Source organism: Lactuca sativa, chromosome 9 (assembly GCF_002870075.4).
Source record: "Lactuca sativa cultivar Salinas chromosome 9, Lsat_Salinas_v11, whole genome shotgun sequence".
Lineage (NCBI taxonomy): Eukaryota > Viridiplantae > Streptophyta > Magnoliopsida > Asterales > Asteraceae > Lactuca > Lactuca sativa.
In genome coordinates this window covers 87,298,488-87,370,576 of record NC_056631.2, presented here as the reverse complement: position 1 = coordinate 87,370,576, position 72,089 = coordinate 87,298,488, and the positions used below count along the sequence as shown (strand labels likewise).

The following is a 72,089-nucleotide window of genomic DNA, read 5'->3' as shown; positions in this document are numbered from 1 at the left end:
AATAGTTTCGCAATTGACGCCACCTAGGACACCACAGTTGAATGGTGTAGCTGAGAGGCATAATCGAACCTTGTTAGACATGGTTCGTTCCATGATGAGTCGTGCTTCACTACCTATCTCATTTGGGGGTATGCCTTAGAGATTGTCGCCCATATCCTTAACTTAGTCCCTACGAAGAAGGTTGCCAAAACACCTCACAAGATGTGGACAGGGAAAGCTCCCTTGTTGGCACATATCAAGGTTTGGGGTTGCGAAGCTTTCGTAAGACGAGAGACTCATGATAAGCTAGAACCTCGTAGTAAGCGGTATATTTTCATCGGCTACCCGCAGAAATCCTTTGGATATCTCTTCTATAGACTGAGTGAAAATGTTGACTTTGTTACTAGGAGAGGGGTTTTCCGAGAGCGAGAACTCATAAGACAAGGAGATAGTGGGAGGCAACTCGATCTTGAAGAGATTCAAGAGCCGAACGATGAAGGAACCTCTAACGCTGGCGCTCAACCCGAGGAGGAAACTCCGGTTGAACCAATTGACGAGTCCTTACCTCTTAGACGTCCCGAAAGAGTTACGTTTCAACCCTAGTTTTATGGTTTTCATATTACTATGGAAGGGGATATGTTCATTAGCGATAGTAAACTAGTGATTTTGGACGAACCTAACAGCTATAAGGAAGACATGGCGGGCCCGGAGTCTGCAAAATGGAAAGAGGCAATGGACAACGAGATTCAGTCCATGTATGACAACCAAGTTTGGAATTTGGTTGACCATGTGCCCGGACGTAAGACGGTCGAGTCCAAGTGGATCTTCAAGAAGAAGACTGACGTGGATGGGAATGTGCACACATATAAGGCGCGATTGGTTGCAAAGGCTTTCACTCAAACTCCCGGAGTTGATTATGATGAAACTTTCTCACCGATTGCTAAGATACAGTCTATTAGGGTGATGCTGACCATTGCTGCATTTCATGATTATGAAATATGGCAAATGGATGTCAAAACCGCTTCCTAAATGGGAAGTTGGCAGAGGATGTTTACATGGCTCAACCATAGGGTTTTGTCAATGCGAAGCATCCCAATAGAGTGTGTAAGCTTGAGAAGTCCATTTATGGACTTAAGCAAGCGTCTCGCAGATGGAATCTTTGCTTTGATGAGAAAGTCAAAGAGTTTGGGTTTATACGAAGCGAGGATGAATCATGTGTGTATGTCAAAGCCAGTAAGAGTATAGTTAGCTTCCTCGTATTGTATGTCGATGACATACTACTCATAGGAAACGACATCCCGACATTGCAGTAAGTTAAGTCCTGGCTAGGGAAGTGCTTCGCTATGAAGGACCTCGGAGAGGCTTCCTATATTTTAGGAATAAAGATAGTGAGAGACCGAAGTAAGAGACTAATAGGACTTAGTCAGAATACTTACTTGGACAAAGTACTAAAACGTTTTAGTATGGAGAACTCAAAGAAGGGAGAGTTACCAATCCAAAGTAATGCCAAGTTGAGTAAGACTCAATGCCCGAGTACCGAAATCGAGATAGCAGAAATGAGCCGAGTACCATACACTTCTGCAGTTGGCTCGATTATGTATGTTATGACTTGTACTCGCCCTGATGTGGCCTTTGCTTTTAGCATGGTCAGTAGATATCAAGGGAACCCTGGCAGAGCGCATTGGACCGCAGTCAAGAACATTCTTAAGTACCTTCGGAGGAACAAGGAAAGGTTTCTAGTCCTCAGTGGGAGTGATGACTTAAAGGTGCGAAGGTATAGTGACGCCAGTTTTCAGGCCGACAGAGATAACTACCGTTTGCAGTCGGGTTGGGTCTTTACCCTCAATGGAAGAGCAGTGACTTGGAAAAGTTCCAAGCAGGAAAACGTAGCTGATTCAACGTGCGAATCAGAGTACATTGCAGCGAGCGAAGCATCAAAGGAGACGATATGGTTGAAGAACTTCATTGGATACCTTGGAGTTGTGCCTACCATAAAGGAGCCCATGGAAATTTTCTGTGATAATGAAGGAGCGGATGCCTTGACCAAGGAACCGATGGATCATGGTAGATCGACAAAAAATATCACTTTATTCGACATCGGGTAGAAGAAGGACTCCTCGTAGTGAAGAGGGTATCGTCAGAAGATAACCCAGCAGATCCGCTTACGAAGGGACTGAGTAGGGTTAAACACTTGCAGCACGCTAGGAGCATTAGGCTGAAGGACAATATTAGTTTAGATTAGATAGTTTAGAAACGTGTGATAGATAAATGTAATTAACATTTGATGATTAAATAAAGGAGTATTATTTATAAGTAAAGTTACTATCTTATGTTAATTGTTTAACTATTGTTTCATTTTGCATGTTTTGACTTCCTGAATAATTGAGTTATTTTAGAATAATCGAATTATTCGAACGATCCACAGTCAATCATATGTTGGAAGTAGATATGAATGAAGACTGTCATGAATAGGTGTGTAGATTGTCTAAAAGGTATTAGACATAGCAAAGGTTTGCTACAACGTTCATGAGTGCTTATGAACAAGTTTTGAGCATTGGAATAAACCCGTGCTTGCTGGAATCACTTCATGGAATTTATCACATGTGATCACAAGACGATAATATCATATGGTCTTAAAACCTAGATATATGGTTTATTGTTGGTTGATTGGTTGTGCATTGATAATGCGAAAACGCATCAGTAACTTGATATCATAAAACGCATTGTTGTGAATGATTTGATTAGTGAATAGTAAATCCATATAAGTCGAATTTTATATGTTCCTTTTATCCTAAGAGGGTAAAAGCGATATCAGGGCCTCTCGATGATTTGATTTGACTTATATGTTGAGCCCGGTCAGGACTAAATTGATGTGTTAAATTAAGTTCTATGTCAAATGAATCTGTGATCGAGAAACATACTGTTGGACAATAAGTATGACTATGTTCCATGTGATTGTCCGTGCGATATCTAGAACAGAGGACTATACGATCCCTTATCTAAAGGACAGGTTACTGATAAGATCAGAGTTCGACAGCATCTTTGAGAGCTACGATTGCTAATCAGAATATGCTTACATTATAGTTACTAGACTTATCCAAGTGGGAGACTGTTGGATTAGTGTCTAAGCCTGTAACTATATTTGGTAAGTACTTGACCCAGTTGTGCATGGTCCTTTTAGGTTGCCTTCACCATAGCAACTTGACAGGGTAATTTATGGAGAAAGAGAGAGAGAGAGAGAGAGAGAGAGAGAAGATATTATGATTTATTGATATATTATAAGAATAATATATTTTAAGAGAAATCATATTATTTGATTAATGTTAGTCATAAATTAATTAGGAATTAATTTGGTGACTAAAAGAGATTAATTAAATAAAGGAGCATAAACTGTCAAATGTGTGATAGTTGAGTTTTGGGCTGGGAAACCTAATGGACTAAGGGGGACCGAAATTATGATGAGGAATCATCATATTTTCGTCCAAGGCCCTATCCAGAAGGTTCCATGGGCTGCTTGGTGATTAAGCTGTCCATTAGGGTTTTGGTAGAAACCCAAGCAGCGTACAGTATAAATATGACCTTTGGGCTATGAAAATCAGCTACACTTGATCTCAAGAGAAACCCTAGGCCGATTTTAGCATTCCCTCCTCTCTCTCATAATTGCCTTCTTGCTAGTTGGTGTTTGTAAGTCATTAGAGGAGTTACACTTGTGACTCTAAGCTCCAATACAAGAAGAATCAAGAAGGAATCAAGCAATCAACAAAGGTAATCATCTAGATCTGATATGTTATGTTATATTTCGAATTCATGCTATTAGATCTAGGGTTTGCAAGTCTTGGATTCATTGCATGTACAATAGAGAAGCCTAGATCCAAGTATTAGGGTTTGCATGAGCATATAGGATGTTTATTTGTGTAAAACCCATCAAAAAGGACCTCACCTTGGTCCCGGTAAGGCAAGTCATTCCACTCCTCAATCTTTCATCCTTACTATAACCCTCAGCATACTAACTTGACCGTCGGAGCGTCTTTCCGGGACCCCCTCCCGGAAAACGGCTGACGAGTTTCTTTCTTGTGTGACCTCTCAGGCATAAAGAACGTCGAATCTCTCTCATAGCAAGTGGTTCAGAGCAAGGTCACATCACCTTGGAGTTTGGAAAACTCCAGGTTGGTGGGATGTTTTGGATGGTTTACAGGACTCAGAGTAGTGAAGAAAGTGCATGCATATGCTCTCTTTGAATCATGCAATAAAAACTTAGCCTTCTTGGCTTGTTTTGGATATAGGGTTATTGTTGGACTTGCCTAGGAGATGTAACGCGACCAACCCTTGGTCGTGGTTCAAAGCAAGGTCTGGTTTGTGACTATTTAGGATTATAGGTGGTCTATAGTATTTGTAAGTTGTTGTCTATAATTAGACTATAACATTTGTATGTTGATGAAATACTATAGTTAGACTATAACATTTGTATGTTGATGTAAGACTATAACATCCATATGTTAATGGAAGATTGTAGTTGGACTATAGCATTTGTATGTCGATGTAAGACTATAGTTAGACTATAACATTTGTAAGTGTATGCATTGTATGTGTGGTGGAATATGTGGTATACTGGGGTACTCACTAAGCTTTGTGCCTACTTGTTAAATTAAAATGTTTTTTCAGGTTTTCTGGTGAAAAAAGGAAGGATGGGTGTGATTGTACACACATCTATGTTTTTTTCAGGCTTCTTCTGAACTCTATGTTTAGTTTTAAGATTTTTGAATCCAATGGATATTTATGTTTCTTTTTATGAAAATGGTTTTTTGGTTGATTAATTAAACTTCAAAAAAATGATTGAAAATTTGGGACGTCACAAGTTGGTATCAGAGACTCGGTTTGAGGTATTTTGATGAATACAGGTGGGTATCCAAACTCTAACTAAGGTTTGAGCAAAAACTTTATAAAACCTTTTTAGAAAAGATTTTAAAAAAGATGGAAAGGTGTGATGCATACACTCAGCCGAAGCTTGGGAAGGAATGTGTTTTTCAGTATACCCATATTTGTTTTGTATGTTAATTATGTGGTTGATTGATAAGCATGTTAGAATATAGGCTAAGGATATGCTCAGGGTTTGCATGATACATTAGTTGCTTAGGAGAGATGCCTTGTTTCCTTTTGTGTTGATCATTATGTGTTATATAATTCTATGTTAATACTGATGAGTTATTAAGTGAATGATTTAGGATTGTAAGCAGTTAGAATCATATAATCTTAAAATTCTTGATTTGGACTTATTTTATGTTCCTTGTTTGGTTATTTCCTTAGGGTAGGGTCAATTATCCGAATGTCTATCTCGTTCTTAACTATGTACAACTTTGCATTCATAAGGCAATTTGTCGATATTAACAAAAATTTCATTTGGCATGGTAGGGTTGCAAAATCCTAGAGGGTCTAGGAAGATTATTAGTATATACATGTAGACATATATTTGTGTGATAGAACATTAGGTAGTGTATATAAGGGGAAACTTAGAAGCTTTGGGGCAATTCTTGGGACAATTGTGAAGAAGTGTGGAAGGTAGTATGGACTCGTACTACCAAGCATGGGATATGTACTTCGATCGGGAGGATCACAAGGGTTTTGAGGAGATGATATTTAGGGAAATAGTGTGGGGATAACACTATTTATATGTTATAAATTTTTCCAGTTTGTGTCTATAATACAATGACTACAAGAGGGGTAAGAGCGGCTCTAGATCACGTCTGAGTGATCCAGACTTGTGTGATATGATTGTTATTGAGGTCTCACAGACCATACTTGATGTGATACTGGATATATTTGTGAAGATCAATAAGGATTTGATACTTATGTTCAATGAGAGGTATGTAGTCGCTCAAACATTTAGAGAGGATTGACAGTAGAGGGCTAAGGGCGTCACCGTTCATGACTTTTTCACATGTCAGTATTCTTTGTTCAAAGGGAAGAAGGATTTAATTGTCATCATGTGATGGATATCACATGTGAATGTTGCCTTCTGCATAAGTTTTTTCCCCAAGGAGGCAAATGTTAGGTTTGTTGTAAACTTGTTACGCCATACGATGAAGGATTTGTGGGGCTGGTGACTCAAGAGTATTTGGCACTCGAGTATGGACTACGAGACCTTACTTGGGAGGAGTTTACAACTCGGTTTAGGGAGAGGTATGAGCACCCGGTGGAGATTGACCGAGAGACTCAAGACAATCTGGCACTCAAGCAGACTATTAAGTCAGTGATGGAGATCATCGACGAGTTCATGAAGAGGGGATTGTTTTTCCCTAAGTATGATATGGAGGAGAAAATGAAGATGTCTCATGACTCTGATATGTTGAAGATGAAGATCAGAGAGTTTGTGATTGCTTCCAAGTATTGGACACTTTGTGAGATTGACTGTGGCATGAGTTCCAGAATTGAAGTTAGAGACCCTGTAGAGGAAGAGGAAGCGGGTATAGGTCCAGACACCATTGACAGCATCTACGAAGTTCATAGTTACCGATGACCATTTCGAGGGACACAGGGCCATGGTCTTTGTGGAAAGTGGGAAAAAGCTCGAGGGTGCATGTACGTATCTATGTCTATGTGTTTCAAGTGTAGACGGGATGGTCACTACCGTTAAGACTATAAGAAGGATGTGAGGGTATACTTTCATTACAATTAGATGGGCCACATTTAGGCTGATTGTCCCAGTTTAGCAGGAAGGAAGGTGCAAGACCCCAACATCAATGACTTTGAGTTATACCGATGGACACCGGGGGAGGGCGGAGGCCCCTATGACCAAGGGCAGGGCTTATCAACTTATTGTCGAGGAGGTGAGAGCGAAACCCGATATGGTCATTGGTATCTATTCATTTTATGATTATGTAATTCTTTCGTTATGTTCTTATTGTTATTCATGTTGTTAGGTATGTTTTCGGCTAAGTATGTACCTATCATAGTTTTATCTTTTGTTCATGTAAATTACTTTTAGATAGGGTTTTGATGTTGCTCAGGGAGCATTGTATCACCCTATAGTCATTTTGGTAGCTGACGATAGGATGATTTCAGTATCGAGAGTCTATAGGGATTGTACATTGGAGATCTTTAGGGGAGTTTTCCAATATACCTAATCCTTATTTATATGGTTGATATCAGCATGGTGGTTGGTATATATTGGTTGATCCGGTTCAAGGATTTGATTGATTGTGGACGAAAGCAGATGATAGTTCGAACCCAGGTGTGGGAGAACTGACTATCCGGGGCGAGGGTACTAGGAACAGCTTGACTTTATAATTGGTTGTGAGGGCTAGGTCGTATTTACAGCACTGGTGTGCGGGATTTATGGCATATGTGGTTGATACGCGGGAGGTGAAGAAAAAGATTATAGTTGAGGTACATGTGGTTAAGGATTTTTCCTATGTGTACCCCAAGGATTTTTCGGGTATTCCTCTCGAGTGTTAGGTCGAGTTCAAGATAGACCTTGTTCTAAGTGCAACTCTGATAGCCAAGGCACTATATAGACTTGCACCCCCTGAGATGCAAGAGCTATCCATGCAACATCAGTAGTTGTTAGACAAGTGGTTTATGAAAGATCTATATGCTCAAGAATCATTATGAAATGATATTTTCTAATAACGTATGATCCTATAGGGTCACACCTTAAGCAAGTAGACACTTGTTAGTTATTTATTAGAATTTGATTACTAATAACTATTACCAACTCTTGTATTTAACAGGAATATTAATATCTCATGAAAATAATATTTTCTAATAGAGTAATCAATTAATGACTCATAAGGTATGATTTATATATTGTGTATATTTATTTTTGATCTATTGAAGTTTATATAAATATCACATGTACACGGAAGGAAATGAAGTAGAGTGAAAATCACTCTACCTCCCTTTTCTCCTCACTATCGGTCGAGAGCCCCCCCATGGGGTTGTGATGTTGATTGTTGTCCAACCTCTTCACTCCCATGCTTCCTAGTGTGCGATATTAACGCATTAAATGAAAATATGGCTCTTGGTACATGTGTGTAAGTATATAAAGAGAAGAAAGGACTTCAAGTGTAGATCTTTTTGTTATCTTTTCTCTCGAAGCCGAAACCTCTCTCTCTCTCTCTCTATCTCACTCTCTTCTTGCTTTCTTTTGAAAAACTAGTAAGGAAGTTAGTATCTCATAAGTACTTCTCCTTAAGACTAAGTTGATCTTAGTTCTTAAAGTCTTAAGAAACATAAATAAAAGAGAACACTATCATCATTGGTGACTATCACTTGCTAGGTGGATACATATAGAAGAGCTCTAGTTTAGGTCTCTTGCCATCTTCGACAACTTCCAAATCTCCCCTTGAGGACTCGACATCAACAAAGGTTGTTATATTTTTCATTTAATGGTTGTTATCTTTTTTTTTTGGTTTGCAAGATGATCATTTAGTATACATTGTTTATGTTGTTCAAACTTAAAATGTTTACGATGCTATTCTTGAGTTTTTGAAACTAATTTTTAAATAAAACCCAATAATTTGTATCAGAACCATCTTTGCAAGCTTGGTTAGATTTTTAGATTATTTGAAAATTCTGGTTTTTGGAAAATATGGATAACTTGTTTTTGTTAAAAATAAGTTCATACATATTTTACGTGATAATTTTATAATTGTTATATTTGTTAGTTTATGTGACCAAAAGTTTTCATATAATTTTGGTCATAAAAGTTGTCTTAGAAAAACAAATTTTGTTTCAATGTGTTAATGTATTTTAGAGTGCATAATAAGTCATGAACTATTTGTGATGTTGTTTGTGTTGATTTGTTAAATTAATTGTAATATTGTTAGCAAACATCCTTATTTACTATGGACCAGACCTAAAACCCTAATGGGTCTAGCTCATTAGTACATAAACCTATGAAATGTGTCAACCAATCATAATTTGTCATGCAGTTGCTTCTAGAACCTTCAACCATGAAAGACATTGCATTGACGCCATCCATGCAGATGATAGTGCATCATGTGTTACTATTGGCGCATCAAGTGTCATGATGACGTATTAAGTGTCATGATGTCGCATCAGGTGTCATTGAGTGTCACACCTTATCACCAGGTAGTAAATCCTGTGCATGACACTTCTTCCGATTCTTCTGTCAGATACTCCATTTCAAAGAGAGTCATCATATTTGAGGAGTGTCAGCATATCTAAGGGTGTATCATGTCCAAGAATATCATCATATCAAAAAGTGTCATCATTTTAAGTTGCTTCATTGAATTGTCAAATGCTCTAACTCTTATTTTAGGTTTTTAATTCTCCGGTCACATCTAACAATATGTTTTTTTTAATATGAAACATATAATATACATAATTATTTACTTTTTTTTTCATAGACTATGATATAACATAAATAAATTACATATTTCTTCAAAATCACATATAAAAATTTAGTTTAACATCAATTCTTAGAACGATGGTGGAGTAGTTACTTATTTATATTTATACAATTCATTTAAAATTTAAAAAAAAAAAATCTTTATATATATATATATATATATATATATATATATATATATATATATATATATATATATATATATATATATATATATATATATATATATATATATATATATATATATATATATATATATATATATATATATATATATATATATATAAGCAGACATCTTAATCGATATTTTATCCATATAGAAGTTAGAATAAATATTCTATCCATATAAGAGTTTGAAAGAAGGAAAAAAAATCTCTTATTATAATCGTTTAAAAGCTTGACAAAGATAAAACTCCATGGCAAAAATTTTTGAACTTTTTAGATTGTGAGATTCAATTTGAAAGGCTATGGACCATATACATGAATTCATTCCCAGCTCTTTGGATTTCTAGAGTCACTGATCCAATCAACTTTCTTTCCTTTTCGATTGCTTTTTATCTTTGGAATTCAAAGAAATTTTACTTTTTATTTTTGGAATTAAAATGTAATGAAACTTATCGCCTTCAAAGTTTATTCTGCTACTTTTTTAGATTATCATGAGGAATCATGATGCAAATTATTTATAACCAAATATTCTCTACATCGTTGGCTTTACCTCCATCTATCAAACCTTTAGGCCCCTTCCCTCCACCAAAACCTAACATAACTTTTGCATCTTCATTTTCCCGATGATGAGTCTTGTCGTTTGTCTTTTTTTCATTTGACTAACATTTTGGTTACAAAATAATAATTATATTTATTAATTCTTAAAATAACCAATTTATAATTGTTTGAACTTTTAAACAAGACTAATGGGTATGAACATTATCTTCTAACAAAAAAAAGGATAAAACTTTAAAAATGGTTTATGTGGTATTTTGAAAATTATTATTTTTTGTCCAAAAAAGTTTGGACTAAAAGAGATCCGAAGTTTTTTGTTTTTGTTGCAAGTTTTAATTAAGACTAATGGGTATTGATAATGATCTTATAACATAAAAATAAAAAAAATAAAAAAATAAAAAAAATAAAAAAAAATAGATAAAACTGTACAGATGGTCCTTATGGTATGTTGAAAATTATCATTTTAGTCCAAAAAGACAAAATTGCAAAAATGATCCAAGTGGTTGACAAATGTGCTTTTGGTCCAAAATGAAATGTTGCTGCACCACTGGTTCAAAATTGGATTTTTCTATTGGATTTGGTCCCTATCAACATAAAAAGACTATTATACTCTTATATTTGTTTTTTTATTTTGTTTTTATATTTAATCAAATGTTTTTCATTAATTAAAATTGAGAAAAGGTCTCTCTCTCTCTCTCTCTCTCTCTCTCTCTCTCTCTCTCTCTCTCTCTCTCTCTCTCTCTCTCTCTCTCTCTCTCTCTCCAGATAAATACCCATCAACTGGTTCCAAACTCTCTTTCACGATTCCTTTCCTTTGTTCCTCGCCAAAAACCCATCAACACTAGCACCATCATCACCTTTGACGTTCACCTTCATCGTCCCGTCACCATTAGAACCCAATTCCACGTTGCTCACCAAGAAAAACAAAACTTTTTTTTATGTAGAACAACATCAACATACGCTAAACCTCCGATTGTTGATATAAGATACAAACACTTAAAGAAACATAAAGGGCCAATTTTATATCAATGAACTCCTTCATCGTCTTCAGATCCCTTTCTTCTTCAATTTCATCATCATTAAATTCATTCCGCACGAACACCTCATCAGAAACCCTAATTTCATCGTCATTGTCATCATGTTCTTCTTCTCCGTCATCTTCTTCATCTTGCTTCGTATCCAACACCGGCTCTACAAAGCACGAGAACCCTAAATTCCTCGATTGGATCCTCGCAACACCACCTCGTCTTTTCTTCGTATCATTGACGTTGAACAGATCCAACAGAGTTGCTCCGTCGTAGCCCTAATTTAACCAGCAGCAACATACTTGCTCCGTCGCAGCCCCGGAGCAGTCATGGAAGAAGAAGCAACTGCCTGGCCTCTGGTATGGCGGCTACATATGGCTACCTTCTCAACTTCAGCTTTAGCAACAGAATAATCTAAACTGGCAAGATGGCCGAAAATTACAGCGGCGGAGAAGGAGTAAGGGAGGAGAGGGTGGTGTTGGGTAAGGGTTTGATGGGAGTGTAGATGACCGGAAACTGGGATGACGATCTTGGGTTGCCAAATCCAAGAACTGTTTCATATTGGGTTAATCCTAGAGAGAGAGGCAATGTTTATTAATAATAAAACATCAAACTAAATACAAAAAATATAAAAAAAAATGTATCATAAGGGCATATTCGTCATTTCAGGTTGGGTCTGGACTAAAAACACACAAAAATATTAACCATAGGGACCAAAACCACACAAGATATCTAAAATTGGACTAGTGGTGCACCAATGTTTCGTTTTGGACCAAAACTACAGAATTTTGCCAACCACAGGGACCATTTTTGCAATTTTGTCGTCCAAAAATTTTTGGACTAGCTATAGAGGTGCAAAGTTTTTATTTTCTTGTAAGTTTGGTCCAAAATATTTTGATTTTTTTTTAAAATACTAATTTTGCCCTTCAATTTTATTTTTTCAATTTTTTATTACAAAACTCCAAAAAAAACTCACCTACCCTCTCTCTCTCTCTCAAAAATTGAAAACACTATAAGAACAACACTTCCATTATCTATCACCACCACCACCACCTGTCGGCCACCAAACTTTGCATCCACCACCCGCCAAAATATCATAACGCAACCGGTACCGCCCTCTGTCACACCCCAAAACCGGAACGGCGGAAACGTTATGGGGTGGATGACGTCATGTCAAGTATCACAACATATGTAGTATAGTAATCAAAGTACAACAACCATTGCATTAATAGTAATAGTTTTACATGGTTTACATTTCATAGAGACATTAAAGTAATATAAGTAATAATCTAGGTGCAGCTTGGTACTAAACTGTCTTCACCAAAAGCTCCTGGGATGTACCTATCTATTGCTGACCTGAGAATACAAGTTATTTGAAAGCGAGTATCACCATTTTTATAAATGTTGGTGAGTTCATAAGTATTTAGTGTCATTTTATTCAAATAACTTTATAAAAAGTAGTAGTTTAGAATCAACGGTGTATTAGAGTCCTTTCCAAAAAATTCTATATTTTCTAATTAAAAGTAGTCTTCTACCAAGACCCGACAGTGTTATATTTTTAAAGAGTAATTTTCCCTGAAATACTATCATTACCAAAATACGGTATTTGATTTTTAAAAAAAGCAGGAGATTATCCCTGGTAAAATACAAGGGAAAATAACATATGCCTCAGCAGAATATATTGCTGACTAAGGCAAAGAAATCATAGACTCCAGGAGAGTATCGAATGAACGACACGCCTGGCTCAGTCTAACAAAAGGAGACACAGACCCCAGACAGTATCAAATGTACGATACGGCTAGCAAGGTCTAAAACAAAGAGACACAGACCCCAGACAATATCAAATGAAAGATACAGCTAGCAAGGTCTAAAACAGTGAATACAGACCCTAGACAATATCAAATGAAAGATACAGCTAGCAAGGTCTAAAACAGTGTAATTCCAAGAATGTGTTTCCAGCATACAGTGTTAAACATCGTTACCTTAAGGCCATGAATTATAAGGTAAACATGGAGATACTCGTAACCATACAAATCGACACTAGAGTACTTGACGCCCTGCAAGTGTCGGTGTAAGTATGACATTTGTCACCCCTTGGCTTGGTAGGCTGTGGACTGTAGCTAGCAGTCAGGGTGCGGGGGTGTCAATCCTGTATAGATCTATACACACAATGTCCGCTCTCCCTACAAGAGACTCTGGTTACCAACTCGACGACGGGGAGATCCGTGTCTTGAAGATGTATCTCGAACAGTGAATTCTGATGTAATTGTTGGACTAGCAGTAGAGAATCATAATTGAACCGATCTATGTAAACCTATATGTCTATACATATATACATAATATATAATTAATGATCAAACGACCTTCGGTCGGATGTCCGATCCCACCAGACCACATCCCAACGAGGAAAAGGAAATAGGGCGAACTAGCCTTCCTAAGTCCTTTAAACATTATTTATATAACTATACGAGTACAGGCATACATTTAACTAAGTAGAAACATTTAACGAACTTGAAGTGTTTAACGAAGTAGAAGTGTTTCACGAAGTAGAAGCGTATCGTGAAGTAGAAGCATTAACAAGTAGAAGCGTATCGTGAAGTAGAAGCGTATCACAAAGTAAAAGTGTATCACAAAGTAAAAGTGTATCACAAAGTAAAAGCGTATCACGAAGTAAAATTGTTAACAAGTAGTAGCGTATTGTGAAGTAGAAGTGTATCGTGAAGTAGAAGCGTTAACAAGTAGAAGCGTATCACAAAGTAAAAGCGTTAACAAGTAGTAGCATTTAACTAAGTGGGAGCATTAACTAAGTAGAAGTATAACGAAACAGTAATATCTAACAAAGTAGGAGTATAAAAACATGGAAGAAAACTTTGATGAAAACTTTGGAAAACCTTTATACTTAAGAAAATCACGACTTGGTAATCTTTTGTAAAATGAGTTTGAAAACCATTAGAAATCCTTTGAAAACCTTTCATAAACAAGTTTTAATGAAACTTTGATAAAACATTATAAGTAAAGAAATCCTTTGTTTAAAATACTTGTGTAGCTGAATCTGAAGTAAAACATACAGCGCGATAGACAATTTGAGAAAAGTATTGGACAAGTAAAGACGTTTTGGAAAACCATTTACAGTATCATACTCGGTAGAACAGTTGACAGTGTAATAAATCCTTGTGCATGCAGGTTATCAATCACATGTGATTGATATGATAACTGGCATGTTTAACTTGTATCCCCCCCCATAAAAGCATGTAAACACATTTAAAAGGTTAATTCAGGGGTATGAACTCACCTGTTGTGAGTGGATCGCACGAAGGTGCCGGTTGGGTGCTCGGTGTCAAGTAAAGACTTGAACAGGCTTAATGACCTATTAACATATGATGACATATGTTTACATACAATTAGTAAATATAATACTAATTAAACACGTATACGCATCCTAAAGTGCGGAAAACACTTTGATTAAGTGTTAGGGGTGTCCCGGGTAACATCTATGGGTATGTATGGCCTAGATAGGGAGTTTACTCTTCAAGAGTAAACTCTTTATAGAGTTCACGGCCCTAAGACCAACTCCCCATGAGTTTACGGCCGTAAACTCATGGTGGGGGTGTTCTAGGATGCTAAATGGTCTTATCTCACTCATAGAATTAGGCTATGTCCAAATATAAAGCATATGAATGGGTTTAAGGCTCTAAATGGACCATTTGAGGAGTTTACGGCCCTAAACAAGGATTTTACGGCCGTAATCTCCTATATGCACATTCCTTTGTGTCTTAAGGTTTTAAATGGTAGAGAATAAAGTTCTATGCATTTTTCCAAGTCAAATGAAGAAGTTATGGCATTATCTAGGCACTTTTTGGGAGTTTACGGCCCATGGACCAATTCTATGGGGGTTTACGGCCGTAAACTCCTATTTCCTTGGTTTAATTGATGTTTAATGCCTTTACTACAATGGGGTTGCTTCTAGACATTTTCCAAGGCCATAGGAGGTGTTTGAGGGCATTTCTAACACCTTAAAAGGTGTTCACGGCCCTTGAAGAGGGGTTTACGGTCCAAGAGTGTTCTTGGGCCGTAAACTCATGTTTACTCTCCAAAATGCAAGGTTTTAGTGTTCTAAGCTCGAAGGTGTAAGTCCACAAGTCATATCTAAGACCTAGGAGTAGTTTAGAGGGGTTTTGGGGCTTAAAAACCCCACTTAAGGGTGTTCACGGTCCAAGAATGTTCTTGGGCCGTAAACACATAGATTTGCCCCTTATTTGATGTCTTTAACACGAATTTGTATGATAACTAAGCTACACAACAAGTTAGGATAGATTACTTACTAATTTGGGGCTCGGAATGGGCGTTTTTGGCTCGAAAACAAGTTGTAGAGAGAGAGTGTAGAGAGAGAGTGGAAAGAGTGTGAATGGAGTCCACTCCCCCTTATATAGGGGTTGAGCTTGTGGCTCAGTGGAAATCTACCCGATACTGACGTTAAACGGGGCTTTTGGTCGCACCCGATTAAATGGTCGTAAATAAAAAATATAAACTTTTTCCAATAAAATGGAAAGATAATTTACGAGTTTATTTTTGCTTGACGAATATTATATAAAATATTCCAACGGGTTTAATTCCGGTCAAAAATATTTTTGGGATAAATTTGGCTAATTTTTGACGTAATTAAGTTCGACGTTAAAACTAACGGGAACTTTTGGGATGTCACATCATCCCCCCGTTAGAGGGAATTTCGTCCTGAAATTCAGGTTTAGGCAAGGAAGTAGCATAAACAATCAGGTAGAGGTATGTGGGCACTTTCTATTCGGTTGGTCCTCGCACTCCCAAGTGAACTCTGGCCTATGTTTGGCGTTCTAACAAACCTTCACTTACGGGGTGCGGATTCTGTCTTGTGCAGTTAGCGATTCCTACCGGATCGTCTACAAAGTTAGGGTTCCCAATGATTTCTATCAAGACGAGTGGGATACAAAGAGTGACGTCAGGCATACGCTTATGAAGTCTAAGAAGTGGATCGATTCGGGGTGAAACTTATGGAGTTTCCGAAAGTAGTAGTGGTCTGAAGAGGGTTGGACCAATCTTTGTAAAGAATCTCGGATGGTCCTAAGGTCTCGGGAGGGTAGAGCTTTTAAGTACTTAGAACATAATGTACTTCCATGGAGAGATCATCACTGGCGTGACCACCATTTCGAAGTTCCAAACGCTCTCTCTCATACTGATAGTGTAGTCCTTCAGGATGGTTCTTAGAAAGCTCGGGATGTCCTTGGATTCATGTTTCCTGTCAATTGGCTTTCATAGGTTTTCTAGATCATCGGATGGATTGCATGCCTACGGGCATCTGTTTGCTGTAGAGTGGCTATCTCAATCTTGTGCAAAATGAACCTGCACTAATGAATCTTGAGATATTTCTAACAGAAACCCTCAGGGTCGGGGAGATAGGGTTTCACCAGACGAGTGTTGGACTATCTCGGGAGGTGGTTCTACTATTTCTGTGCGAGATAGTATTCGTGGAACGCCTAGTAGTCCAATGAATCTCTAAGACATGTTCTAATCTCTAATGCGTTGGTTTATTTTAGTTGCGGAGAGCGTGTGCTCTTGTATTGCCCATCGACTAACACCTAGACTGGTGTCAAGTCTATAATCTCTTCGGGATCTGGGTTATAAGGCTTAACGCAACCTACTCTCGCACTTTATTCAAGTATTCTTGGCTGCGGAGGTTATCCTGTAGTTCTTGGTATTCTAGTGTTCATTTTGGAGAATGTAGTCTATCGTCTACAGGGCGATGGTGACTCCTTCCACGTAAGAGGGTGGAGTGTCCTAGGCACTTCTCGTCGGTAACGGAGTGGACGAAAATGCCTGAGTAGTGCGAGCATCTTCTGCAACTACTCTTCCGATGGTACTGAGTTTTCTCGATCTAGGTCAAATCTAGTGAGTATAGGGTTCCATCACTCGGAACTTTAATCTCCTCATCCACTCTTCTCAGAGTTTAACTTATCGTAGCTTCTAGGGTTCCGGGATATTCGTTGAGATGCTCAATTCGATGAATTAAGCGTGAATGGATGTCGTAGTCAATGTCCTTGACTCTTACGACTCAGATTTATTTACCAACCGAGGGTGTTAGCTACTATGTTGGCTTAACCGGGATGACAACAAATTTCGGAATTGTGGTCGTTATAGTAGTTCAACCCGCAGTGGTTCTCTTGACTCTAGCTCCCATTCCATGGGATAGGATGAAGGGTTTTACTATGAGGTTCGTGGTAGAGCTCATACTTGGCTTGACCACTAATACTTGGTGTATGCAAGCCGTATATAACTGAGGTCGGCAGGATGTTCAGTTGTGCGACCCCACCCCAGACCCACAACCCAACGAGGAGCAGGGAGTAGAGAGGAAGCACACATCTTAAATCTTTTTGATCTCGATTATATACCACCCTTATGCATATACTTAGTTATAGTGGCTAGTCCCATGGGTTCTATCCTCTGGATTCACAAACCTGATTGCGAGGTGTGAAGGGTCTTTCTAGGGGATCTACGGAGTATGCTTTGGGTGTTTATCGTCTTCTGGAATACCTGCAGTGTCTTTCGCTTCGGTTTCTATCTGTCTAAGAAGGGTTGGTTAACAGTGCGTGGTACCCTCCTCCTGGGTACTTCGGATGGTTTGAAATAAGAGTGACGACTGACGGATCGCATTAGTCTTTATTATTTTTATTATGTTTAGGTTCGGAAGAACCTTTATTTGCCGAAATGGCTACGGTGAAAGTTCTTTTACACAGCACTAGGGAGTTACACATGGTCGCACGAAGCCGAACCATGACTAATAGAGGCGTCGAAGTTGGCATACTTCGACATGATATAGAATGAGAGTCGATAGGGTCATGTGCTGAACGGGCACACAAGTTCTAGGCGTCTCGGGTTTCGTCCCGTGTATCACTACCGTGGATACTTGGACCGGTAGTGTCGACGCGGAACTATAGAGGGTCCTGAGTGTTTCTGAGTAAAGTACCTTTTCATGAATGGATTCTCACGAGGCATTTCTATAATCGCCTAACATATACTAGTCATGTATAATTAAGGTGGGAAGGACTATTGATTGAGCGACTCCGCCCTAAATCCACAACCAAACGAAGAACAGGAATGAGGCGGCCTTCACTCACTCTAGGTCTATCCATCTCAATTATACATGGCCATAACATATATATCTAGCCATTATAGTTTTACCTGATGAAATTTTAAATTTTATAACAGTGATGCGACTTTCACCTTAACGGGGAAGTAATTACATTTAGAATTAGCATTTTAATGTTTTCGGTTAGTTATCTGGGATTGAGAGACGTACCAAAATCTACCAGGCTCCTTGATGCTTTTCCCCAAGCATTAGAGTTAGACTCCTCCTGTGTCCTTTTCTTTTCTTTCAGTTGGACAGTCCTTCTTAAAGTGTCCAATCTCACCACATAGGTGGCAAACTGTACGGGTCGCCACATTGGTGGTTGATGTAATAAACTCAACCGGGGTTCTGCAGACGCGAGCGGTATGCCCCTTCATGTTGCACCTAGCACAATGGAGTTCCCGGCATATACCATGATGATGGTAGCTACATTTGCTGCAGTGGGGAAGGTTTCCTAGGTAGGGTCTTGTAGGTGTCCGGATGGAAGGGTTGGCAGGGGTATTGACTGTCTTGGCTCGTTGCCCTTTGGAAGGTCCTTGAGCCGAGGTACTTCCCTCCTCGATCTTGATTTTTCTCTTCAGTGGATTTGGTTGAGGTTCTTGGGTGGCTGGGTACACAGAGGTTGGTTGTTGCCGTCCACTACTAAGATCGGAATTCCCGATAGGGCTCTTGCTAACATTGGCGTTGTTAGCATTCAGTTGAGCCATGACAGCTGCTACGGCTGCCGAGACTGTAGCTTGGAACGTAGCTTCATCGAATTGGAGAGTCGGTTTCTCTCCGCGGATGGGTTACGCTTCCTCGGAGGCATGGTTTTTCCCTACACAGAAAAGGAACACAAGCTGATGAGAGACGATGGTTAACCCTAGACGTATCTATCCTTACTATATTAGGCATAAATTTTTCTCATGCTTCGGATTTTGGTTGTCTAAGTGTCGACCTACATCCCTATGATGTAGTCCGGGTATTCAAGGTAGGAGTATGAGTATCGGAAAGCCATAAGATGGGAATCATTCCTACTAAGTTACCTTTATACTGGGAAAGGTTTCACTCTCCGGCCTGGAAAGATTTGAGAACAGTTCGGAACGAAGACCGCGGGAAGAAAGGCTCATGAAGACTTATGGCTAAACATCCTCAATGGAGGTGTGGGGATCCGCTCAAATCGTATTACTTGCAACGGGAAAAAGGCGATTTACCTAACACATAGCGTGAGTAGTGTAATCACTAACTCACTAAATTGTATTATTTTATAGGTGTATTAGTGTGACGAATACGAGGAAAAGACACTTCTCGGGTTCCATGTACTGGTTCCCTCTGTCTACCTCGTATCTTTGACTGGGACCGGCGTTGATTTCCTTCGGGTAGTTACCTAGGGTTCTTTCCCTCATAGACATATTGAATTTCTACTCTGTCTTACTTCCGATTCCGACTCTAGGTGTCATCACGTCATGATGGATGACGGGAAATCTCGGAAGTTCAGGCGAATTTCTCACCGATGTCCCTAAAAAGATATAGGCACTTGGTGACTTCAATAGTCTCGACCTAGTTCATTTATTTCCAAACTAGAAATCTTCTCAATGAACCTCTTCGGGGTCTGAATCAACTCTTCTGCCAAGTACTGAAGTGGATAGGGTTTTCTACAGGGTTCGTGCGAGAATGGAAATGTCTAAAGAATCCTAAGAGATTATTAACATTTCACTGGGTGATCCATATCGAGTCCTGCTACGATTACATAGGGTATACAAATCATATATAGCTTAGATCCGATAGGCCTTCGAATATGTGATACTACTCTATATCCACATCCCAACGAGGAAAAGGAAGTAGAGCGAAACCACACATTCTTAGCCTATGGGATCCTTATTATATATAACCTTGGGAGTATACCCTCTGTAATTGTAGGTATATCAATAAGGATCTTTTTAGTTCTTCACACAAGGTTATCTATGGATCCTAAAATACCCCTATGGTATTTTAATTTCTTGTTTGCTTCTTAACTTTTGAATATGTGTGACTCTTTTAGTATTCCAAAATACCCCCATAGTATTTTAAACTTCATGTTTGGCTCTAGCATTCCTAGTTGGTAAGTTTCAGACTCGTTGCAACACCACTATCACTCCCAAGCACACGTTCATCGCATCTCAAATAAATGTAGTTGATCAGGTTACATTTATTCCAGCTTACGATTACATAACTGCCCAGGTTTGATGGTAATGCTCAACATCCGAAGACTTTTATTCTTATTCTTCTTGTGATACTTGTGTTCAAGTGTTTCAATTCTGGCTGTTCTTATACTTTAGTAAAATATGGTTATATTTTAAAGTATAATTCTTGGTCAGAGTTTTTTATCCCTATGTATTTATAGGTTGTATATCTTTTATGAATTGATATACTTAGCTCACTATAAACAATGCTCTGATACCAATCTGTCACACCCCAAAACCGGAACGGCGGAAACGTTATGGGGTGGATGACGTCATGTCAAGTATCACAACATATGTAGTATAGTAATCAAAGTACAACAACCATTGCATTAATAGTAATAGTTTTACATGGTTTACATTTCATAGAGACATTAAAGTAATATAAGTAATAATCTAGGTGCAGCTTGGTACTAAACTGTCTTCACCAAAAGCTCCTGGGATGTACCTATCTATTGCTGACCTGAGAATACAAGTTATTTGAAAGCGAGTATCACCATTTTTATAAATGTTGGTGAGTTCATAAGTATTTAGTGTCATTTTATTCAAATAACTTTATAAAAAGTAGTAGTTTAGAATCAACGGTGTATTAGAGTCCTTTCCAAAAAATTCTATATTTTCTAATTAAAAGTAGTCTTCTACCAAGACCCGACAGTGTTATATTTTTAAAGAGTAATTTTCCCTGAAATACTATCATTACCAAAATACGGTATTTGATTTTTAAAAAAAGCAGGAGATTATCCCTGGTAAAATACAAGGGAAAATAACATATGCCTCAGCAGAATATATTGCTGACTAAGGCAAAGAAATCATAGACTCCAGGAGAGTATCGAATGAACGACACGCCTGGCTCAGTCTAACAAAAGGAGACACAGACCCCAGACAGTATCAAATGTACGATACGGCTAGCAAGGTCTAAAACAAAGAGACACAGACCCCAGACAATATCAAATGAAAGATACAGCTAGCAAGGTCTAAAACAGTGAATACAGACCCCAGACAGTATCAAATGAAAGATACAGCTAGCAAGGTCTAAAACAGTGTAATTCCAAGAATGTGTTTCCAGCATACAGTGTTAAACATCGTTACCTTAAGGCCATGAATTATAAGGTAAACATGGAGATACTCGTAACCATACAAATCGACACTAGAGTACTTGACGCCCTGCAAGTGTCGGTGTAACTATGACATTTGTCACCCCTTGGCTTGGTAGGCTGTGGACTGTAGCTAGCAGTCAGGGTGCGGGGGTGTCAATCCTGTATAGATCTATACACACAATGTCCGCTCTCCCTACAAGAGACTCTGGTTACCAACTCGACGACGGGGAGATCCGTGTCTTGAAGATGTATCTCGAACAGTGAATTCTGATGTAATTGTTGGACTAGCAGTAGAGAATCATAATTGAACCGATCTATGTAAACCTATATGTCTATACATGTATACATAATATATAATTAATGATCAAACGACCTTCGGGCGAATGTCCAATCCCACCAGACCACATCCCAACGAGGAAAAGGAAATAGGGCGAACTAGCCTTCCTAAGTCCTTTAAACATTATTTATATAACTATACGAGTACAGGCATACATTTAACTAAGTAGAAACATTTAACGAACTTGAAGTGTTTAACGAAGTAGAAGTGTTTCACAAAGTAGAAGCGTTAACAAGTAGAAGCGTATCGTGAAGTAGAAGCGTTAACAAGTAGAAGCGTATCGTGAAGTAGAAGTGTATCACGAAGTAAAAGCATATCAATTAGTAAAATTGTTAACAAGCAGTAATGTATCGTGAAGTAGAAGCGTTAACAAGTAGAAGCGTATCGTGAAGTAGAAGCGTTAACAAGTAGAAGCGTATTGTGAAGTAGAAGCGTATCACAAAGTAAAAGCGTATCACGAAGTAAAAGCGTTAACAAGTAGTAGCATTTAACTAAGTGGGAGCATTAACTAAGTAGAAGTTTAACGAAACAGTAATATCTAACAAAGTAGGAGTATAAAAACATGGAAGAAAACTTTGATGAAAACTTTAGAAAACCTTTATACTTAAGAAAATCACGACTTGGTAATCTTTTGTAAAATGAGTTTGAAAACCTTTAGAAATCCTTTGAAAACCTTTCATAAACAAGTTTTAATGAAACTTTGATAAAACATTATAAGTAAAGAAATCCTTTGTTTAAAATACTGGTGTAGCTGAATCTGAAGTAAAACATACAGCGCGATAGACAATTTGAGAAAAGTATTGGACAAGTAAAGACGTTTTGGAAAACCATTTACAGTATCATACTCGGTAGAACAATTGACAGTGTAATAAATCCTTGTGCATGCAGGTTATCAATCACATGTGATTGATATGATAACTAGCATGTTTAACTTGTATCCCCCCCCCCCCATAAAAGCATGTAAACACATTTAAAAGGTTAATTCAGGGGTATGAACTCACCTGTTGTGAGTGGATCGCACGAAGGTGCCGGTTGGGTGCTCGGTGTCAAGTAAAGACTTGAACAGGCTTAATGACCTATTAACATATGATGACATATGTTTACATACAATTAGTAAATATAATACTAATTAAACACGTATACGCATCCTAAAGTGCGGAAAACACTTTGATTAAGTGTTAGGGGTGTCCCGGGTAACATCTATGGGTATGTATGGCCTAGATAGGGAGTTTACTCTTCAAGAGTAAACTCTTTATAGAGTTCACGGCCCTAAGACCAACTCCCCATGAGTTTACGGCCGTAAACTCATGGTGGGGGTGTTCTAGGATGCTAAATGGTCTTATCTCACTCATAGAATTAGGCTATGTCCAAATATAGAGCATATGAATGGGTTTAAGGCTCTAAATGGACCATTTGAGGAGTTTACGGCCCTAAACAAGGATTTTACGGCCGTAATCTCCTATATGCACATTCCTTTGTGTCTTAAGGTTTTAAATGGTAGAGAATAAAGTTCTATGCATTTTTCCAAGTCAAATGAAGAAGTTAGGGCATTATCTGGGCACTTTTTGGGAGTTTACGGCCCATGGACTAATTCTATGGGGGTTTACGGCCGTAAACTCCTATTTCCTTGGTTTAATTGATGTTTAATGCCTTTACTACAATGGGGTTGCTTCTAGACATTTTCCAAGGCCATAGGAGGTGTTTGAGGGCATTTCTAACACCTTAAAAGGTGTTCACGGCCCTTGAAGAGGGGTTTACGGTCCAAGAGTGTTCTTGGGCCGTAAACTCATGTTTACTCTCCAAAATGCAAGGTTTTAGTGTTCTAAGCTCGAAGGTGTAAGTCCACAGGTCATATCTAAGACCTAGGGGTAGTTTAGATGGGTTTTGGGGCTTAAAAACCCCACTTAAGGGTGTTCACGGTCCAAGAATGTTCTTGGGCCGTAAACACATAGATTTGCCCCTATTTGATGTCTTTAACACGAATTTGTATGATAACTAAGCTACACAACAAGTTAGGATAGATTACTTACTAATTTGGGGCTCGGAATGGGCGTTTTTGGCTCAAAAACAAGTTGTAGAGAGAGAGTGTAGAGAGAGAGTGGAAAGAGTGTGAATGGAGTCCACTCCCCCTTATATAGGGGTTGAGCTTGTGGCTCAGTGGAAATCTACCCGATACTGACGTTAAACGGGGCTTTTGGTCGCACCCGATTAAATGGTCGTAAATAAAAAATATAAACTTTTTCCAATAAAATGGAAAGATAATTTACTAGTTTATTTTTGCTTGACGAATATTATATAAAATATTCCAACGGGTTTAATTCCGGTCAAAAATATTTTTGGGATAAATTTGGCTAATTTTTGACGTAATTAAGTTCGACGTTAAAACTAACGGGAACTTTTGGGATGTCACACCCTCGACCACCAGTCTCAAGAACTACCACTAATTTTTGATGAATTCAAATATAATTTTTCCATATATGAAGAACAAAACATTCCATTTTTTATGATCTGCAAACTATAACTCAAGAACAACTAGTTTACAATTTTCTGATCTGCAAACTCAAACTCAAGAACAACCATATCTATAAACCCACAACAACAGTCAGATTTTTAACAACAATATATTACTAGATTTGTAAGCCACCAGAACAACCCAATTTGTAAAAGCATAAAAAATATTTACTGAAAATCGTTCAAACTCTAACAAACCGGAACCTCTTTATCTATCTATTTGGAAAGTTCGATTCCGAATATAGAAAGATAAAGAAAAGTGGTTTGAGCTTCGACAACGAACAAATCTTTAGCTCTAGCAATGAACACCTTTTCTGAGCTCTTCGACGGTGCTGAAAACCTTTTGACGGAGCTGTCAGTCTTCAGATCTTAAAAGAAGAAGCTAGGGTTTTTTTCAAACTTCGTCACCGCAAACCCTAATGACACTATGACGTCAGATGAACAAATTGGGACACCACCTGCCTGAAACCTCGAAGAAGACAATAGTTTAGGGTTTTAGAGTTGTTCAGTTCTAAAACCTCCATGACGGCGGTTGTAACTCGGCGGTGGCATCAAAAATCGATGTTCGTTATCATTCTTAGCTAGGGTTTCGAAAACCTAATCCATACAAGATAGTTTACGACGCTAAAGGATCTATTGAAAACCCTAATCACTGGTGGCTCGTTGGATAAAGAGAAAGACTAAGGTGGTGGAGAGAACGGTGGCGATCTGATTGAGAGGGAGAGAACGGTGGCGATTTGAGAAGTTAGGTTGGGTTAGGGGTGTAAGTGAGCCGAGCTACTCGGGATCGACTCGTTAAAAGCTCGACTCGAGATCGAATTAAACGAGCCCGAGCCGAGCTCGAGCCCAAATATGAGGCTCGTTTATTAAACGAGCTCGAGCCGAGCTTCAGCTAGTGGGCTCGCGAGCCTAAATGAGCCTAAATGAGCCTATATATATATATATATATATATATATATATATATATATATATATATATATATATATATATATGTGTGTGTGTGTGTGTGTGTGTGTGTGTGAGAGAGAGAGAGAGAGTGTATATATATATATATATATATATATATATATATATATATATAGGCTCGTTTAAGCTTGTTTAGGCTCGCGAGCTCACTAAATTGGTCACAAGCCGAGCTCGAGCTTGGTTAGGCTCGGGCTCGGCTCGGCTCGTTTACACCCCTAGGTTGGGTTATTGGTGTAGCTGAATTCGTAGTCGTCGATTTGTGTGTCGGGGGTGATATCGGGTGAGTCGTGTGAGTGTGAGAGAATTCGACGCTAGAAAAACAAAGGCGGTGTTCATATTTTTCCGGCAGTAAAGAGAAAGGAATTGGGGGAAGGAGTATGGGTGATCTAGGGTTATATTTATTATTATTTTTTTGTTTAATTATTAATCAGAAAAATACAAAACTAATAAAAAAAGGGAAAACCAAATAAAGAGGGTAAAAATGTCATTTCACACACTTCCAATTATGAAACGGACCAAACTTGCAAAAAAATGAAATATTCGGACCTCTGGTGCTAATCCAAATATTTTTTTTTTTGACCAAAGTGGCAATTTCCAGCTTACCACATGGACCATTTGTGCAATTTTGTCAAAAAAAAATGTTAAATCACTCATGATGTTATAAGATCATTGTAGAAAATAGTCAGCATTTATAGAATCAAATAATTTCCAAGTTATCATTTTTTCTGAGTTTCTTTTTATTAATAATTATAAAAACATATATAATTTTTAAAGCATACACTTAGCAATTACTGATACCAATACATATTCCCAATCCATCATTGCGCCCAATGTTTCCTAGGCTACAAGGCATCACAAATCAAGTCGATCTATCATGCAATTCCTGAAAGTATCCCTAGCGTTATCCTAGCATGCAAACATTCATATCATATAACATATCAACATGTATAGGTATTCTAGGAATCAGTTACTTGAGTTCGGCTGATTGCACGCACCACACCCCTTTTTTCTTTATAAAATTCTTTTTAGAAATTTATTTTCTTTTAAAAGATTACCAACTCCTTGGTTTGAGTTCAGTCACACCCGAGAGTGTGTTCGAATCCCTCAAACCAAGGCTCTCATTCCAACTTGTAACATCCCAAAAATCATAAGGTAAAATTTTCATTTTTAAATCAACCATAAACACCATTTATCATTTTCAATCATTCAAAAGTATATCAGAGTACAATCCTAAAATCATAAAGTTGCATAAACATGAGTGGATGCGTTGCGATCAAGCCGGACCCTTCCTTTTCGAACTAGAAGTACCTGAAACCATAACCATAAAATCGTAAGCACAAAGCTTAGTGAGCTCCCCAAAATACCACATGGACCTTGCCCGATAACCATGGGGCCCCGACCGGAACAGATCTGCTAGTAACATGCGATAGGCCCCACCCAACACACTTATCAATCCCCGCCCAATATATATACAAACACATACAACACATGTAAGAGTCACACGGAAAGCTAGCATACAAATAACAGTAATCCATGCGCCGATATCAGTGCCTTCGACCCATCAAACACTGGGAGGAGACTCACCTCAATCCGAGATAACCGAACACACATGCGCTGCTACTACCGGGTTCCTCACACCGAACACATCCAAATTATCCTTAATTAATAATTAGGAAAATTTCCTATAATCCAAGGTTCAATTCATATCTCCTCATAATAATGGGTAAAAGACTATTTTACCCTTCCTATACTTAGCCCAACAAAGCAAGGCCCAAATCCAAAATGACTTAAGGCCCAAAAATGGCCCAAAAGCCATTTAGGTGCGTATGCCCCACGTACCATCTTGGTACGCCAAGCGTACCACACTGAAGCCCAAAAATCAACTCCAAACCTCTTAATGCCTTAAGACAACATGCGTAACTTCCAGATTTGATTCTTATGGGATGTCCTAAGTCATAAAGTTCCTGACTTTATGACTTTACATGGCTTAATGGTGTCCAAACCAGAGCCCTAAATTTCTAACTTCATCAAAATACCACTAACTCGTGCATTGACGGAATAAAAGGACCAATATCACATTTTTATGCTTCCATATAACTCCATAATGGATAAAGTTTCCAACATTATCCATTAGAATGGTCCAAACGACCAAGATCTAGATTTTTTTAATCTTAAAAGGGACCAAAAGTGCATCTTTTCCAACTTAATCCATTAAGTACAAGTCTCGAGCCTTTATATCTGAATCAATATGATGTTTAGATGGATAAAGTTTCCAACTTTATCTATAACAAGGTCACAAACTTTCAAGATCTAAAATTTATGCACTAAAGTGACCAAAATCTCATAACACTCAAGGTGAACAAAGTCTAGATCTACAAGCTCCAATGCAACCAAAACTTCTTCAAGGAGCTCCTTCTTCTCCAAGATGCACTAAGAACACTCCAAAGCACTAATGCACACCTTCTTTTACTCAAAAGGCTCAAACTAGGGTTAGGGTTTTCAAGGGATGGTGTTGGAGAGGTGGAGGCTAGGAATGGAATGGGTTTGAGGAAGTTAAGGAGCTTAAATAGGGCTCAAACCACAAAAATAGGGTTTGGACACTGATTGCGTACGCCCACCTTACTCCTGGTACACCCAACGTACTCAGGGATACCCTAGTACGTTGAGCGTACTTCCCCGTACGCCCAGCGTACGCGGCTTAACCCAAAATCTGTCACAACATCAAACGGTCATAACTTCTTCGTTTCAACTCCGATTTCGACGATCTTTATATCTGTGGAAAGGTATTGAGGAGCTCTACAACCCTCTCTTATTACTTTTAACTTAAGAAACATCGAACTAAAATCCTTAATTCATAAAAGAAGTATGAGACACCACTTTTCCCATTATAACCTTGGCCTCCAAAGCACAAACCAAACTCTTAGATCACATAATCTACATTAACCGCATCCAAATGGATCTAAACCTCTCCTTCCCTAAGGCCTGATGCCTTATGATAATTCACCGTCGGGTCACAGTCCCGAATTATGAAACAACTCGAAACATGGTGTTACAATAAAACTAGAATTTTGTTTTATTACTTGATTAATACTTTTATCTTGAAACAAAATTCGATCAAACCCTTTCAATAACTCCACTCTCAAAATACAAAAAGGCGGTAAGGGTGGTAAGCAATGATGTTTTTGAAAACCGAACTCATTCGGAATCAAACAGACCTCCTTAAACCTCGCTTATAGTATTATAGTGGGTATGGTTGTTCACCATTTGGATAAAACAGAATTATCCAATTGGACAATTTGGTTTGACTATTTGGTTCGGATATTTGGATTTTTTGATGAGTTTTCAGCAAAACTGAATTATTATTTTGGATTTCGGATTGGTTATAGTTTATAAATTAGAACCGAATAGTCTAAAAAAACAAAATAAGAGTTTATTATTTATTATTTTTATATATTTGTTTTCGGTATCCATCTTTTAATTATTTATTAGTTTACTAAATTGTATTTTTAAATATATTAGAATGTACTATCCAATAAAATACCTTAATGTTTTCTTCTCAAAGGAGATTTATCCGTAAAATATTAAATTATAATATATTTCTTGAATACCTGTTCATAAATTTTAATTCTCAACCAAACAATTTATTTATGTTTAGAGTTGATTAATATTCATGTTACATATTTTCTTAAATGTTCCACCTTTTGAAAACAGGATTGTAATTTGGTTGGTTCGGATCGTATTTGAATTTAGTTTGAACTATTTGGATTCATGTTTTGAAAATTGAAATCATTTTGCAATTACTTTATTGGATCAGATCAAACCGATTCATGGAAACAAACACCCCTAATAGTGGGTGCGCCTAGTCTTCATTCAATGATAATGTTTTAACTAAGCATGTGAGGACACATGTTGTATGATTATTATACATATAGTAATCATACCATCTACTAAATTTAAACCTTTTAAATTTTTATTTTTTTTCTATTTAAATATTCTAATTTACTTTTCTTATTAAATAATATTTGAAGATAAATATTCAAATTTAAATTCAAGTTTTGTATAATATTCAAATTTAATTTCTTATCAAATAATATTTCAAATTAATCCTAGATTTGAGTATTCAAATTTAAAAAAAAAAATAATAATAATAATATTTTAATCAAGAGGTTATCCCCAAGTTTTCGAAAAACAGAAAAAATCCAAAATTTGATAAACTTAGCCAGACACATCGCATTCAGCAGGGGCGCACCACGGCTATGTCTAGCAGGTTTCATGATTTTTTGATTTTAAGCAATAAAAATAACTAAAACCAATTGGGCTTTGATACCACTACTGTATTTCTATGCGTTTATACATACAACGAAGGCAGCGGAAACAAAACAAATACCTATGTGTACATGCACCCTAGGATCTAGGTTTTACTAATTATAGCAACCTACTTTGAAATCGAACTAAAGAAAGGTAAGAACACTAACCTCTTGATCTTTAGACCATGTAAGACAAATCTTGCAAAGGATGAAGGACCAAAAAAGGAATCCCTCTAATGTAGTCAGACCCAAGACTCCAAGAAGCAAACAAAGAAAACCTTAAAGAGGGATAAGTCAAAATTTCTATATCCCAAGGAGGGATATAAATTTCAAAAAATGGAGAGTCATAAAAGGGTAGAACGAAAGTTTGAAGGGAAAGATCATCTAGGGTTTAATCCTTATCTATATGTATCAGCTAGAATTCTTAAGTTGATCACATTCTCAAGGATAATCCTTATAATTATTGACAAATTCTGTAAAGGATGAAGGACCCAAAAGAGAATCTCTCTAATATAGTCAGACCAAAGACTCCAAGAAGCAAACAAGGAAAACTTTAAAGATGGATAAGTCGGAACTATATCTCCTAAGGGAGGGATATAAATTTCAAAATATGGAGAGAGTCATAAAAGGGTAGAACAAAATTTTGAAGGGAAAGATCATCTAGGGTTTAATCCCTATGCCTTCATCTATAGGCATCAACCAGAATACTTAAGTTGATCAGATTCTCAAGGATAATCCTTATCATTATCAAAATTTGTCTTATTTTAGGATATTATCTTTATCATTATCAAAATTTGTCGTATCTTAGGATATTTATCCTAATTTCATTCACTTCATCTTCCAAGAGGCTTTTATAATATTCCAATTTATCTCTAGGAATTAATTAATATTCAAGCATTTTGCTTAATTAAAACTATTTAATTAATTCCAAAATAATTTCTAATTAATTCATTAATTCATAATAAATTAATACATTTTTTTCTATTTTCTTATTGTTAATTGTGACATAAGGTCAACCCAAAAGGTTATTTATGAATATTACCAATAGTAAATGACTTTGGACACTATTGCAAAAGAAATAAATAAATAAATTGAAAAAAAAAATAAAAAGAAGAAGAAGAAGAACCGATTGATGACCGGATAATAGGTTAAAAATAAAATGTTTCTAAAAACTTATCGTTTTTATAAAATTAGGCTTTTGCCAACTAAATATATAAAAAATTGAGATTTTTTTGGTATTTTTCTTTTCTTTTACAACAAAATGATAAGATGGTGGAAGATTTAATTCAATTTTCTTTTCTACTAAAAAAAGAATAAACTTTGGATTAGTAGATTAAGATACGTGCGTCTCAAATGTTCAATGCTTTTGTAGGTAATGACCCATGATACAGTGGCTTGGGTGGGGCTTTTCAAGTGCTTTAGAGTATTTGATGCTTCGTTCCTTTCACTAATATTAAACATTAAGTGACCGAATAAAGTTGTTAAAAGAATAATACTAATTATATAAAAAAAATAAAAAAAATAAAAAAACACTAATTCACCATCTCAATGATCCAGAATAAACGTGCCTTAGTATTTACGTGGGAGACTAATAATATTTTAAATATGTTAAGACTTGAACCATTTAGAATCAGATCAACCGAAACTTTATCTGGGTTTGAATTTCATTTTTTCTTTGGTAATTTTTCATATTTTATTAGGAAGTATTTCTTAAGTTCTATAAATTTTGGTGCAAAGCAACCTATCAGATGAAGATTTATTAGGCCGGACGGTATACCGGAGCAATTCTCATGCGATAGTTAGAACCAAACCAGACCTACCTGGAACATCACTCCTCCACTCCCTGAGTGCAGTTTAGTCTGAAGTGTAGCCCCTTGTGGTTTCTGTTATTTGACGTAATTTCCCATGCCTCCCCGTTCTCATTAAATGAATATATATGAAATACATACAATAGTGGGCTACTCGATCTCGCCATGGGATTATCAAAAAGGTTGACCGCTTGAATCTTCATGTTGATTCCACCTCTCCACTCCCTAAATCATATTCTCAAGCTTTTACGAACCCCAATTGGCACCATGCTATGAACGAGGAATATCAAGCACTTATTTCAAACAGGACTTGGACCCTTGTATCGCGCCCTTCTAACGCTAATGTTATTAACTGTATATGGTTGTTCAAAAAGAAACTTCATGCAGATGGAACTCTATCTCGCTACAAGGCTCGGCTTGTGGCAAATGGTAAGGCTCAACGCCCGGGTATTGATTGTGACCAAACCTTTAGCCCGGTCATTAAGCCTGCCACCATCCGCACTGTTCTTTCTTTGGCCGTTTCCTCTCATTGGTCGGTTCGACAGTTAGATGTAAAAAATACATTTTTGCATGGACACCTACAAGAGACGGTTTATACGCAGCATCCTCCGGGTTTTCGTGACTCTCGTTACCCGGACCATGTTTGTTTACTACAGAAATCTCTCTATGGTCTCAAGCAGGCACCTAGGGCTTGGTTTCACAGATTTGCTCAATACATTCTTCAGTTTGGCTTTGTGCATAGCCGCTGTGACTCATCATTATTTATATATCGACAGGGATCTCACACAGCCTACTTACTCCTTTATGTTGACGATATTGTGCTAACAGCTTCTTCTACTGAGTTATTACAGCGCATCATCTCTATGTTAGCATGCGAATTTTCAATGATTGACCTTGGCGATCTCAATTATTTTCTTAGTATTGTTGTGTCTCGTGATAATAAAGGCATGTTCCTGTCTCGGCAGAAATATGCTCTCGAGATTCTTGAGAAAGCTCACATGCTCAGCTGCAAGCCTGCTCGCACCCCTGCCGAAGCCACTGCCAAACTTGATAATACCGGCCCTCATGTCTCCGATCCTACTTTGTATCGTAGTCTCGTTGGGGCTCTTCAGTATCTTACCTTTACACGGTTTGACATCACTTATGTTGTCCAACAAATTTGTCTTTATATGCATGATCCACGAGAACCTCACTTCAATGCTCTGAAACACATTTTAAGGTATCTTCGGGGTACGGTGTCTCTTGGTCTTCAATTGTATACCTCCTCTTCTCAACGACTGGTGGCCTACTCCGATGTTGATTGGGCTGGATGCCCCACCTCACGTTGTTCCACTTCTGGATTTTGTATCTTTCTGGGTCATAATCTGGTGTCTTGGTCCTCAAAATGCCAAACCACAGTCTCTCGTTCAAGTGCCGAAGCTGAATATCACGGGGGTGGCGAATGCAGTTGCTGAAACTGCTTGGATCCGAAATCTTCTTCGTGAGCTTCATCGTCCTCCTGATAAAGCTAGCATCGTGTATTGCGATAATGTTAGTGTTGTGTACATGACTGGGAACCCTGTCCAACACCAGCGCACCAAGCACATCGAGATTGATATCCACTTTGTTCGTGATCAGGTTGCCACTGGACAGATTCGTGTTCTCCATGTTCCCTCATCGTCTCGGTATGCCAACATTTTTACAAAGGGTCTGTTTGCACCTTTGTTTCTTGATTTTCGGTCCAGCTTGAACATTCTTCCTTCCACTACCGTTCAAACTGCGGGGGGGGGGGGGGGGGGGGGGGGGGGGGGGGGGATGTTAGTTGTATTGTATAGCCTGATAGTTTGTGTGTATAGGCCTTTGTATTTGGGCCCTTTTGTGTTCGTTTGAGTAGCCCACTATTGTATGTATTTCATATATATTCGTTTAATGAGAATGGGGAGGCATGGGAACAGAAGCACCAATATTGTCGAGCATATCTGCAAGTTTTGATACTCGATTGATATAATCATCCATGGAGGAATCACTCATCGATAAGTTTCGAATTTCTATGTCAAGCTCCATGGCTCGTGTGTCTTTGTTATCATGGAAACGGTTTTCAAGACTAGACCAGACATCATAAGCAGTGGTGTTCTTCTTGATAATAGATTGAAGAAGAGGTTGAGTAAGGGTACCATAAATCCAACCTTTGACAATCGCATCTATCTCTTCCCATTCTTCTTTGAGTTCTGTAGTGGTAGACTTTTCAGAGGTGATAGTGGAGATCTCGGCAGTGGAGGCAGGAGGTAGAAGATGTTTGTGAACTCCAAAACCCTTGCAGTGATTTTCAAACAATTCTCGCCACGAGTCATAATTCATGCGATCAGTGTCCAAGATGAGAGGAACATAAGATTTTATGTTCGTAATACCATAGGGTTTTTCTGATTTAGACCCAGACATATTGAAGATTGAAGACAGGAGAAAGAAAGAAATAGAGAAATAGAATAGGGTGATGACGAAATTACTTGATCCAGATGGCAAGGCTTTGATCGACAGACAGAAGAGAAGTGGAGCCGCAAAAACGAGGGAGGGGTAGGGTTAGTCGACCTGCTCTGATACCATGTTATTTGACGTAATTTCCCATGCCTCCCCATTCTCATTAAACGAATATATAGGAAATACATACAATAGTGGGCTACTCAAACAAACACAAAAGGGCCCAAATACAAAAGCCTATACACACAAACTATCAGGCTATACAATACAGCTAACAGTTTCTCCTCACCGCCCTGTACCTCCTCATCTAATTGGACAATGTTGCAAAATGTTTATTTTCTTTTTATTCCCAACGGCTATATATGAAAATGATCAAATGAGAACACCTAAAAGGTGGAGAAGGCGAGAACAATTTTGGACCAATTAATATATAAGGGAATATTAGTAATTGTATTTTGCATTAAATTATATAAAATTAGAAACCACTTTCCTTAAATTTAAGGATTACTACCGTTTCCAAAAAAAATATATTTTTTATTAATAAAATATTTAAAAAATTTATTATTTTTTTTGTATACCATATGATATGATTCATACGTATTCATTCACTAATGAATGAAAAAAAAAATTATAACTTCTAGGTTTTTGAATTTTAACGATGTTTTATTTAGATTAAAAAAATACTTTTATGTTAAATTCATTAATGATTGAAACGTACATAAAAATGAACTTATAAATAATATTTAGAATTTTATTTGATTGGGTTATGTTAATCATGAATAATTATAAATAACAATAAACACTTTAATTAATAACACACAATAGGATAGATAAAAAAAACTCAAAACAATTATAATCACAAATGATGAAAGCACGATACAAATGTAAAAAAAATTGAATACATGTGTAATCGTAAATGAATAAAGGATAATGTGAAGTTAAAAAATCAGTTTAAATCACTAAAGAATGAAACAAATAAAAAAATATCTAATACATTTATAATCATGATGCTACCATCACACCCAAAAACAAAGACACCTGTGATCACTTTATTCTTAAATTCATACATGTAAAATGAGTTCAATGATATTAAAAAAAACAATTAACAAGCTATAATAACGTATATATGCTTCTTCATTTATTCACAAATGCTTGTATATATGGTTATAATTATATTCATGTATGATTCTAGTCATATTCATGTATGATTATTCCAGAAAAGGAGAAAAAAAAAAAGACAAAACTGCAAATTTAGTCCCTGTGGTATTCAAAAACTTTGTGGTATTCAAAAACTTTTGGATAGGATCCAAAAAGTTTTTAACTTGCATGAAATGTCTAAAATCAAAGTTTTTCTGGATTTTTGGTCCAAAAAAACTTAAAAAGACGGTTATGCCCTTTTGATTTCTTTTTTCCTTTTTCTATAAGTATTTTAATGTTATTTTGATTTTTAAAAAGAAAAAGAAAAAAAAGAATAATTAAAGAAAATACAAAAAGAAAACAAAAGGGCATAACCGTCTTTTCAAGTTTTTTTGGACCAAAATCAAAGAAAGTTTTTGATTTTGGACCTTCCATCTAAGTTGAAAACTTTTTGGACCTTATTCAAAGTTTTTCGCAAACCATAAGGACCAATTTTACAGTTTTGTCAAAAAAAAAAAAAACAAAGGGCAAACAATTAGAAAATTTTAAAGTAATTTTGTTTGCATCAATACAGAGAAAATTGAAGGTTCTATTGGTTTTCCTTCTCATTGAGGGTGTAGCAAAAGGTTAGCTTTGATTTTCATTCATTGAATATCGTTAGAAAAAAGAACTCAAAGAAAAGATTGAGAAAGAATCGAACAAGCATTCATCTTCCAGTTTTCTAAATTCAAGCATTTCATCGAGTACCTTATGTGCACAACTTATCTTCTTCTCTTATTAGCCAATTTAAACGAGTAAAGTACCATACATGATAAACATACACAAGCAAAAGAATGTCGTCTCTTGAATCTAGATGTAGGTCTCGAATATTTGTAACCAAAACAATATGCAATCAAGTCTTTGCTCGAATAGGGGAAGAAGATAAGTTGTATACAATTTATGTATCGAATTTGACATCCAAATTATGTATCGAATTACCTGTATGCGATTCAAACGACACATTGGAAATCGAGATTCGGTTTGGTAGAAAACGATGGCACAATACAATCGATGATGATGTCATTAAGAAGGAGACGCCTCATCTGGTCTCGCCGACGCCTCTTCTGTACCAATGATGGGTCGAAGATGGTGGTTGCGTCTTATAAAACCCTAGAGAGAGAGGATATAGATACGGGAATAAGAAAGGTAAGAGGTGAGAGGGTGAAAAATTATAAGAAATAGGTAAAGTTGCAATTCCAATTATGCCCTTCTGACCATTTAAAAGTTACACTTAAATGTCAGTAGTTTTAGAATTTTTCATAAATCGCCTGTTTAATAGTAACCATAGATCTTAGTATTTGAATAGTCCAGATTTGTTTTCACGTTCTCACCTTTTATATGTGTTCTCATTTGAACCTATATATATATATATATATATATATATATATATATATATATATATATATATATATATATATATATATACTTTCTTAAAATAACTAAAATGATTGATCCAGATACATCTTCAGCATTTAATATGCATTAATTACTTTCTTAAAATAACTAAAATGATTGGTTCAGAATCAATCATACATGCACACAATAGATAGTGAAAACAAAATAACCTAACTATATATATATATATATATATATATATATATATATATATATATATATATATATATATATATATATATATATATATAGAGAGAGAGAGAGAGAGAGGTTCAAATATGGATAAACAAATATTGTGTGGATGTAGGGATTAATATGAGCCAATATTATTTAGTTTTAATAAATATTTAATTAAATCATCTACCATTTAATTTAGGCAAATTACTCTATTTAAAACCCTATCAAACCTTCGGCCATATCCCTCCTTCCCGTTTCCATTGACTGCCCATCAGAGCTTCGTATTATTTGAAACTAGCCCTGTCGAAAATACCCGATACCCGAATTATCCGCCCGATTTTTTCGGGTATCGGGTAAATCGGGTTGGGTAAATTGGGTATCGGGTAAATTTTTCCGGGTAATCGGGTTACCCGATTTTTTCGGGTCGGGTAAAGGGTACATTTTTTGGGTTTCGGGTATACCCGAATTACCCGAATTACCCTAATAATTTAAAAATTCATTTTGTTTTGTAGAGCTTGTAATATGTAGCAGGTATTTGATCACGTTTAAACTATCATTATTGTAAAACATAAATATATTTATTATGACAATACAACACTAACAACATTAAAAATAATTTTTATATATCATCACGTTCTTTAAAACTTAACTGTTTTCTATATTATAGTTTTTATTGCAACTAACAAACTCATTATCTTGACGAAACTTCAGAACATGACAAAACTTATGGCTACATTTATCTTAAACATTTTAAACTTTTAAATTAAGATCTTTAGGTATTTGTTTTTTTAACATCTTATTAGATTAGATTAAGTTGTTAAAAAATTACTAGATATCTCATGTATTATTGACTAAAAAATTTCAATGTTCAAAGCTTGAGTAACATCGTTTATGTCTCGTTTGTTTATATAAACAAGACTAATAAAGCACGACGTATTTATTTCATTAAATTTATTTTCAAGTGAAATTCAAAAAAAAAATTATATATTTCGGGTAATACCCGAATTACCCAAACCCGACCCGATACCCGAATTACCCAAACCCGAATTACCCAAACCCGAATTTAATTTGGGTAGGGTAACGGGAAATTTTTCTAACATGAAAAACCCGAATTACCCGATCCGAATTACCCGAAACCCGAAAAAATTACCCGTTCAACACCCCTATTTGAAACCATCATCCTATTGTCGGCGATCTAAATCAGTTTTTTGTCGGCATTAGATAAGCTTTTCACAAAACTCCATTAATTTTGGATTAGTACAAGTAAATTTACTCCTTTATTCCACGTTTGATCTTAAAATTTCATCTTTTGATGCCACAAACATGGGTATGATCCAAAAGGATTTTTTTTTTTTTTTGTTCTTCACGTCAACACCATAAGAAAAAAATTCTTTAATTCTTCTTTTGGGCTTCTATTTTTGGTGTTGAGATAAAAAAAATGTGCTTTGTTTTACTTTTGCTCGACAGAAACAAAGAAAAGATAAAAAAAAAAATTAAATAAAAAAAAATTAAAATTAAAAAAAAAAAAAAAAATCTTCTTCATGTCAAAAAAAAAATGACGTCAAAAGCTATAAAGAAATTATCTATAATTTTTTTAGCTTTTTTTTAGGTCTTGATATATAGAAAAAAATTGGTTATGGTTCATTTTAACAAACTAGAAACGAAAAAAAAATTGCTATAATTCCACTTAGAGATTCTATGTTTTTCTTTTTATTGTGTATATTTTCAATGATCAAGGGATGATCTAGGTAGTTTGGTTTAGCTGTTTGATTATAAAATAAAACTTGAACCCCACAAAGAAATTTACCAAATGGGTGTGTCACTGTGTTGCACACCATCTATTTGTGTTTTTGTTTCAGGCTTTTTTTTCATATGCGTTTTGATTGTAATATTTTTAAATAGTTTCTCATTGGCTTATCCACCATTGTTGTTGTAGGTTTTTGAAAAGAGAATTGGTCCACCTTACAAAAGCAGCATCATATTTTAAGAATATCAAGGTTCATTTTACAAAAGCAACATCATTCTTTCGGAATAGAAGGGTACACTTTACAAAAACAACAACATTCTTTCGGAATAAAAAGGTCCACCTTACAAATACATTCTTCAAGAAGAAATCTCCTAGAATGCATTCTTAAATTTTATATCAGTTTTTGTACATTCAAGAATTACATATATCTTTTTTCCTAAGAATAGGTGACGTTGGTTAGAGAATGAATGAAATTTAGTTTTATTCTTTAAGAATTTATTTATATTTTTCATGTTTGTCGTAAATCATTAAAGAAAGTGTATTGTTGTTTGTCAGAATGAATGTTGTTAATCTTTAACTCATGGTTCAAAAAGTTGTTATTCTTCAAAATGTTCATTCAATCAGAATTTGTAGTCAATCAGAATATATATTCTATTAGAATATGTATTTTAAACTCTTGGTCTACATTCATTCCTACCTTCACACAATACTTATCATCCATATTATAACCAAGCCTAATATATATATATATATATATATATATATATATATATATATATATATATATATATATATATATATATATATATATATATATATATATATATATATATATATATATATATATATATATATCACACCAATTTCTATATTTTCTCTCAAAAACTCATTCAACCACAAATTCATAATGTCGTTATTGTCATCTAGTTCGTCGGATTCGATGGCGCAAGAAGAATCAACATTTGTCGGTTCCCTAATGGCAAAATCAGTTGCGTATTTCCAAAACTGAAAGCTCAAAGTTCACATTTTCGAACAAGAAGACCTTCGTCGAAGAGAAATCGCAAATTCGGACAAAGTCATCTGATAGAAGAATGTATTGTAGATGACGTTGTGTACGAAAATTTTCAACGGTGGTTCTGAATGAGGAAAGAGTTGTTTTTACGTATTGTTGGTGCCTTGCAATGCCGATTTCCATATTTTCAATTGAAGTGGGATGCGAGAGATAGAAAATGTTTCTCTTCAATTAAAAAATACATAGCCGCAATTTGTCAGTTAGCATACGGCATGGGAGCAAATAAATGGGACGAGTATTTGACGATGTCCGAGCGTACCACAAGGGATACCGTGTACAAGTTTGCGAAAGCTATTACTTTAGTTTATAGCGAACGACATTTGCACAAACCAACGATCAATGATGTCCACTAATTGTATATGGTGCATGAAAATAAGCATGGGTTCCCAGGAATGTTAGATAGCATCGATTGCATGCAGTGGTCTTCGACATTATGCCCCAACACATGACGTGGCCAATACATGTGAGGCAATTATAGAGAGCCAACAATTATTCTAGAAGCAATCTCGTCACACGATCTTTGGATATGGGATACATTCGTTGGTCGAGTTAGTACAAACAACGACATCAATGTTCTTGACCAGTCGCCGATATTCGACGGCATCTATCTTGGAAAGTCGCACAATGTACTATCTTACTGGTGGGATATATCTTAAATTTGTCTCTTTTTGTGAAATCGTTCATATGTCTGAACGACGAAAAAAGAAAAAAGTTTAAGCAGACACAAGAGTCAGCTAGGAAGGACGTGGAGCGAACATTTGGTGTACTCAAGAGACAAGAGGCATTGGCAAGTACTACAAGCCGAGACACGGTCATATGAAGTCAAAAGGTTGATGATGTACGTGTGCATCATATTACATAATATGATTATAGAAAATGAAGGAAAAGAGATATGTTGCTACGACAAAAATGAAGTTTTGCCGAACGTCAAAGGAGTAGTTGGTACGCAAGAGTATAGGGCAAATACAATTATGTACATAATCACAACATTCATCACTCCCTTCATGTGGATTTGATGGAGCATATTTATAAGGCTAACATACAGTTTGAGGTCAAGTATTGCCATGATGATTTGTTTGACGAATCAGATGAAGATGAGAAATTCTTCTCTAACTAATAATAGCATATAAGACTTAAATAATCATATAAATATATCGGTACATGTTGACAAGTACGAGTAATGAGATTATGCCAAAATTCGGTCTCTATATTCTTCAAAATACCTCATAGTGAAGACCTTAAGTGACAGATTTGTAAACCAATAAATGACCAAAATGCCCCAAGAAAACTAACCTCGAAACTTAATCATAATCAGGCACCATCAACACCTGAACCAGCTTCAGCAGCCTTCTTCTCCCTTTGTTTCTCCCTCTTTTTCTTGTTTTTCAATGCATTCTTGCTCATTTCCCTTCATAAATCATACAAATAACAAAAACATCGTTACAAATATAAAATATTATATACATGAAAACAAATCTATTACATGTACTTACGTTGAAGGGCTTGGGCTTTCACCAAAAAGCTGCATTAACAATTTACCCAAAGAACCCATGTCAAAAAAAATAAAAAAATCCCAATAAATTTAAATTTGAAAATGTATTGTATTCCACCTGTGCCTGTTTAGCAGCTGCCACCTTTGCATGAGGTGGTTGATATGCAGAAGGTTTCTTTAAAACAGGTGGATTTGTGGATATTGGTTTCACAGGTTTTGATCCTTGTGTTTTGTTGTCTACTTTTAATGAGGTAATAGATTTGACAAGTTCTTCAATTTCACCAAATTTGTGAGGTGAATCTGCTTTCCAATCGATCTGATACAATTTCTCAAACTTCTTTTTGAAGCATAAAGATCCATTGTAGTGAAATATCTTAATCCTACAACAATTTTAAAAAAACTATTAGCAAATTGATTAGTTATAAAAAAAATAATGTTATAAAGAAATAAGAGTAAATTACACGAATGGTCCCTAGGGTTTTGGGTAATTTGCATGTTTGGTCCCTAACTTATTTTTTTAACTCGGTAGGTCCCTACTGTTTGCTTTTGTTGGTCCCTGTCTTACCTAAAAAGACTATTTTGCCCTTGATTTTTTAATTTATTTAAATAAGATGGGGTAGATAAGGTAAGGTGGGGTGCAGGTGGGGTTGGGGGTGTGTTTATTTAAATAATTAAAAAATCAAGGGTAAAATAGTCTTTTTAGGTAAGACGGGGACCAAGCGCGAAACAAAAACAAACAGTAGGGACCTTCCGAGTTAAAAAAATAAGTTAGGGACCAAACATGCAAATTACCCAAAACCCTAGGGACCATTCGTGTAATTTACTCAAGAAATAATAATACCCATTGTCAATTTGTCTTCTTGGAGCTGTTGTAGCAGTCATGAAATAAAGTCCATCAGGAGACCATTCGCTTGTTACTGACCATTCAGCTTTAGTGGCTCCAAGTTGCTTTTTCTCAACATAGTCCCAGAATGCCTGAACAATATTAATATTATTATTACTCAAATGTCTAAAATACCCTTCAATTGTAAATCAAAACAAACACTATAACTTTTGGAAGAAAAAAAATTGGGGGGAAAGAAGATATCGACATACCATGTCACCTGGCAGGTTACCATAGCCTGCAACACATATAACTAGAGAAGAAATGATTAAGGGCAAAACGGTCTTTTTATTTTTTTTCTTAGGAAAAAAATTCAAAAAGTAAATTTTTTAAAGGATACACTTTCCCTTTGGGTTCCAGCGAATGGTATTGTAAGGGCCAGTTCCAAGCTCCATTAGAGGATTGCATTTTTTGTCAAAAATTGTCACCATTGCAGGCATAACTGTTGCATGTCAAGGAAACAAATATAAAAATAATAAAAACTGTTAAATTTATTTGTTGGAGTGTAAGGGTAAGATAGTCATTTAGTCTCTCGTTCAGACTAGAAAAGAAAGATACAGCACTTTATCCAGACAGTTGTCATTACCAATTCATTCACTTTATTTATATAGGACTAAAAAAAAGGATGACATGGCGTCCATTTGGCATCTGACTTGGCATTGATTAACCTTAAACTATTACCTATATTATCTTAGATTTAATTCATAGGTAATTTAAAATAAAAAAGGATACATCCATAAACAACTGCAAATTCTTTCCCTGAATATGACCATTGAACATCATGTACAGGTCCTTCTTTTCCTGCAAAATTATAATAATTAATTATTAAGAAAATATTATCAAATGAAATGTTACATACTTACATTCAGTGTATAAAAAAAGATAAACTTACGTAAGGGTACAAGCCCATTATGAGTTCCATCTAAAGTCAAATAATACAACTTTGACTCTCCATAGTAACTCTGGTTAGTTTTATCAACATCTGATTGAACCACAACCAGAAGCCCTGTAGAACCATGGTTCCAATGTTGTTGAACTGTTGAACACCTGAAGAAAGTTCTTCTACTAATGGGTTCACTTTGAGAAGCCTGTGAACATGCGTATATCTGAACACTACTAGGTGTTCCCTACAGATCAAGATAAATGACCTTGTATCAACAATTAAGTGGAAATGGAAGCACTTAAAAAATGTATACTAAGAATTCAAGGTGAGTATTGAATTATAATGACAAACCTTAGATTCTGGAACAAATACAGCAACATGGGATCCAGGTTGCTTAGAAAGCTCTGCTGCAGCTATTCCAGGAATTCGAATCTTATGCACCATGCCTTTTGAAAAATCACCAGCATCAAAGAATTGAATTTCATTTGTAGCCATACGAGAAGCAACAGTTTCATCAGAGCTAAATCTAATTGATGGCCTGAAGAAGAAGATATAAGTCAAGTTCAAGTAAAGATGTTTGCAGCTTATATAAATTATCAACCAGAAGGATAAACTACTTTTTTTACCATGTTGCTTTGGTCATGTTCTTCTGGGACGTAGTGTAAACTGATTCTCCTGTTTCTGTCTTCCACAATGTGACGTTTTTTTCTTGTGGTGATGATAGTTTCTGAAAGGTCTGAAGATAAGTTCCACATGGAGATAGAGAGGCAGCTAGAATGTTGGGGGATTCAAATGATCTTATCTCTTTTGAGGTTTTGGAATCGTAGATGCTAATTGAAGATTCGGATTTTATCACCATGAGTTTGGATCCATCTTCGCTGAATTTTGCACTTGTGCAAGGAACTCTGTCGAGCTTGATACTGGGCTGATTACTACTGAAAGGTGGTCCATTCCATATAACGAAACCCTCCGGTTCTCTAACTGAAATTAAATTGGAAATGAGTATATGATGCCGATTGAAAGTTCAATCAAATTCATGATTCAGGTTTATAAACGTTACTAAATAAGTAATCAATTAGCTGCTACCGAGATTGACTTATTGTTGTTCAGGAGCTTCGAAATAATTTACCTAAAATCTCCAATGGCGGCGATGAGTTTGCAACTGACATTACGAGCTCGACTGCAATCTACCTGAACATAATGAGCAAAAATGAAAAAAAGATGTCTTCAATTCAACTTGCAAACTAACAATTTCTTATCTGATACATAAAATTACGAGTTCTAGCAGTTGCGTTGAATGAAAAGGAATTACAAATGGTGCAACTATTCAGCAGCAACAATAAACAATATAAGCCCTAATTGAGCAGGAATGATTATGGAGGTGGTGAAATCAATTTCAATCTATAAAGCAAATTGAAAGGCTGATTTCTTGTACAAACGGAGAATCTTACCGGAGATATGGCAGTAGACCTTTAGAAAGAGCGGTAGGGTTTAAGCTTCGCTTGCCTTTGCTGGGTAATCGGCTGATCGCTTGATACTAAGCAAAAATATAAGGTCTAGATGTGCAATAGGCAACTCCATAAGGTCTTTCATGTAATTTGATGAATAATTGGTTAATTTTAGGGTTTAAATTTAAGAAAATTACTAAACTAACTATTTTTCTTAATGACTTATCCATTTTTAATAATAATTAAGATTGTCTCAAAATAGCCACCCACACGATTATGATCGTCTACGATCAACCCTTTGTCGACTACGGTCAATCTTTCATTGACTACTCTTTCGAGCAACGAATTATTGTTTCGTGCGTCGTCTACTGTTTTAGGGCTTGTTAGCTTTGAATATATAAAATTATAATTTTTCATTTTCGTCATTTTTGTGTTTGAAGTTAGAAAAACTCTATCAATAAATAGAGCCTTCAATGAACAACTAAGTTTCTCTTTGAAACTTAGACTTTTCTTTTTTTGTTTAGGATGAGATTTAATATATAGAGTTTTTTAATAACCTACGGTTTTCATAATTTTTTTTTTCATTTTTTCTTATGTTTTTTTTTAACTCATTGTAATATATATTAGATAAAAAATAGTAGTCAAATACACAACCCCCCCCCCCTCTTAAAAAAAACGTAGATCATTTGGCCTAAATAGTAGACCATTTATGGCCTACGGTTTGGTATATAGTAGATCGGTGAGATGAAACCGTAGACCATAAAATATTCTATGGTTTTGTTTTGCAAAAATGAAAAAAAAAATTATATAACCATTTAGGGGAAATAGTAGACAATTTTAATGGCCTACGGTTTCGATGACTATTTTTGGACAAATGTTAATTTTTGGCTAGAAACTGAAAACTCATTAAGAAATTCGGCTAGATTAGTAATTTTCTCATTAAATTTTGATGAATAATTGGTTAATTTTATGGTTTGTTTGTTGGGAAATCAACAGAAAAAGTCATACAATTTTGGGAAATTTAGCGATTAATTTCCAATTTTTTTAATAAAAAGTCTCAAAAAACCAAGTAATATATTCAATTTCGCCATTTCTATCAATGCGGCGTGCCATTGTGTTGTACTGAGTGGCCATGTGGGATCCTCTTTACTTGTAAAAAACATTTTCAGATGATTTATAATATGTATATTGATCAGAGAAAATAAATAAATTGTATCACCCCAAATTTTTAAAACTCTTTCAAACTTTTAAATGTTATGGTTTAAACAAAATCAATTTGGGTATTAACCCACATTTAACAAAATCGACCCCACAAAACATTTATGAATAAAACATTGAATGTTACCATTAAGTATTATACAAGTCATAGCAAGCAAATATGAATTACATCAGTAACATTAAAATTAAAAGGGAACTTGAAAAGCTCCACTACATTTTCTATCTCTTAACTTATAACTTCCATTTATTGCCTTTTCTCCTTAAGTACAACCTAGGATACATGGCATAAAAGAGATGTGTAAGACAATAATGTCTCGTGAGCTGCACGGGTTTGTGACCCAAAACATTTATCACATATCAAAACATTTCATCAGTCATAACATAATTTAAAAGATATTTCTTTTCACATTTCATTCTTTCTTTCATTAAGGGCTAATTTCGGTGTTGAATAGTTGTCATTTTTATACTTAGGGTCTAACAATACCCCCAAGTCTATACTAAAGTGGAAAGAACAAAATCTTTTACGTCGTGAATTTCAAAGGAAAATTCTTCATTTTTATTTATTTAAAATATAAGTCTTACAAAACTTTACAATTCATTCTTATATAAAAGAGTATCTTAACGGAAGTCTATAAAACTTTATTGATGCTTCAATGCGGATACATTCATGCGTGAGCCTTTCCACGGTCTGATGAACAACCTGCAAAACAGTTATTCAACAACTGTAAGTCGAGTCTTAGTGAAAAATATTTCATGCATATATACAATGCATAGTTGCATACACATAATGGCCTTCAACATATACTTCAACATATAGTTGTTTCGCACCTTGGCCTTTAACATGAAATTAGTCCGCCCGAGTCTATTGGCCTTCAGCACGAGACTGGTCCGCCCTCAACTCCATATATAATAACATACACATATAACAACAGTCCACATAACAGACAACTAACTATCCTAGTCTAATTGCCTAAGTTCTTACTATATGGTAACTATATCCTAACATACATAGGATACATACTGGAGTATACAATATAGTGAGAAGAACTCACATTGACAAATTCTCAAAGGATTTACAATTAATCGTACAATTTAGCTGACGACCAACACTTCAACCAAAATTAACATATGTTACTATAGTCTATTAATTCTTATGATAATCTTGATAAAGTAGGATAGGCCTATTAATAATCTCAATGAATACCGATAGTTCTATCAAATAAGGATCAACCAGGCAGGACAGTTGGGAGGCAGTACCATTTCGGCGTATAGCCTTTCTAAAATCCAACAACCAAGCCAACATAACCATTCTAGTCACCTCTTCCGTAAGTAGATCAATCGGTATAACGACTATGAATTACTGATAAATCTTAATTATAGGTACCTAGTAATCATTTACAACTATAATTATAAATTACGCGAAGGCATAGTAAGGGTAGCTCACTTACACAGTACTATTTATGAGAACTAGGATCTAAGCGTGCAGAATACTAACCTGGGAACCTCTAAAAGAAGGTTACAACTAGCTGAGCACTCAGGGGGTGTTGCAAAGCTTCACCACAAGCCAGAAATAAAGGAAAATGGGCAAAAATAGGGTAGAACTCGAGAGAATCGGCTGAAGGGGTGAGGGAATAGCAGGAGAGATTGATTGTTATTTATAGGACGAATTGGGGGCAGGCGCGCCACGCCTCTGGTCGGAACAGCATGACGTGTCAAAATGATGGCCTGACACGTGGCACAAAGTGGGTGGGGTTGCGTGGTCTTGTCGGGCGCACCGTGCTCCTAACGTATGCGCACATTGTTTTTTCATATTTTCAAAATTACGTGTCTTCTTCATACGAGCTCAGTTTTTGACTTTCTTTATATCCACAAAAACCTCTCAACGAGATCTACAACTTTCACCCATGATTCACTTCCTTAATTGGGAAACATGGAAGATGTTGTGGATCTACCGAGCTCTTCTAACAGATCCAAACATTAAGGCAACCTTGCCCACTCGAGCAATGACTCGAAAAAGGTCCGATATACCTAGGGTCTAACTTGCCCCTCTTCAAGAACCTGATGACACCCTTCCATGGTGAAACCTTAAGTAGTACTAAATCTCCTACTAGGAATTTAAGATCCGATCTTCGTTGATCTGTATAACCCTTATGCTGACTCTGTGCAGTCTTTAGCCTTTCCCGCACTTATTAGATAACTTCGGTGGTCTTCATCACCACATCAATACTCCCAATGACTCGTTAATTTTGACATAAGAAGTCCTCCTACATCCATTATATAACTTTTTAGCCCCTTCCATTAATTGAGTCAAACCTTTGGTTAACTCACTCTTCCAATTTGACACCTTTGGCCCATTAACCTTTAAAAATGTTATTATTTCCCACTTTTAACTTTCTAAACTTCCTATCAACTAATGATATGATTAACCCATAATGATTTATTTATACAAATCATTTTCATTTATTTACTTTATTAATTTAAGAACCTAATCTTAAGTTTTAGGATGTTACAGTTATCTACTGTAACGCCCGTAGATCCGGGCTAGTTAATTTAGAGACGATAGGTGTCGAAAACGACTTTTTGATAGAAGGCTATTTAGAATGAATAGCCTTAATAAATTTTGTAGCATATGTTACAAGGATTCCGTACATATAAAGAACGCCGAAATTCGAGTTATAACGAAGGAGTTATGACCTGCGAAAATTGATGGGTTAATTACTTTTCTTCGGCGACGTGATTCTGTTACACGAAAAGAAAATGAGTTCGTGATCGATTATGGTTGAACCTAGATGTATTTCGATCGTTCATGTAAAGAGTAGAAGTATGTTCTCGAGGGTTTGACCTACATCCCCATGATGTAGTCCTAGTACAGAGTAGAAGTAAGTTCATAAAATGGTCTCAAGACGTTTGTCGTCCAAACCGGGGTACCATTGATTGGTGAATATCATGATCCAACCTTTGAAAGAGAATTGGGAATGATCACAGAGTTAAATTACCCTAGTCCAATAACTTGACTAGAGTGGGTTTCAGATAGACTCCAACGATAGTATGATGAAAGTATTCGAATAAAGAGTGACACAGAAATTAGCCGAATGTCAAATATTATTGATATTCATGATGTAATAAGCTTGGGAAAATTGACCTTGTATTAGGTCTTACATCATGTTCGGAGTAGAAAAGTATTTGACAGTAGAAAGGCCTAACTAAAAGTACTTACAGTACAAGGTAGTCACATAGAAAAGTGTCACATTGGACATAGACAGGAAAAGGATTCCTTAAAACAAAGAAGGAAAGTAAAACATCTCCTACTGGCGACGATCACCCCTATGGTGAATCCTTAGTTCAACTAGTTGACGTTCCATATCAAGCAGGTATCTTTCGTACACCCTCTGTCGTACTCGGAGCTCTATGACTTTGGCTCTAGTTTCAGCAAGTGCTTGTAGCAGGGCCTCGTGGTCCCTTTCAGATCTCTCACGATCATTTTCAAGGCGATTGATGCGGATGGTATGCACTCCTGCATTAGCATCAACCTCTGCGATATGATGGAGAGCCGTCCTGCCTTGAATCTCGTTTCGGGCAACTTTACGGACCAAGATTGGCTGAACTTTGTCTGCTAAGCTTCCTTCGCTTATGCTATAGAAACTTCGGTCTCCATTGAATGGCATAGGTTGATTCTGCTCTTCGCTCCATGTTTCCAAGCATTCTACCCAAGGGGGCATCGGGCCATGAAAAGCCGGACGAGGGTTAGGATTTGGAATGGGAGCTACCGGGGGTAGGTTCTCAACTTCGGGCTTAGAGTTCTCATCATCCGAAAGGTCTTCAGCATGGTGATCATTCAAATGGATTGGATGATCATCCTTTGGTTCTTCTCCAAACCATCCAGCATTACCTTCGTTCGGAAGGTATAGGTCGTCGTGGGGATGGAGTCCAGCCATGTTATCTACGCGAGAATTGGGGTAAGGAAATAATTATTAGACGAACTAACTAGATAATTATTAGATAATCTTCATTAGTTACATCACTATTTGTAAAGTGCATACTAGTTATATGTAATCAAAACAGGATAGGCCTTCGAGTAAGTGACCTTAACTCCAAATTCACAAGGAACAGGGGTAAAGCAAAAATTCACAGATTCTAAGTCTATAGCATCCTAGTTACATATAACCTTAATGTATCCACTTAGCAACTATTGACCTAGTAATGAAGATCTTTTTTTAGTTCTCAAGTAAGTAGTTATAGTAACACAAAATACTCCTATAGTATTTTAGACTTATGTTTTGTTCTAGAGTTCTCATTGTGGTAGTGTTGGTAAGTTTTTAGAATTGTTGCCACATCACAACCATTCTTGGGCATGTGCTAATCACTCCTCGAACCAGCATAGTTGATTAGGCTATGCCACTCCCAAGACTGACCATACATCCCCGAGTTTACTTGTGATATTCAACAATCGTAATACTTTTGTTCTTGTCATTGTGACACTGATTTTAGTATAAATGCAGGTATGTATACTTAGTTAAATATTTTATTATTTATAAGTATATACTCTTGGTCAGAGTATTTTAATCCCATTGTATTTATAGTTAGTATATCTTTTATGGGTTGATATACTTAATTCACTATAAACAATGCTCTAATACCAATCTGTCACATCCCAAAACCAAGAACGGCGGAAACGTTATGGGGCGGAGGACGTCATGTAAAGTATCACAACAATGCAAAGTAGTAAACAAGCAACAACATCATCCACTGCATTAATAGTATAATTTTAGTTACAAGTGTGTTCTTTCATAGTAATAAACAACATAAATAATAATCAAAATAAAGACGAGTCTTGACTGCTCCGTCTTCACAAAACCTGGTCTTCGTACCTGTCTATTTGTGACCTGAGAATACAAGTTATTTTGAAAGCGAGTATCAGCAATAAATCTGGTGAATTCATAAGTATTTATGTGTCTTTGATTTGTAAAACTGTAAAGAAAAGACTTGTAAATGTTTGAAGAAAAGTTTGTATAAGTGTGAAAACCCTAGGAAATCCTATATTTCCTATTAGTATAAAATGTAGTCTTCTACCAAGACCCGACTGTTTTGAAGGTTTGAACCTCTACATAAGTGAAGGTTTTTCCCTTGTACAACTATTATTATTCATATCTAATCTACCTCATCGATTATGTGAATGTGACACAAAGTAAAGGTAATAAGGAAAATAATATAATAACTGAAATTGTATCCTTTTGCACTAGGATATTCACGACGTGGAAACTCGCCGAACAGTACAACCGTAGACACCCATTGATGTACATTTTCCCTACTGTAGCTAACAGCCTTGGGTGTGGAATGGTAAGTCTCGTAACATATGTAATAGTATCTACGTAATAGTATCTATGTAATAGTATCTATGTAATTGTATCTCTGTATTTGTCTCTCTTGTAATTGTATCTCTTGTAATTGTATGTAATAGTATCTCTTCATATAGTATGTAATGTATTAGTATTTCTGTAATTGTATCTCTTCATATAGTATCTAATGTATTAGTATAGACTCATGAATGAACTGACTCTTGTGTGATTCTTTGTACTTGGAATAGTAAGTAGTATCCCCTAACTATACCTATTATAGTTACTAGTAATGTACGTGTATAACCGAAGGTATACCTTTACTACCCAAAGGTACTGAATTGACTGATAGAAGTTTTATGACTATATATGTTGGTGGTTGTCGAGGCCAACAAAAATAATAACTCTAAATAATACGCACCAAAGTAGTGTATAGTGGTAAAGGGATCGTATCCATGGGGACTGGTTCAATTTATAACTCTATGAGAAATCTCTTTGTAAAAAATACTTGGAATATGACAATAAATTGAAAATGGGGGTTTTTGATGTTTTGAAATACTTCAAACAAACTAGAATTAACTATGATTTAAATGGACAATTGCAACAAATATAAGAGTTTGATGTAAAATCAATAAGAGAAAGATGGTTGACTCTGGACTTTCATCACTTGAACATTTGGTTAAATAATCATGAGAATACCAAGGTGCAATACTTGTGTTTAAAATCTAACTTGGCTATAGCAATTTATAAGCATAATTTGCCTCAACTCTTCTTTTGTATTAAAATGACTAGAGAAGCTCATAGCACATTTCCTAAATCAAAGTCACAAAACTAATGAAGCATGCAATTTTGTGAAAATCAATTAGCATTAGGTTTTAAGAGTCACCAAATCCAAAGAGTAATCTATTGCTTTCATTACCACTATGGAGAAAATATTTTCTTAGTCTAAATGAATTGAAAACAAACATTTAAACTAATTGTTTCTTGTTAAATTGAAGACCTATTACTTAGTCAAGGATTTAACCAACAAAGATAACATTCATATATCAATATTCATGACTAGAGATATATAAACATGAAGGAATTTTTCATAAAAAATATAATCATAAATATTCAACACAAGTTCATGGAGTTCTTCAAAATAACCAAAACATTCAAGCAATTACTTCCAAGTCAACCAAATGAAAATCTAGCCAAGCATGGCTAAGATTAAACAAAAACAAGAGGGATTAGAGATACCAAACATTGTCTTAGATGCAAGATGTAAGGAAATTACACTAATCTTCCAAATATTCTTCAAATCTTCCCAAAAATTCTTAGAGAGAAAAAATGGAATGTGTTCTTCAAGTTCCCCCCTCAAATGAGCCTCCAATCTCCAGCTAAAAAGGGTCAATTTCCGGATTCAAAAAGAGACCAAAAGCTACCCACCAAACTTCCACAAATAGAGTCAACAAGTTAAACCCCGGAAACAACTCAACACAATTCACGCGGACCGCGTATGGATCCACGCGGACCGTGTGGGTCACGCTGAATATGAGAGTTGGACCATTTAACATGCAGTTTAAGCCCAATCTCCATTTCTTCAACTTCAGCCCATAATCATAACTCTTTAAGACCCATTTGCCATTCCAAAGCCTTCTAAAAATTGACCCAACACTCCTCCAATTTATTATAGCTCGATTCTGCGCCGTCTCATCATTATTTTTGCCCATAAATTAGATCCAAATTGATTTCTTCTTTTACGCAAGCACCTAGCCCAATCGCACCACTTCAAGTCCGCAAGCAAATCACATGCCTCCATGAGTCCCGCATCCTTCTAAGCCTCCAATAACAAATAGTCTTCGGAAAATCCTGCAATTAAGCTCAAAAACTAGAAGGTACCCGGTGAAGGAGAAAAATGACAAAAAAAGAAAAAGAAAATATGCATGAAGATTGACTAAAATGAGATGGAATGTGCTAAAAAAAACTATAAAAAGAAGTAAATAAAATGAAGCTATCATATGTATACATAATACATAAATAATATTTAGACAACATTCAGACAGATAACTGATACCCTAAAGCCATATCCAAGCAAGGAAAAGGAATTAAAGCGAGCTAGCAGTCCTAAATCCTTTAAACATTACTTATATAACTATACATATATAGGCATGCATTTGACAGTATAAAAATATAAAAGAAGTTTTGTAAAACCTTTGAAAAGTTTAATAAATAATAATTGATGACTTGATGTCAGTTTATAAAATGATTTGAAAATAGTTTGTTTGATAAGACAGTTTTAAGTATAAGAAAAACATTTGTTTTAAACACAATTGCAACAGAGTTTGAAAGGAAACATACAGTATGTAAGACAGTTTGATAAAGAGTTTTAACATGTAAAAAAACGTTTGAGAAAGTCATTTGAAGTAATATGTTTGGTAAAACAGTTAAAAGTGTAGTAAATCCATTTGTATGCTAGTTTATTAATCACATGTGATTGATATAATAACTAGCATGATTCAACTTGTATTCCCCCCCCCCCTAAAAGCATTTAAAAATATTTAAAAGGTTAATTAAGGGGTATTAACTCATCTGCAGTGAGTGGATCGTATGGAAGTGTCGGACAAGTGCTAGGTGTCAAGTGAAGACTTGAACACACACAATGATCCTAATAACATATAAAGACATATGTATGTATACAATTAGTGATTATAACACTAATTAGAAAAGTATAAACACTCTAATGTGTGGAAAACACTTTGGTCAAAGTGTTAGGAGGCCATTGGGTTGCAACAAAAGAGTATAAGGCATTGTATTTGAGTTTATGGCCCATGGACCATACTTAATGGAGTTTACGGCCTAGGGGAGTTTACTCCTGGCCTTAAACTCTCTAAAGGGTCTCAATTTGAGGCTTAAAGGTATGATGTCTTAATTGGTTAAGTGTTCCAAGGCTAAACAATAGGCTATGTGAGTTTAAGGTCCAAGAATTGACCTCAACTTGAGTTTACGGCCTGGGGACCACTTCCACATGATTTTACAGCTGTAAACTCATGGTATGAAGTACCATTTCGATGTTTGAAGTCCCTATTTCAATGTTGGTTGATTCTAGACTAAGTTTTGGGCTTAAGGAATGAGATTAGGTCAACTTTGCACCATAAATGGGAGTTTATGGCCTTGGGAGATCCTTGGCCGTAAACTCTCATTCAACCCTCAAATCTTGATGTTTAAGGTCCTTAATACATCAAGGATGTGATCTAGGCTAGTGCCCAATGCCAAAGAAGGGACTAACGGACTAGGGTGCATTTTGCCCCACTTATAAGGGTTTACGGCCCAAGAACATATCTTGGCCGTAAACACCTTTGATCTTGTGTTTCTTTGTGATTTCTAAGGCCTAAACATGTTAAACCTAGTGTACAATGGGTTAGAACAAGAGTACTTACGATCTAGGAGCTTGAACGGTCAGTTTTGGCCAAGAACACTAGTGTGTGTTCTTGGTGTTCTTGGTGAAACTTGAAGATCTACACAAATGGAATGATTTCACAAATGAAATCATGTAAGATCACTAGATCAAGTAAGATATCAAATAATTAGGACAAGAAACTTACTAGTTTTGACAATCAGGAATGAAGATCGGGATGACAGTTGAGAGGAAATCAGCCAAAGGAAAGAAAGGAATGAACAAAATGGCCAACACTTCATCATATAGGGGGATTTTACGACCCACATGGAGTTTACAGCCGTAAACTCCATTGTGGTGGTCGTGAACTCTTGATCAAGGTGTTTTAGGCTTGTTCTTTGTGCTATAGATTCAGCAGATAAACCCCGAAACTTATCCCTTAAGTGTATAAGGCTCAAAATGCTCAAACAGACTCCAAATTGTGCTAAATGATAGCAGGAATGAGTTTGACTTTCAATGAAGTGTTTGACTGTACAGGATAGAAGATTTCGGGTTGTCACAAAATCACAGAGTGATTAACACATATACCATAAACACATAATGGGTCGTCCTTGGTGCCTTAGACCTATAGGTATGGTGAGAAGACTCACCTCATTCTGCTAAACACAGAAGCTGCTCTCCTAACAGTCTGCAACCTCCCGAACTGGACAATTTATACTAATCAATGTTAGGACCTTAAATTAATCCAGGAAAACCCAAACCCACATCCTTCCATGAGGCCCAATAACCCTTCCCTTGCTAATAGGCCCAAAGTCCTAGTCCAAGAATTATTAATGGGCCTTTTGGCCCAATAAGGCCCACCCAAAGTATTCATGGCCCATAATAGAAGAAATGGACCACAATTCGTAGAATACAACCAACCCATTAACCAAAATGAAGCCCAAGAGCACAAAGGCCCAAAACAAATCCGACCCAAACTGCAGTGCGTATGCTCGGCGTACCATTATGGTATGTGTAGCATGCCAGGTTTTTAAGGACTACGCGCAGCGTACATTGAGTACGCCCAGTGTTCTTCCAGACTAAGCACTTTCTCTAGTAAGTGCTTAATACTCAATTTCTTTATGTCCAAAAGCCAGATTTGAGTTGATTAATACGTCCTAAGACATAAAGTTGCCAACTTTATGCCTTTGCATGCCTTCCATACGCCCAAAACCTTCATTAAGACCTTTCCAAGGCCCTTAACCCATGCATGTGACCAATACATCCATCAAGACTCCATTTTTATACCTCAAAACTACCAAGGGACCTTAGATCTTCCATTCTCCTTTCATGGAGTTGCTTATCTTACCAAAAGAGGTCTAAAGTCCCACAAAAGGGAACAACTAGAAAACCCTAGCTAGATCTAAAGATTTACAAGGAAAGGTACAAGCTTTCTACTTGCAGAAGCCTTGCAAGATGACCCAAAAGCATATCCTTGAAGCACCCAACTGATCCAAGTTTGCTTAACAACTCTCCTTCTTGAAAGAACTCCAAAATAACCACCAAAACCCTCTTCTTAAGCTCCAAAACTCACTCACACTCTAACTCAGTTGTAGGAAGACGAAATGGGGCTAAAGAGGCAGATAGGGTTTGGTCCAAGAGGCCAAAAGGCGTTTAAATAGGGAACAAGTCTGAGGTTTAGGGTTTAGTCCTTCTGATGCATACGCTCGACGTACCCATAGGTACGCCCAACGTACTCAAGGGACAAAAAATGCAAAAAATATGAATACTCGAGGGTCTCAAAACATACCAGCTTTTAGGTGTTACAACTCTCCCCCACTTGAACTAGACTTCGTCCTCGAACTAGACTTCGTCCTTGAACTAGACTTCGTCCTCTCACATCTCCTCCTCCGGCTCCCAAGTCCATTTGGAGCCCTCCCGGTGCCGCCATTGCACCTTTACCAGCTTCACTTCCTGGCGTCGAAGGCCCTTCGTCATCCTATCTAAGATGGTGACTGGCTTCTCGACATAATTCAGGCTCCCATCCACCTAAATGTCATCTAAGGAAATGAATGCGGACTCGTCAGTGACACACTTCCGAAGCTGGGACACGTGGAAGGTGTTGTGGATCTTACTAAGTTCCTCTGACAGCTCTAAGCAATATGCCACGTTGCCTACACGGGCTATAATCCTGAACGGGCCTATGAACTGAGGCCCCAACTTACCCCTATTCGTAAACATGATAATCCCCTTCTAGGGCGACACCTTCAGTAAAACCAAATCCCCCACCTAAAACTCGAGATCCGAATGCCGTCGGTTAGCATAACTTTTCTGACGGCTCTGCGCGACTCGCAACCGGTTGTGCACCTGTTGGATCAATCCAGTAGTCTTGAGCACTACCTCAGTGCACCCCATGACCCAATGCCCAACCTCGTCCCAACACACTGGAGTCCGGCACCTCCGACCATATTGCATCTCGATTGGGGCTCGTTCAATACTAGCATGATAACTATTATTGTACGAGAACTCTGCTAACGGGAGATATGAATCCCAACTCCCTCCAAAATCCAGTAAGCATGCCCGAAGCATGTCCTCCAGCGTCTGGATCGTCCTCTCACTTTGACCATCAGTCTGAGGGTGGTATGCCATACTGAAATGTAGCTGAGTGCCCAATTCGTCGTGAAACTTCTTCCAAAACCTGGAAGTAAATCGAACATCCCTATCGGAGACCACATACACGGGCACCTCGTGTCTAGCCACCACCTTGCGTATATAAATATCTGCCAACTTCTCCGCGGATATACTCTCAGAAATCGGAATGAAGTGGACACTCTTCGTCAGTCTATCCACGATCACCCATATAGCGTCCATTCCCCTCGTTGTCCTAGGCAACTTTGTGATGAAATCCATGGTGATCTCTTCCCACTTCCACAAGGGGATGGATAGTGGCTAAAGTACCTTGCAATGGGGCCGCTGATGCTCGACCTTGACCTTCCTGCAGGTCAAGCACCGCTCCACGAACCAGGCGATCTCCCGCTTCATGCAGGGTCATCAATAACTCAGCCTCAAGTCCATATACATTTTCGTAGCCCCTGGGTGTATAGAGAACTTGGACTTGTGCGCCTCCTCTAGTAGCCTCTGCCTCACTCCCCCTGCCACCGATACCCATACTCGCCCACACTGAGTCAATAGTCCACGACTGTCCTTAACAAACAAAGGATACTGCCCCCGAATTTTCTCTATCTTCCAGTTCTCTTTCTTTGCTCCCACGACCTGAGCCTCCCTGATCATATCCAACAAGGGCGAGATCACGGTCATCCTCATAAAAGTGTCCCTAATCGAGGACCCCTCCGTCTTGCGGCTCAGTGCATCAGCCACCACATTGGCCTTCCTTGGGTGGTAGAGAATCTCGCAGTCATAATCCTTCAACACATCCAACCACCTTCTCTGTCGCATGTTGAGGTTCTGCTGGTCCATCAAATACTTCAGACTCTTGTGATCGGTATATATAGTGAATTGTACTCCATATAAATAGTACCTCCAAATATTGATGGCAAACACCACTGCCCCCAATTCCAGGTCATGAGTGGGGTAATTCGCCTCGTGAGGCTTCAACTGCCTTGAGGCGTAAGCTATCACATGTCCCATCTGCATCAGTACCGCACATAATCCTGAGATCGACGCATCGTAATACACCACCAAGTCTTCTAACCCCTCAGGTAGTACTAGGATCGGAGCCTTGCAAAACCTCTGTCTCAGGGTCTTGAAAGCCATCTGTTGATCCGTACCCCACCGAAAAGTCACATTTTTCTTGGTCAAATGGGTTAGAGGCACGACAATCTTGGAGAAGTCCTGGATAAATCTCCGACAATAGCCCGCTAAACCCAAGAAACTACAAATCTCTAATGCATTCCTCAGCACTTCCCACCGCATCACAGCCTCAACCTTGGCTGTGTCAACCGAAATACCCTCCTGATTGATGACATGCCCCAAAAACTGAACTTCCCGTAGCCAGAAATCACACTCGGAGAACTTCGCAAAAGTTTCTCCGCTCTCAGGGTCTCTAGTACCTCCCTCAAATGTTACTCGTGTTGCTCCCTGGTCTTAGAGTATACTAGAATATCATCGATAAACATGGACCGATCCAACATCGGCCTACACACTCTATTCATGAGGTCCATGAACATTGTTCGGGCATTGGTGAGCCCGAACGGCATCACCACAAACTCATAGTGCCTATACCGAGTCCTGAAAGATGTCTTCGGTATATCCTCATCCCGAATCCTCATCTGATGATACCCTGACCAAAGATCAATCTTGGAAAACCAAGACGCACCCTGAAGCTGATCGAACAAATCATCAATCCTAGGCAATGGATAACGGTTCTTCACCGTTAACTTGTTCAGTTCCCTGTAATCGATACACATCCTATGAGATCCATCATTCTTTTTCACAAAAAGGATCAGTGCTCCCCACGGGGAACTACTCCGACGAATGAACCCTCGGTCTAATAGCTCCTGAAGCTGCGTAGACAACTCCTTCATCTCTGGTGGTGCCAACCGATATGGTGCCTTTGCTATTGGAGCGGAACCCGATACCAAGTCAATACGGAACTCCACCTGCCTCTCTGTATGCACCCCTGGTAGTTCTTCGGGGAAAACATACCGAAAATCCTGTACAACTGGTACACTGCCCACATCCGTCGTGGTCTCTACCCTCGTATCCGAGATATAAGTCAGAAATCCTGTGCAACCCTGTTGTAAAAGCCTCCGAGCCCTCTTAGCCGAACAGAGGGTCGGTACCCACGAGGCCCTCTCACCATGAATAACTAGTTTTCCCCTACTTGGGGTTTGAACCCTGGCCAACTGGCGCTCGCATTCAATCATGGCCCCATTGGCCCCCAACCAGTCCATCCCGACAATCACCTTCAGCCCTCGCAACGGTATTGGTACTATGTTGACATGAAACCTCTCCCCAAGTACATTCAGGACATAGTCCCGATACACCCTCGCAGCACTAACAGTGCGGCCATCCGCAATCTCAACCTCGAGCAGGGAATCCAAGGTCCCCGGCATGTCCCGAAATTTCTTGCTAAGCATAAAAGACACGAACGATCGGGTAGCACCCGAGTCAAACAAAACATGCGCTGACATACCATTGACTAAAAAGGTCCCTATACAAACATGATATATACATAAGTCATACAATCACAATAAGCAGAGAAGTAATAGATACATACCAGCCTTAACGTCTGGCGCGACCTGAGCCTCCTCGGTAGTCAGCTGAAACGTGCGGCTCCTCACTGTCGGGGCATCCGCCTTAGCAGGGTGGCCATCAGTGATCCTCAGGATGGCAGGTGCAGGTACGGTCACCGCTCCTCCTCCTCCCTGTAACCTCGGACAATCGGCCTTTTTATGGCCGGTCTGGTTGCAGTGGAAACATATCAGGCCCTTCTTGGGGCAATCCTTGCTCACATGTCCCTGCTGACCACAAGAGTAATATCTTGACATCCCAGCCGTCCTACACGCCCCGCTATGGAACCTCCCGCACTTGGCACACCGGCCCCGGCCCGGTTGGCCCCTACCTGAAGAATCAGACGTCTTAGGCTTTTTAGCCTGACCCCCCGCTGTCTGCGCCTGCTCAATCCCCCGCTTCGTGCGGGTTTCCAACTCCATTTCCCTCTCACGGGCCTTCTCCACCATCTCATCCAGGGTCTTGCACCCCGTAAATCTCACAAACTCCCGAATATCATCCATCAACATTGAATGATATCAGGTACGCTTCATCTCCTCATCGGTAGCATACTATGGGATCAACAAGGCTCGTTCCTGAAACTTGGCGATGATCTCTGACACAGTCTCGGTGGTTTGCTGCAAGTCATGAAACTCCCTCGCTAGTCGTTGCACCTCAATAGGCGGTGCAAACTCCGAATCAAACCGTTGAACAAACTTAGCCCATGACATCTCAGCCACTCCGACTGGCCTCACCTGGCTAGTAACCTCACCCCCACTAATCACGGGCCTTGTCTCTCAACATGCACGAAGCAAACCTAACCTTTTCTATATCCGGGCATGAGCTTGTGCACTGGGCGTTCTCGATGTCCGCTACCCAACGTCGAATGACAATGTGTAGTGACAAAGAACATGGTATGGCATGCGGAATGAAAGCATGCACAATTGAACATGGTGATTTGGGTGATCAAGAGATGTATTGATTGTATATGATGTTACAAAAAGGATCTAGATCTAGACTACATAAATAACACACACTTACACACTCAACTTTTACATCTCTCAAGCACACCTCTACAAGTGGTATGAACCCACCTTATATAGAGGTGTGTACATGTCTCTCTCTCACTCTCACTAACACATGTGTCAAAAGGCAAATACTCCACATGCAAGTGGGTTTTACAAAAGTCAAACATTTACAAAGTCAATCATGAATAACTTTGCACCCCAACATTCTATCCCTCAAATTTAGGAATGAATGACCCACTTCAGTTCTTCCAAAGTCGAGCAACTACGCGGTTCGAGCCTCAAAGGCAACACATGTTGAAACGAACTTCAATCTTCAATTCTTCCACGATTCTTCAATTTGGGCTCTAGGATGTGAGACCATACAATCCGAGCAGCAACGAATGAGTAACTCCAAATAATCACCCAAAAGTTGTGCATAAAAACACACCCCAAAAATCTTCAATAAAACCAAACCCATTTCGAATACATCACTTCCGAACCTCCAATTTCATCATCTCGTAGGATTCAAAACTTCAAGATCACTTCGGTCTTCAAATCCGCGTAATATGAAAAATTCAAGTTCGAATTTCCATATAAAACTTCTCCCCCTTTTTATAATCGAAATTTGATTATAAAACTCCAAGGAAAAAGAACGTGCTCTATTTGGAATTCTTCATGTCAAAACTCCCTCTTAACATGTGTAGCATAAACTTTGTGCTTCAATCTGGAAAATCCAAAAAATATTCAATTTTTATCTTCGTTCACGGATTGCCTTTGACAAAATTTCTCAAAAATGGGTAGAAATTGTCAATTTCAAAATTCTGTAGTGACCCGATGCGCCCAAAAACAACCAACTATGCGAAATTCTCCCCCATTTGCGAAACTGGGTAGAAAATGTTAATTCGCACAAACTGCAGGGGACTGAACTTGAAACTTCTGTCTTCTTCACAATTTTTGCTCAATATTCGAAACTGGACTAATTCTGCCAAGTCTTCAAAATTTCAGGGGTAATTTTTGAGACATTCATGTTTTCTTCGTCAATTATTGTTGCAAATTCGAAATTGGATCAATTTTGCCCTATCTTGGAAACATTAGGGACCAATTTCGAAACTTTATTTTGCTTCTTCCCTAATTCGTGTTACCAGTGACGAATGCTTCTTCACTTTGTTAATCAGAGAACGAAAATTGCAACAGGCTTCACATTTATCGGGAGGGCTTTGTTAACGAATCGTGTATAGCCATGATAACAAAGTGCGAATCCACACCCTTATGTGCGAACATTCTCGACCTTACATGCGAATTGACCAAAGCACATTATGCGAACCCGATTTTGATATTCACTGCCTTTGCTACAAAAATTCTCGCGTTGATTTCATTCACTCATATGCGAAAATCCAAACCCAATCGTTTTATTATGCGAACTCAACTGAGACCCAAATCACGACTTTGTATGCGAATATTCTTGGCCTTCAAACCAGTTAACCAAATTGCATTCTTGTTGATCTCTAACCCCTAAACGTGATTGTAGATGCGAATGACCCAAATTAATTCATATGCCTTCGTTTCAATTCTGAGTTAGTTGCGAGGCCCAATCACCACTTTGGAAATTAATCAATTCCATTTTTCTTGACTTCGCATCGATCGACAGCAACATACATTGACTATCGATTCGCATTTCCAGATCAACCATTCGATTATCACATATCCATTAACAGACCTTGCTTCCCAGTTCACAACCATATGAGAGCCCTTCGTACATCAACAATCTTCAAAATCAGATACTCTACTGTTTGTTCTCAAAGCATCCAAACCTTGACCCTTCGCACATTGACTTAGATCAAGCATCCAATTTCCCAGACTTCGCTTTAATCATTCAAACCACAACATCCAAAATCGACTTAGACTCCTAGACATCGATCTCAGCTGTAATGATTTGATTTTCAATTCCAAATCCAAAACCCAAGTATCGAACAACATTCATCTACTGTGTTCAACATCAAGAACATAGAATCAACCAAATTTTGAAATTAACTCTCAAATTGAACTTGATTTCGACACACACAGCCTCAAAACAACTTGTATCTATCGATTTCATCTACCAATTCAACGAATCAACTCCAGGAAATCAGATTTGAATATTTCACAGTTTGACTTTTTAAATTCAAAGATCACTAAACACAAAATCGAAGTATCCAACACCAAATTTCAGATCAAAAAGTGTTCAAAGACCTGATCTAAACATGTTCTTGACAAGAATTTGAGATTTCTTGATCAATTTCTTCAAACTCAAAGACTCAGTTGTCGACTTCCAGACAATGATTAGAACAAAATCGATTTGAAGATCGAACATATAACATGAAATTGATTAAGAATGCTATTTTACTAATCAAAACAAGCATTAATCGAATATTCAAAATGATCGATGAAATTGGAATATAGGAACGATAATGAGATTACAAGTCTTCTATGTGTAAGATGAAGAATGAACACAGTGAGAGTATCCAAAAGATTTAATCAATCTTGGGCTCAAGTAATGGAATCAGATCACAAAGAAAAAAACGTATGGGCTCAAAAGTTTTTCATGAACAGTATACGAATATTGATTTTGGGCTTGAAAATCAGATCATATGAACAGTAACGATTCAAGATATTAGATCTGAATTTTGATTCTAAAACTCAATTCAAACAAACAATTGTAATTTGAAAATCAATTAGAACAAAAGAATATGAGATTGGATCGGGCTTTGATCAACAAAAAATTATTGGATCAACAAATGGGTTTTTCAAAGAAAATTTGATCCAATGAGTCAAATGATCACAAATCAAAAACGCAACGCACGAATTCAATGAAATTAAGAGAGATCATAGAGAGAGACTCACCAAAATTGCTCAAATTACGACAAAAGTTGCCAAACCGAGAATCGTTCTTCAAAAATCACCTTGATCTTGAAGACCCGCTCTGATACCAATTGTAGTGACAAAGAACATGGTATGGCATGCAGAATTAAAGCTTGCACAATTGAACATGGTGATTTGGGTGATCAAGAGATGTATTGATTGTATATGGTGTTACAAAAAGGATCTAGATCTAGACTACATAAATAACACACACTTACACACTCAACTTTTACATCTCTCAAGCACACCTCTACAAGTGGTATGAACCCACCTTATATAGAGGTGTTTACATGTCTCTCTCTCACTCTCACTAAAACATGTGTCAAAAGGAAAATACTCCACATGCAAGTGGGTTTTACAAAAGTCAAACATTTACAAAGTCAATCATGAATAACTTTGCACCCCAACACAATGGGGTCCTTGACCCTAAAGAACTTCGGCGCCCTACGCGCCTTAAACTCCCGTAACGAGGGAGTTCGGGTCCCAACCTGACTTGCCGCCAACTCAGCCCTAAAAGATATGAGTCTCTACTCTATAATCTCCATAATACCCTCCTTGACCGTCCCAAAAATGACTGGGGTCGCGTCAAGGATGCCCCTGGTAACCTCGGCTGCAATGAGCTCGCGCAGCCTATCATCAATGACATCAGTAGTGTCTCCAGATCCCGCTCCGGGTCCAGATCCCAATCCTGATCCTCCTGCCTCAAATTCTGTCACCACCATGCTAAATTGAAATATCATAAATTATAATGATTAGGATTTCCATATAAGGGATACTTCCACACCGATCCTCCTTGGAGTCGTCAGATCTAACAATGCTTCGGGTACAGGTCCTGTGCTTCCAGTAGTACAGGCCCAATACTACCTTCTACACCTACTTGTACCTTTCCCCACTGCTCTACTCGATAACTCCAATTCTTCCCACAACCAAGCCATATCCCACATTTACCGCACACCTCAATCTCAGTTTATCCTAAGATTTCCTCTACTCGTATCAATCACGTCCATCATAACAGGTTGCCTTCATGCATGCAAATTGTACACAGAGAATGGATCAAATAGACTTTTGAATAAAAGATTCTACCCTGGGACCACAACCAAACAAGGAACAGGAAATAAGGCCAAATCAATCATTATGAGTCTATAAGTTCCTAATCGTATACAATTTTAAAAGCATACACATAGCAAGTTCCACATAATCAACACGGTCCAAATGTCAGTATAACACGGCTAACATATTGGGAAACTACTTACTCGGCTCGACTGATCACGCGCGTTGCACTCTCATCTTTTCATTTTCTTTTGAAATCCCCTTTCTTATGTTATTAGTTTGAAAACAATTTTTACCATTCCTTAGTTTGACTCCCGACACACTCGAGAGTGTGCCTGAATCCCTCAAACCAAGGTTCTGATACCAACTTGTAACGACCCAAAATTTTCAAGGAAAAATTTCATTTAAATTAATAAACACATTGCAGAAAGCCATGAGATCCCACATTTAGTTTTAAAACATCATCCATTACATCATTATTTAAATCATCAAAGTCACCACAAACATATTAGTGAAAAAGAGAGATAGAGTGCACGCCGCGTCATCACGCCTTGCCCTTGCTCTTGGGCTCCGATGTACTTGAAACAATCAACAACCTGTAAGCGAAATGCTTAGTGAGTTCCCCAGAGCATACCACACAACACACATACACATATCCTAGTAGCTAATCAAAGCTACACACATATCATATAAGCCATGCATACATAAAACCAACAAGAATGCCATGGGCTACCCCACATGGTCTTACATCCAATGTCATGGGCAAACCTACATGGTCTTACATCCAATGTCATGGGCAACCCGGCATGGTCTTTACCTAAGACTGCCATGGGCTACCCCACATGGTCTTACATCCAATGTCATGGGCTACCCCACATGGTCTTTGCCTAGGATTGCCATGGGCTACCCCACATGGTCTTACATCCAATGCCACGGGCTCCCCCTGGGGTCTTCATGCAAAACACACAATCACATATCATATCAAATCACATAGTGACTAACACATATACCATAAACACATAATGGACCGGCCTTGGTGCCTTAGACCCATGGGTATGGTGAGAAGACTCACCTCAGTCTGCTGAACACAGAAGCTGCTCTCCTAAAAGTCTGTAACCTCCCGAACTGGACAATTTATATAAATCAATGTTAGGACCTTAAATTAATCCAGGAAAACCCAAACCCACATCCTTCCATGAGGCCCAATAATCCTTCCCTTGCTAATGGGCCCAAAGTCATAGTCCAAGAATTATTAATGGGCCTTTTGGCCCAATAAGGCCCACCCAAAGTATTCATGGCCCATAACAGAAGAAATGGACCACAATTCGCAGAATACAACCAACCCATTAACCAAAATGAAGCCTAAGAGCACAAAGGCCCAAAACAAATCCAACCCAAACTGCAGTGCGTACGCTCGGCGTACCATTATGGTACACGCAGCGTACGTGGTCTTTAAGTACGCCCAACGTTCTTCCAAACTAAGCACTTTCTCCATTAAGTGCTTAATACTCAATTTCTTTACGTCCAAAAGCCATATCTGAGTTGATTAATACGTCCTAAGGCATAAAGTTGCCAACTTTATGCCTTTGCATGCCTCCCATACACCCAAAACCTTCATTAAGACCTTTCCAAGGCCCTTAAGCCATGTATGTGACCAATACATCCATCAAGACTCCAATTTTATACCTCAAAACGACCAAGGGACCTTAGATCTGCCATTCTCCTTTCATGGAGTTGCTTATCTTGCCAAAAGAGTTATAAAGTCCCACAAAAGGGACCAACTCGAAAACCTTAGCTAGATCTAAAGATTTACAAGGAAAGGTACAAGCTTTTTACCTGCAGAAGCCTTGCAAGATGACCCAAAAGCATATCCTTGAAGCATCCAACTGATCGAAGTTTGCTTAACAACTCTCCTTCTTGAAAGAACTCCAAAATAACCACCAAAACCCTATTATTAAGCTCCAAAACTCACTTACACTCTAACTCAGCTGTAGGAAGACGAAATGGGGCTAAAGAGTTAGATAGGGTTTGGTCCAGGATGCCAAAAGGCGTTTAAATAGGGAACAAGTCTGGGGTTTAGGGTTTAGTCCTTCTGATGCGTACACCCGACGTACCTTCACGTACGTCCATCGTACGCGGGGCTCCTCCGCGATCACTTAGGCAGAGTACGCTAAGCGTACCCATAGGTACGCCCAACATACTCACGGGACCAAAAATGCAAAAATATGAATTCTCGAGGGTCTCAAAACATACCAGCTTTTAGGTCTTACAACTCTCCCCCACTTGAACTAGACTTCGTCCTCGAAGTCCGCTGCTAAAAACAGTTCGGGAGTAATGCTCGTGCATCTCCTCCTTCGGCTCCCAAGTCCATTCGGAGACCTTCAGGTGCCGCCATTGCACCTTTACTAGCTTCAACTCCTTGCGTCGAAGGCCCTTCGTCTTCCTATCTAAGATGATGATCGACTTCTTGACATAATTCAGGCTCCCATCCACCTGAATGTCATCCAAGGAAACGATTGCGGACTCGTCAGCGACACACTTCCAAAGTTTGGACACGTGGAAGGTGTTGTGAATCTGACTAAGCTCCTTTGGCAGCTCTAAGCGATATGCCACCTTGCCTACTCATGCTATAATCCTGAACGGGCCTATGAACTGAGGCCCCAACTTACCCCTCTTCCGAAACCTGATAATCCCCTTCCAGGGCGACACCTTCAGTAAAACCAAATCCCCCACCTGAAACTCGAGATCCGAACGTCGTCGGTCAGCATAACTTTTCTGACGGCTCTGCACGACTCGCAACCGGCCGTGCACCTGTTGGATCAATCTGGTAGTCTTGAGCACTACCACAGTGCTACTCATCACCCGATGCCCAACCTCGTCCCAACACACTAGAGTCCGACACCTCCGACCATATAGCATCTCGAAAGTAGCCACGTCGCCCCAGCAGCCTTGCGCCACGTGTTGTACGGCCGAACCCTTACGCCCAACGTAGGTATGAAGTACGCCCAGCGTACTCCGAGGCCTCACGGCTATAAAAGGAGGCCGTGAAAATGAGGATGTCACATCTACCCCTTAAAAGGAGTTTGTCCTCGGAATCACATCGTGAGTTATCTCATTATAATTTCATCCAGTCACTTGACTCACTTCTCAAACTTTTTCAATTTCTTCGATGGTCACATCACCTTGGTCATTTTTTTTTTAATTCCATTCTATTTCAATAATTAATAATACAAGATTAGGGTTATTAACCATTTTGGACACTTTTACCATTTTGTCTTTTTTTTTTTGAACTTTTAAAAAAATACTTTCACAATGATATCTTATACTTCAAGACATACAGTCTGATCATACTCCAACAAAGTTTAAGGCATGCAAGAAATCTTATTAGGTCTTTTCAGCCCTTAAGCCATTTTTTTAAGTAATAAGTTTTCAGTGTTTGTAATCGAACAATGATTTAGTAATTATTTTGTTGATTCTTTCCATTAATTAAGAGGAATATAAAAAAAATCATCGAAAAGGCAATTGATTTAAGGTATGATTTTGCATCAACTCATCTTGGTTCGTTGGTTCGCTCATTCAATAGAGTTCGCTATTGATCATCTCTATCTATCTATCTATCTATCTATCTATCTATCTATCTATCTATCTATCTATCTATCTATATATATATATATATATATATATATATATATATATATATATATATATATATATATATATATATCAACTACCCACTTTTTGAAAAACAATTGTTTAATAAGAACCAATAATGCTATGTTATTGAACTTGAATAAAACCTTAATTCTAAACCTAAATTTGAACATTATATCTTAATATTATCAACTAAATAATTGAAAGTACGAAAAAACTAAATTTTTATATGTTAGATATTGTTTTATATTTTCCTAAAGAGTTGACAAGAACAAACCCAAAAGCTTTATATAATGGGGTTTTCTATTTTATCATGATTATGATAAAAACAACCCATTATCTATATGCTCAATCATTCCATATGATAGTCATATGGTGTACCCCCCATTCCTTGAACCTTAAGATTAATAAAATAAAAGCTATTATCCTCTAGCGCCTACCTACAGTTCCTGAATGGACCAAAATACCCACCCCAAATTATCATTGTAGTACCAAAGGAATTATGACGAATTAACTAATAAATCATACCTTATATATTTAATGAATAGACCAAAATACCCACCCCAAATTATCATTGTAGTACCAAAGGAATTATATCGAATTAACTAATAAATCATAGCTTATATATTTAACCAAGACGATATTAAAAAATATTTTTTTAAATTAATTATCAGTTTCTTTTAAAAAATGCATTAACCTAAATTTGTTTAAATGCTTAAAATTTATTTTTAAGGGTAGCTTAATAACCTTAAGTTACTTAATTTTCGAATATCATATATTTCAACATTTAGATTATACGTTGTTTTATGAAAAAACAATAAAATATTAAAATAAATAACTTGAATTTGGAATTTAATGTTTTAAATTACCAAGAATATAATGATTTGCAATTTTGCATGTAACATAAAACTCACATCTAGATTCCGTTTGAGGTTTTTTGAATATTTGGAAGAATTTTCGATCGTAATTTGTAATTCTTTATTTCTTTTTCACATATGACAATGGATAAATAATTTATGTTATCATTTGTGTGTAGGATGGCATTTCTGCATTTTTTGATGCAGAAAATATACACGTGTGACTCGAAGAACGATAGTGTCCGACATGAACACAACGATATTCTTTCGATTTATGTCATTTTCCATCATTTATAATTTTTTATATTTAATATATTTTGGATCTTGTACTATATTGGTTTTACATTCGTGATCTTCGAAACAAAAAAGATAAATTATTGAAAAAGGGAATCATTGGTACTTTCTTTATTATCTAGTGGCGAAATCTCATCAATTGCGGAAGATGTTTTTAGCGACAATAACAACAATATTTGTGACATTTAATCTGTGCGTTTAACACCCCCTTTCGATTCCGAGTTGAAGCAAAGAAAAGTAGAGAAGAGAAAAGAAAGTAAGGAAAGAAAAGAACGAAAACAAATTTGTCTTTTGTGCTCCCGAGTTAAAGAGAAATGGAAGGAAGGTTAAATTTTTTTTTTCAAATCCTCCCAAATCGGAAGAAAAGTTAGGAGAGAAAATGATCATTCCATTTTCTTCCACTTCATTCTTTTAATGAAACTCGGGAGCATCAAACTCTCTTACTTTCCTTTCATTTCCACCCATTTCCTTTATTTTCTCTCTTTAAGTTGAACTCGGGAGCAGGGTGTAAGGGTTACCGTTATAGTTTGTGCCGCTAAAGGCTTTTAACCATAATCCTTGTGATCGATGATGGATGAATCTCAACCGTTGATTAAACCTCTCCATCCAAGGTAACAATCTTTCAACGATGGACGAACGTCAATAGCAGTTGTCGCCACCGCTAATACCCCAAAAAATGATTCGAAAAAATTCCCTCCATGTTCACCAATTAGTCGCCGCTAATGCTTGGGCATCACCGCAAAAGCCTTATTCCTTTACTTCGTCTTCTCCTTTCTTTTTTCCATTACACGATATGTCTACTTCTCTCTTTATTCCTATAGCGACTCCTCTGATTAGCGGTGCCACCTACACCTCCTTTATCCTTTTTCTTTCTCTTCTCCACCAACAAGGATTTCAGGACACCACCACGACCTACCTCCGTTCACCATCATCGGAAAGTAGCTGCTTCAACTTCAGCCACTCGAATTTTCGATATTCCTTTTTATTTCTCATCAAACGAATGACATCTTCTTCTGGAAATCCTAGCTATTCTTAGCATGATATTGGGGAATCTCATTGTTATTACTCAAACAAGCATGAAACGTATGCTTGCATATTCGTCCATAGGTCAAATCAGATATGTAATTATTGGAATAATTGTTGGAGACTCAAATGATGGATATGCAAGCATGATAACTTATATGTTGTTATATATCTCCATGAATAAACGCCCCTAGCTCCTTCTTTTCGTCTCCCTTAATTAACTTCTTCTTTTCATCAAGTAAGCACCACCTCGACCACAACAATATCTTCGCCCTTTCTGCTTGCGACCACTACCTTTTGTTGCGACAAAATCTGCAAGCCACAAGCTCATTTTTACTTACTATATGTATATGGTTGTATGTGTATTTGTATGCAAAGAAGAATTTATGTATTTATAATGTATGTATATGTGTATTTGTATGTAAACAGGAATGTATATATGTATAATGTATGTGTACGTATGTATAGGGTATGTGAAAGTGATTAATGATTTGTTAATGGCTTAATTCTTAAGTACTTAGTTGTTAAGAACTTAATTGTTAAGACCTTAATGATGTTAGTATGTGTTTGGTGTTGTTATACATTTTTGAAAATGTTTATTATGTCCGAAAAAAAATACTTAATGAAGACATGATGCTCCTTTAATGTATTAATATGCTTAGAAAGTGTTAAATAATTTATTAAGTATTTAATTGATAAATAATTAATTGTTAAGTACTTAATTGTTAAGGCCTTACTTATGCTATTAGATATGATGCATATTGAATTGACTTAATTAGATCGACTATAATTAACAAATAAAATAAAAAAACAATACATAATATTTAAAGTATAATGTTTGTTATTTATAAGTTTATGATATTATTTATTTTGTAGCTAGATAGTCTTCAATCAATGCTTGGCGACCCGATGTGTAGTGCGTTACTTCAAACATGGTATTGATTTATGTCGTCGCTAAGGGGCTATTTGTTTATTTTTTAAATAACCACTTTTGACCACTTCTGGATGCGCTGCGTAGAACACGTGCAACATTTGGTCTTTCGTAGATGTTTCTTTTTAAAAAAAAACTTCAGACTTAAAAATCGACGTGTGTTGTACGATGCAACTTTGGACCCTCATGTTCAGACCACTTCTCACATTACTTTAAGTCATACTATTCAATATAGATTTGTTTTAATTTTTTCAATAACGTGTTTATTATTTTAATAATATTATTAACAATATACTAAACAATTCAAATATATTTTACATGATTTCAAAATCATTTGGTAAATTTCATATAAATATTTTTTTGTGTTACATTGTCTATAACCAAATATTAATAAATTCTAATTTTAATCATTAAAATTACCAAATTTATTGAGGTTAATGGGAGTAACAACCATCATCTTGAAAAATGTAACAAAATGAACATGTTGTTCGCTAAACGTCTTAAAAATTATTATGTTTAACTATTTTATATAAAAGACTTTAAAAATCATATCATCACAATGATCTCTATATTCGATTTGCATACGATTAAAACTAAATAAATTTTAGATTTAGAATTATTTTTAACTATTGTATGGTTAAATTCATAAGTTTGTACACATTAAAAAACAAACATGCTTCTTATTGCAGTTTGCAGTAGGGATGAACGTGAGACGGAACCGATGTCGACCAATACCGTTCCCGATTTCCTAAAAATCGAATTTGATCGAAAGGCAATCCCGAGTACCAAACTAAATTAACATTACTGACACCAGTATCAGGAATGATACCTGCTTTTAATACTAGCACCAGTACCGATTGTACCGAATCCCAAATTTCATGATTTTAGAGTACTGAGTATCATCCTGTACATTTAAATTTAGTACGGTTCAACATCGATTTTTGTACAGTACCAATACGGGATCTATATTTGGTATTAGTTGTTCATCCCTAATTTCCAGACGTTTGGTCCACCTCTCTGTTGCAGATGGTTGCAGAT

General features: G+C 37.1%; 2 protein-coding genes across 3 annotated transcripts; both read right to left on the bottom strand.

The window, feature by feature from the left end:
- Positions 1-33,380: 33,380 nt before the first annotated feature.
- On the bottom strand, positions 33,381-33,893 carry LOC111896828 (uncharacterized). Its single transcript, XM_023892814.1, has one exon. The coding sequence runs from the start codon at positions 33,891-33,893 to the stop codon at positions 33,381-33,383; it is 513 nt and encodes a 170-aa protein (XP_023748582.1).
- Positions 33,894-40,598: 6,705 nt separating this feature from the next.
- LOC111896788 (eukaryotic translation initiation factor 2A) lies at positions 40,599-44,338 on the bottom strand. Of its 2 annotated transcripts, none has more exons than XM_023892772.3 (12): positions 44,206-44,338; positions 43,884-43,945; positions 43,381-43,735; positions 43,106-43,292; positions 42,764-42,998; positions 42,604-42,672; positions 42,212-42,313; positions 42,084-42,124; positions 41,830-41,963; positions 41,107-41,368; positions 40,990-41,018; positions 40,599-40,904 (listed from the first exon to the last, which is right to left on the bottom strand). In XM_023892772.3, exons 2-12 carry the CDS (start codon positions 43,921-43,923, stop codon positions 40,808-40,810), a joined length of 1,551 nt encoding a protein of 516 aa, XP_023748540.1. In that variant the 5' UTR covers positions 43,924-43,945; positions 44,206-44,338; the 3' UTR covers positions 40,599-40,807. The 2 variants fall into 2 exon arrangements, with proteins under 2 accessions (XP_023748540.1, XP_023748541.1); XM_023892773.3 differs by having other exon boundaries at positions 43,884-43,941; positions 44,206-44,302.
- Between the last annotated feature and the right edge of the window lie 27,751 nt (positions 44,339-72,089).

Excerpts from the sequence above, each read along its gene's own strand:
- LOC111896828 (XM_023892814.1), bottom strand. The coding sequence starts at position 33,893 with ATGTCTGGGTCTAAATCAGAAAAACCCTATGGTATTACGAACATAAAA.
- LOC111896788 (XM_023892772.3), bottom strand. The coding sequence starts at position 43,923 with ATGTCAGTTGCAAACTCATCGCCGCCATTGGAGATTTTAG. Across the intron at positions 43,736-43,883 it reads GCCGCCATTGGAGATTTTAG|TTAGAGAACCGGAGGGTTTC; the intron begins GTAAATTATTTC and ends ATTTAATTTCAG. Across the intron at positions 42,673-42,763 it reads TAATGGGCTTGTACCCTTAC|GAAAAGAAGGACCTGTACAT; the intron begins GTAAGTTTATCT and ends ATAATTTTGCAG.